Source organism: Protopterus annectens, chromosome 10.part0 (assembly GCF_019279795.1).
Source record: "Protopterus annectens isolate FY-2018-M chromosome 10.part0, PAN1.0, whole genome shotgun sequence".
Taxonomy (NCBI): domain Eukaryota; kingdom Metazoa; phylum Chordata; order Ceratodontiformes; family Protopteridae; genus Protopterus; species Protopterus annectens.
This window is the reverse complement of record NC_056744.1, coordinates 1,477,354,066-1,477,426,154: the sequence shown is the minus strand read 5'-3', so window position 1 is coordinate 1,477,426,154 and position 72,089 is coordinate 1,477,354,066.

Genomic DNA, 72,089 nt, shown 5'->3' with positions numbered 1-72,089 from the left:
AAGTCCAGAAAATCCAGTAGACTCCTTAGATACATCACGTATATATCATCAAAATTTTGATTATATTAAATTAAAAGATATGGATTTAGGAGATGATGTAATCTCTAGAGCAGGTATTTTCCCTTGGTACGGGGCTGCAAAAGCCATCTGGGAGCTGAGAAAACTATCTAAACTAGTTGAGGTATTGGCAAATGCCACGTTTAATGCAGTTCTTGACATTACTGTCGAAATGACAGCAATACGAACTATGGTTTTGCAAAATCGAATGTCATTAGATTACATATTAGCATCCCAAGGGGGTACATGTGCTTTAATAGGAGAATAATGTTGTACATTTATTCCAGACAAAACATAATCTGTAAAAGCACATTTAGACGTGATTGCACAAGTGTCTCAACATACTAGAAAAAACTGGAATGATGATTGGAGTGAATGGTTTAGTAATCTATTTACAGGATGGACAGGAAAAAATCACTGTATTTTTAATTTCTTTTATTGTTATTGTAATGCTTGGTTGCATATTATTTACATGTATTAAAGTCTGCTTAGCAAAAGCTAGTCAAGTTATTGTTGTTAATTGTCATAAGGAAAAAGTATTATCAAATAATGCTGAATTTATTTCCCTGGTTTAAAATAAAAAAGAGGCAATTGTTAGAGTGTGCTCAACAATACACTAAGGTTGAAAGTAACTTTGCTACACATATGCAACATAAATAAGGTATAAGATAAAGCTTGCTTAAATGTAGAAATAGAGTTTCGCAATATGTGATCAGCATCCATACTAAATTACCATGGCTTGGAAAATAAGGAATCTGCTGAATGGACATTTTCCCTTACAGACTTAAAACAGGATATATGCAAGAGCAAAAATGTAAAATCTGCTTTTAAGGAAGACTGTGACAATCTGTTTCCTTAAAAACATGTTTTTCTGCATATAAAAATAATGGATACAATATGTTTCCTTAAACAACAGGACATGTTTCTGCATATAAAAATAATGGACACAATGTTTCCTTAAACAACAGGACATGTTTATGACTCTGTTACAATCTGTTTCCTTGGCACAAGAACAGATGTTCTTATGCAAAATCAAAAAACAGGATGTTCACACTGTCAGAAAAGCTGAAAAATAATATCATTAAGTCAGTAGTTTGTGTCAGCATCTGCAACAATCAGTATTGTTTCTACAGGATGAGCAATTCTCCAAAATAGAATACCAAGATGAAATGTATATGTATGTGCATTACTAAAATTGTATATAAAGATCTGTATGAATCCAGTTATGTTAGGGGTATTTGTAGAGACACATTTGTCTCGAGGTAAATGTTATATCTCTCACATCATCTGTACTATATGAGAAGTAAATTGGAACAGTACTTTAAGCTGCAACGTTAGTCCATTTGGTTTATTATAAAAAGTTATTTGTTACTGCTCTAAAGTTGATGCTGCAAAGTATATTCTCTCATCAGTGTATATTCTGCAAGTTTCTGTATGCAACAGACTGTGAATGCAAATATAACCAGACTTTGATTTCAGCAGAATCCAGCCAGCAAGACTGACTGTCTTAAGAAGACTTCAAATCCATCACAGTAAGCAGCACCGTATATTTTTTCAGTACTGTCATTAACCATCCAGGTGATTAATCAAGCTCTTGATGTCCCTACTCAATTAAATAACTTTCTTAAGCATTTCTCCTTCCAACCAATTCCCACAGATACCATCAAAAAATCCCTCAGAAAAATTAATGGTTACTACAACTGTCCCTTACAAGATACCTGATTAATAACTTCAAATAGCAGCTGAGGTTATTGCATATCAAATGTCAATTCTGAGAAATTAATCCATATCTGAAAATTAAGTTCCCTTTCCATGGAAAAACCCTTCATTATTCCAATGCACAAAGGCAGACTGAGTACAGGTCTTTCAGACTGTAAACCAGTTGTCATTTTATCTCCCCTATCAAATGTATTAGAAAAATGTGTCCATACACAACTTCTCAATACTCTAATAAATGTCTAGCTTCTTTCTTTAACGCAACATGGCTGACGTAATCATCACAGCACTACTACTGCTTTGCTGCATGTTGTTAATATTGTCAACACTCAAAGAAATGCTGTAAACCTAGTCTCTACCATCTTCCTAAACTTATCAAAAGCTTTTGATACTGTCTACCACCAGAAAATCCTAAATAACTTCTTATCCTTAGGGTTCTCTGACTTTTCACTGTAATGGTTCCATAGCTACCTTTCAAGCAGAGCACAAGCAGTAAAACAGAAAAATGATTTCTCCACCTTCTTACCAGAATCCATACTAGGCCCCATACTTTGTATCACATTCAGCAATGATCAAAACATGATACCCCAGTCCAATATGCTGATGACTCAACCCTAATCTTTGTTACCAAAACTCTCGCTAAACACCAAGACCTTACACAACACTCTTTCTTATCACTTGAAACACAGATAAATAATTCACAGCTACTTCTAAACCCTGAAGAAGTAAAATTACTGTTCTTCATCCCAAAACACATCTCTACCAAAACATCACTATTCATTATTGCCTCTACCAACAACACCATATTAGAACAAGTAAACCACACAAAATTACTGGGTGTTACCATATATGACTATTTGAAAGATATTGATAGTATGTCACATGTGGTTAAAAAAAAAATCATCAAAACCTAGGAATATTATATAGAGAGAAAACCTACCTCACTGACATGGCCAGAAGACATATATCCTATACTTTCTTACTGCCATCTCTCTTCTCCTCTCTGCTGCCCCAATTTTCACTAACATTCGGGTATCACAACTATCCACACTTGACCAGCCTTATAATAAAATAGCCAGATTTGTTGTAACTAATATATTACCTAGCTCATTCTCAGTTAACTACAATACAAAGACTTCTCTGTAAGTGAGAAAATTGACCAGTCACTAAGAATTTAATGCAATACTACTTCCCAAATAGAATGTTATGATCTAGTGAAAAATCACTAACCACTATAACCAAATCAAACACTCTACAGAATCATATCCCACTACCAGTGCAATCCATTCAGAATGTACACTTGTTTAAAATACAACTATAACATCATCTATCAGATCAATGGATCTTCTGTACATCCCCAGGATAAATGCCACTGTAATGTTTAATGTGGTATATTGTCAGACCATTACTCCTCACTCAAAATCCTATGCCCTACAACCCAGTTTCACCAATACCTGAATAGCTTTACTATCATCTCCAGGCCATATACATAGTTTGTAGACACTGCTAGTCATCAAGCCTCTAAATATCTAATTTAAGTGTTAAGGAAGCCATAGATAATTGTCTCCAAGCCTACTTAACCCCACCTATTAGCTACAATATTAACATTCTCTACCCTGCTGAGTTCCTTCCTTCAATTCTGTATTTGTGAATTTCTAAACACCCATCACAAGATCTGTTATCCATTATTCTACCTCATCAAATGTTTGATGTTCAGTATCTACTAAATGCATACGTATAACTTACCCCATAATAGTTTCCTTTATTTCATATGAATGTATTATTAACAGATGTATTTGCAATTAACATAAATATATATATATACATATATATATATTAATGTTTGTCCATGGAAATTACTGAATGTCTGTTTAAAAATATTTGTAATATTTCAGGGCTTTTTACTGGGCCTCCACTGAAAAGATGTCAAAATGTGCATGTGTGTCAAGGTTATATGTTCTAGTACTTAAAAAAGACAGAAGCAACAGAGCCAGTAACCTTCAGCATAATTTTGAAAACATATTCACATTTCCTTAAAAAGGTACAGCCAAATTTTTAAGCATCAGCATGTGTAATAGTAGGTTCATGACAATATGTCAAAGTTTAGATATTTGAATTTGAGGCTGATGAAAGTAATCTGCCAAAAACACAACATACTGAAACCTATGCATCTTAAATCTGCTGTATTGTATGTTGTATGTACAATATTCAGTAAACAGTATATCACCATTTTATTGCCATATTCCCATCTTATTTAGCTTATCTCTATCTTTCTCTACTGCCACACATTATGTGAGAAGGTGATCTATATGGCCTTCAAATTATATAATGTATTGTTCTTAATGTGGAACACTACAATGGAACACTACAATCTCAGAATGAGAATGTAAATGAACAGGGTTGTGGAGGTGCAGACATCTACACACACACATAGTGAGGTGCAGGGTGCCTTGCCACCTCTCCACAAAAATGTATTTATGCAATTTTCTTCATCTTAGTTTGATATTCCTTTAATAGCACTTGCAGTGGTATATACACTGAATGTGACTTTGCACTAGTATGCTTTTGGCAGCCTTGTACTCATGAAGACCAGCACTGAGTTGCTTTTTGAGTCTACTTACAATATACATCTCAGATAACAAGTATATTAATTATGGTATCTCAATAAATGTGCAGAAAATTAGTGGCAAAAATTCTTCAAGTTGAGGCATAAGCAAGCTTTCATAAATTCATAGGTGTGTACTAGGCTAATGGCCCTGGAGCATTTACAAGCCTAGCCCATAGGATTACCCTGACATCATGCCACCCAACCTTAGTTCTCAGTACCTCTGTCGAGCAGAGCCACTGGAGTGATCCCCAGGGTGAATTTTCTATTTCCCATCCACTCATCAAGATTTCTCTTGAAGAGGGTCAGTGAGGTGCTCTGCTTGAAATGTATGGGAAGTCTATTCCATAGCATGGGCAGTCTCTGTGTTATGAACCTGTCCTTCCAGCATGTTCTGTTGATTGTGGTAATGAGGCTGAGATCTCTGGAGCATGTGGTGTGGAGGGATTGGGATTTCTTTAGATATAGCATTTCTAACAGAGCTGGGTCAGACATGGCTTTGTAAGTCAAGCAGAGATCACCTCTAAGTAGGCAATATGAGACAGAGAATAGTTGGAGGTTTTTTGAGTCTGTCCATATAGGACAAGTGTTTAAGGCCTAGGATCCTCTTTGTGAGGTACTTTTTCAAAACAGAAAAGTATGCTAAGTACCGCTGCTTATAAGGTATCATATTTGGACAGATTTGGAAGAAGCATAGCAAGTCAGCACAGCATGTGAGAAAGAAATTGCATAGCACCAATGGGTAGTAAAACTAGTTGGCTGCAGTGGCGTTTTATTTAGGAAGACTCAGAACTCTATGGCTATTTAGTAATAATTTATTAACATGAAGAAAAGTCTAGGACTATGCATCAACAATACATATACTGACTGCTGTCAGCACTGACTGTCTATGCAGAAAAGTCAGTAAGTGTTTTTTTGCAATATCAGGTTATGAAAAATAAAATGTACACAAATATTTAATTGGATGGGGAAAATCTTCTCACATCCTGCAAGCAGGAAGATGTGCCCCCTGCACTCTTCACCAAGTATATAATGAACTGTGCAAGGTAAGAGAAAAATGAAAATTCCAACCTCCAGTGACATATCCCAATATTATTGTCATGGTATTCTTGTTCACTAGCATCTATAGACAAAGTCTGACACAGATACTCACATTTTTCAGGTAAGATTCATGACCTACGTGTCAGTTTCTCTTGTGCCACTAGGTAATATATAATGTTTGCCATAGTGCTCTAGTAGAATCAGGACTTAGCTTTGTTCTTATCTGATGGTTTGTAAAAACACCCTGCTGTTACCACCATTGCATCTCTGGTAAGATATCAAGGACACAGTTAAACTCTTGTCAATGGTGCACAAGTCAATAAAACATGTTGTTGGAATGGCATAGAGAGTCAGGTATCACAGATGAGAAATGCTTCTAAAATCAGTGCTAAGTTGTCCATTATGATAACCTTACATGACTGGTGGCCTTGTTCCAATGGCTGAAGGTTTGGGCAGCTTTGAATAGTTCATGCAGTCTCAAATGAGAAAGATTTATGCATAGCCTGAGCATAGAACTTGAAGTAACTGCAATTCCAAACTTTGAATAAATCATAATAACAGCTGGGCTGATAATGTATAGCTTTCTTCTATCGATAATGACATGCCTGTATTATGAGAAGATCTGTGGAACCTCAAAGCAGAGAAGTAAAACAGAGCATGTGTTACTGTCAGGCAGTGTTCAAGGATGGGTGACTTATACAGCAAAGATCCTGTACAAGGGTGTACTTTTCCTGATATGGAAAACAATTATATCTTCTCACATAGAGTATAGTAGTGTTATTTGGTGATGGAGATAGATATAAATAAGCAGATCTTATTTTGCATGGTTTGTAGCCTGGATAGAGAGGCTATAAGGACCCCTTATTCAGTGTTTATTCTATCTTAATAAGAATATAGGGAGTGCATGTTGTAGGCATCAGAATGGCATCAAAGAAACTTACCAGCTTCTATAAATTAACTCAGCAGATGGCACAAATAAACTCTACCTGGTAGCAAAGCGTAAACAGAAAGTTAAAGAAGATAATCATCAGTCACCCTTCATAAAGGATGCCAGCAACAACCAGCTCACCAGTCAACAGAACATCAAGGACAGATAGAAGGATTACATCTGATATTGTTAATCCTCATTCATTCCTAACGCATGGGTATCAGTTCCGACCTCAGAAGTGAGCTGGCCATTTTCCAAGCTTGCGTCAGCTACAAACTCTTGAGCTAAACTCTTACCCATAATCCCACTCACCCTGTTACCTCAGATTTCGTTTGCCGCGCTGCCATTTGGTTGTGTCAAGCTGCTTCTCTTGAGCTAAGTATAGTTGTTTAAACAAACAATAATAAAAGACACCACTAGCAAATAAAGGTACCTGCACAGTTCGAAAAGAGGTACCATAAAATAAAGAGTAATAAAATCAACTGTGCAGAGTCCACCCAGGTAGTCGTTCGAGTAATAACTTTCAAATAAAACACCAGTAAGCAGTCCAGCAAGGTACTTAAAAGCCCATCGAACACAGGTTCAAGTGTCTATTCAGACCATTGTTCAGACCGCAAAACTCTTTCAAATAGTTTTCTCCAATAAAAATCCAAAATTATAAAAATCCAAAATTAGATTCAAAAGCCTTTATTAACTTAAGAGAACAAAATGGTAAGCGCTTTTGCTATGTAGTTTCTTCAAACCATAATAAAACCATTCACAAAGCTGATATATATATATATATATATATATATATATATATATACACAAAGTAATTACCTTATTACATTCAATTAAACAATAAAACAATAAATTAATCAGCTTTTAACTCAATTTTTAAAAAAGCACACAGACAATAAAAAACTTAAATAAACCAAATATTCTATAATAATTTATATTAAATCATTTAAAAAACATATATCTTATTCATTAAAAATGCTTTCATAAATTAAAACCTATACTTATGCGTTTAATATTTAATATTTAATATTTAAATTTTCTACCTTTTAACATAGGTTTTAGAGGAATTTTATCATTAAGGCCAGGGGGATTATATGCCTGCAGTCTGATTATCCAGTCTGTTTCTATTTGTTCAGTTCGATTTCTTATATCTCCCCCTCTTTGACTGGGTATATTAATTTGTATAATCATAAACTTAAAAGAATGTGTAGAGCCTTCTTTTAAAACATGTTTTGAAAGTGCATTAACTTCAGATTTCATCCTAATTTGATAAATGTGCTCACTTATTCTATTTTTCAACTTCCTGTCCGTATTACCTACATAAAACGCATTACACTCCGAACAGGTAGCCAAATACACTAAGCGTTCTGTATTACATGACCCATTAACATTAAAAGTATAAACTTTAGAAGTAAGGGGATGCACGAACAAATTACTACTATTAATATATGTACAGAAATTACATTTACTACATGATACAGTACCATTGAAACCTACTCCATCAGTTTTAATACTATCTGAAAAACATAATAACCTATGTAGATTCTTTTTATTTTTATATATAAATCGAGGGTATTCACCCACTAATTCCTTAATGTCAGGGTTAGTAGTTAAAATATCCCAGTGTCTACTAAACACATCCTTAACTGACTTTATATCCTTAGTATAGAATAGGGCTATTTTCTGCTGCTTCCCTTCATGTCTATTCTCTACTTTATGTAATTCTTTATAGTAACTACTACCTTTATCTGACAAGTAAGTACATGCTTTATTTTCCCTTTCTTGACAGACACTCAAAAAGAATTCCTCTACTTCTACATATTTGTAATTACGAGCTAGTAACCTCTTATTCAAAACTTCTAGTTCAGCTTCATAATTACTCTGTAAAGGGTTTAACCTAGACGTTCTTATGGCTTGCCCTTTTATAATGTTAGTAAAAATATACTGAGGGTGCATACTGCTTCTATGCAACAGTGTATTCTTATAACAATTTTTCCTGTGCACCCCAGTATTAAAATCCCCATTCCATAAACGCTGCACAGATACATCTAAAAAAAGCTATACTATCCTTAGAATTAGTCATAGTAAATTTTAAAAATGAAGTTGATGAGTTCATCTCTCTATAAAATCTGCTCAAATCATCTGCTGAACCAACCCAAAGGAAAAACAAATCATCTACAAATCGTCTGTAAAAACAGAGGAATCTTTGAAACATTTCAAGATGAAAAAATCTTTCTTCTTCCCATAATGCCATTACCAGATTGGCGTAGCTATTGGCACATGAAGTGCCCATAGCTACGCCATCTTTTTGTAAATGTAAGCTTTCTTCAAACAAAAAAATATTATTTTCCAACACCAATTTAAGGAATAAACAGATAAGATCTCTCTTATTCTCTGACAGGTTAGAATGTTTATCAAGGTATAATTTGATACTCCTAATTTCTATATCATTGGGTATATTTGTAAATAATGAGTTAACATCCATGGTCACCATGGTAATTATACCACTATCCTTTAAGTTTACAGTTTCATCATAGAAGTCTAATAAAACTGTTTAGAGTCTCTCAAAATAAAAATATTTGAGTTCACTATAGGTGTTAACATCTTCTCAATAAAAATTGATAAGGATTCTGTGACCCACCCTTGACCCGACACAATTGGTCTCATTGGAGGGGCAGCTGGGTCTTTATGTACTTTAGGTAACCCTTGGATCATTGGAATAATTGGTGTATCAATGAACAAAAAATTATACATATTTATATCAATAATTTCTTTCTTATACAACTCATCCAAAACCTTGTGTACCCTTAAAATGTACTCTTGGGCTCTAGTTGTATGCATAGATTCATAATGATTTGTGGCACTCAACATCTCAAACATACTCTTATTATATGACACCTTATCCATTATAACTATAGGGCCAACCTTATCTGCTGGTCTGATAGAGATGTTTCTGTCATTCCTCAAATTCTGTAATGCTTTAAAATGTCTTGGTGTTAAATTACGTTTATTAAGAATAACTTGCCTATCTTCCTTCATTTTAAACAAGTCCTTTTCAACAATTTTACTGAAAGAATCTAATAAAGGATGTAAAATAGGTACAAAAGTACTGGGTTTCCTAAAATATTCCTCAGTTGTCCTTGTTTCATTATTAGCATATAGCATTTTCAATTGTACATTTCTAACAAATAATTTAACATCAAGGATAGTTTCAGTAACATTACTAACTTTAGAGGGAATAAACAAAAGGCCCTTATTCAAAACCTCCATTTCAAATTTGTTAAGAGGTCTGTGGGACAGGTTCCAGACTAAGTCATCCTCTCCCACATTTTCTTTATGGTTGGTTCCTTCATATCCATCCCTGTAGCCTTTCTTTTCTGCCTCCCTCTGCTCATTGAGCGATTTCTTGGCTTCTTGGTGGCCCTATAGTTATAATGGATAAGGTGTCATATAATAAGAGTATGTTTGAGATGTTGAGTGCCACAAATCATTATGAATCTATGCATACAACTAGAGCCCAAGAGTACATTTTAAGGGTACACAAGGTTTTGGATGAGTTGTATAAGAAAGAAATTATTGATATAAATATGTATAATTTTTTGTTCATTGATACACCAATTATTCCAATGATCCAAGGGTTACCTAAAGTACATAAAGACCCAGCTGCCCCTCCAATGAGACCAATTGTGTCGGGTCAAGGGTGGGTCACAGAATCCTTATCAATTTTTATTGAGAAGATGTTAACACCTATAGTGAACTCAAATATTTTTATTTTGAGAGACTCTAAACAGTTTTTATTAGACTTCTATGATGAAACTGTAAACTTAAAGGATAGTGGTATAATTACCATGGTGACCATGGATGTTAACTCATTATTTACAAATATACCCAATGATATAGAAATTAGGAGTATCAAATTATACCTTGATAAACATTCTAACCTGTCAGAGAATAAGAGAGATCTTATCTGTTTATTCCTTAAATTGGTGTTGGAAAATAATATTTTTTTGTTTGAAGAAAGCTTACATTTACAAAAAGATGGCGTAGCTATGGGCACTTCATGTGCCAATAGCTACGCCAATCTGGTAATGGCATTATGGGAAGAAGAAAGATTTTTTCATCTTGAAATGTTTCAAAGATTCCTCTGTTTTTACAGACGATTTGTAGATGATTTGTTTTTCCTTTGGGTTGGTTCAGCAGATGATTTGAGCAGATATTATAGAGAGATGAACTCATCAACTTCATTTTAAAATTTACTATGACTAATTCTAAGGATAGTATAGCTTTTTTTAGATGTATCTGTGCAGCGTTTATGGAATGGGGATTTTAATACTGGGGTGCACAGGAAAAATTGTTATAAGAATACACTGTTGCATAGAAGCAGTATGCACCCTCAGTATATTTTTACTAACATTATAAAAGGGCAAGCCATAAGAACGTCTAGGTTAAACCCTTTACAGAGTAATTATGAAGCTGAACTAGAAGTTTTGAATAAGAGGTTACTAGCTCGTAATTACAAATATGTAGAAGTAGAGGAATTCTTTTGAGTGTCTGTCAAGAAAGGAAAATAAAGCATGTACTTACTTGTCAGATAAAGGTAGTAGTTACTATAAAGAATTACATAAAGTAGAGAATAGACATGAAGGGAAGCAGCAGAAAATAGCCCTATTCTATACTCAGGATATAAAGTCAGTTAAGGATGTGTTTAGTAGACACTGGGATATTTTAACTACTAACCCTGACATTAAGGAATTAGTGGGTGAATACCCTCGATTTATATATAAAAATAAAAAGAATCTACATAGGTTATTATGTTTTTCAGATAGTATTAAAACTGATGGAGTAGGTTTCAATGGTACTGTATCATGTAGTAAATGTAATTTCTGTACATATATTAATAGTAGTAATTTGTTCGTGCATCCCCTTACTTCTAAAGTTTATACTTTTAATGTTAATGGGTCATGTAATACAGAACGCTTAGTGTATTTGGCTACCTGTTCGGAGTGTAATGCGTTTTATGTAGGTAATACGGACAGGAAGTTGAAAAATAGAATAAGTGAGCACATTTATCAAATTAGGATGAAATCTGAAGTTAATGCACTTTCAAAACATGTTTTAAAAGAAGGCTCTACACATTCTTTTAAAGTTTATGATTATACAAATTAATATACCCAGTCAAAGAGGGGGAGATATAAGAAATCGAACTGAACAAATAGAAACAGACTGATAATCAGACTGCAGGCACATAATCCCCCTGGCCTTAATGATAAAATTCCTCTAAAACCTATGTTAAAAGGTAGAAAATTTACATATTAAATATTAAACGTATAAGTATAGGTTTTAATTTATGAAAGCATTTTTAATGAATTTGATATATGTTTTTTAAATGATTTAATATAAATTATTATAGAATATTTGGTTTATTTAAGTTGTTTATTGTCTGTGTGCTTTTTTAAAAATTGAGTTAAAAGCTGATTAATTTATTGTTTTATTGTTTAATTGAATGTAATAAGGTAATTACTATGCATATATACATATATATATATATATATATATATATATATAGATATATATATATATATATATATATATATCAGCTTTGTGAATGGTTTTATTATGGTTTGAAAAAGCTACATAGTGAAAGCACCTACCATTTTGTTCTCTTAAGTTAATAAAGGCTTTTGAATCTAATTTTGGATTTTTATTGGAGGAAACTATTTGAAAGAGTTTTGCAGTCTGACCAATGGTCTGAATATACACTTGAACCTGTGTTCGATGGGCTTTTAAGTACCTTGCTGGACTGCTTACTGGTGTTTTATTTGAAAGTCATTACTCGATCGACTGCCTGGGTGGACTCTGCACAGTTGATTTTATTACTCTTTATTTTATGGTACCTCTTTTCGAACTGTGCAGGTACCTTTATTTGCTAGTGGTGTCTTTTATTATTGTTTGTTTATTCTTTTATTTTATACAACACCATGAGCTAACCATGGCGGATTCCTTGGAAAATAATGTTGAACTACCTTACAACCCCACTACCGCTCAACCGAAGAAAATGGTACATCCTAGGTTACAAAACTGTGTGACTGCTGACGTCAATCCGCTTCTTGAACTCGAGTTAGTGACGGCCAGTAATGGCGTTTCGTTAAGCAACATGGACTTTGAGAATATTAATTCTGTTTTATCCCTGATGGAGTCAGAACTGCTGAAACTGAAACATTTACAGATGCAGTGATTTTACTTTGAGGTCTGCATCCAGAGGAAGGTGATACCTAGGGGTCTTGGGATCCTTAAGATGCCAACTACAGGTAACGCTTACCCAGAACTTTTATTTCGTTGGCAGCAACTGAATATAGAACTAAGTATTAACTATATGAAGTTATTAAATGAATTTTTTCTGCCAGAAGAAAGTAAATTACAAGAAGCAACAGAGAGGAAACAGCATGATTTGTTTAGTTGGTATCAACCTAGCGTTATTAATCCATTGCTGGATCGTTTATTGGACTCGGTGTGTCTATATGAAAAAAGACTCTTGGAACAGAAAAAAACATAAATTAACAAGACACTTATATGATTTTGGGAATGGCCAAGTCTTTACTTGGCCTAGAAATGTTAGAAATGGATATGATAGGTCTTTTTATCCTCGCAGTAGCAATATGAATATGTCTAACAATGTTGTTAACAATAATAATGATACAAGTGAAGTTAGTGATCAGAATGGACTAACTACATAGAGTTAACCCAAATGGGTTAATTAATGTTCTTACTGGAGATTGTGTGCCTATACCTATTGTAGAAGCTGTTGGTTCTGCTAATGTTTCTACTCCAGTTAATTTTAATATAGGTAGTGTGTCTAGTGATACTGTTTTGACGCCAACTAACATTCAAGCTAATATAACTAACACAGTTAATAAAGAAAAGGTTAAGGATAATGTTAATGAGTTAGTGGTTCGTAGTAAGACCACTTTTTCATCTGGTAATAGTGCTAGTCTTGACATACATAATCCTTTCCCCATAGCTGAAGCCTCTGTCAGGGGGAGAAATTGCTCAATGAGCAGAGGGAGGCAGAAAAGAAAGGCTACAGGGATGGATATGAAGGAACCAACCAAAAAGAAAATGTGGGAGAGGATGACTTAGTCTGGAACCTGTCCCACAGACCTCTTAACAAATTTGAAATGGAGGTTTTGAATAAGAGCCTTTCGTTTATTCCCTCTAAAGTTAGTAATGTTACTGAAACTATCCTCGATGTTAAATTATTTGTTAGAAATGTACAATTGAAAATGCTATATGCTAATAATGAAACAAGGACAACTGAGGAATATTTTAAGAAACCCAGTACTTTTGTACCTATTTTACATCCTTTATTAGATACTTTCAGTAAAATTGTTGAAAAGGACTTGTTTAAAATGAAGGAAGACAGGCAAGTTATTCTTAATAAATGCAATTTAACACCAAGACATTTTAAAGCATTACAGAATTTGAGGAATGACAGAAACATCTCTATCAGACCAGCAGATAAGGGTGGCCCTATAGTTATAATGGATAAGGTGTCATATAATAAGAGCATGTTTGAGATGTTGAGTGCCACAAATCATTATGAATCTATGCATACAACTAGAGCCCAAGAGTACATTTTAAGGGTACACAAGGTTTTGGATGAGTTGTATAAGAAAGAAATTATTGATATAAATATGTATAATTTTTTGTTCATTGATACACCAATTATTCCAATGATCCAAGGGTTACCTAAAGTACATAAAGACCCAGCTGCCCCTCCAATGAGACCAATTGTGTCGGGTCAAGGGTGGGTCACAGAATCCTTATCAATTTTTATTGGGAAGATGTTAACACCTATAGTGAACTCAAATATTTTTATTTTGAGAGACTCTAAACAGTTTTTATTAGACTTCTATGATGAAACTGTAAACTTAAAGGATAGTGGTATAATTACCATGGTGACCATGGATGTTAACTCATTATTTACAAATATACCCAATGATATAGGAATTAGGAGTATCAAATTATACCTTGATAAACATTCTAACCTGTCAGAGAATAAGAGAGATCTTATCTGTTTATTCCTTAAATTGGTTTTGGAAAATAACATTATTTTGTTTGAAGAACGCTTATATTTACAAAAAGATGGCATAGCTATGGGCGCTTCATGTGCCAATAGCTACACCAATCTAGTAATGGCATTATGGGAAGAAGAAATACTTTTTCATCTTGAAATGTTTCAAAGATTCGTCTGTTTTTACAGACGATTTGTAGATGATTTGTTTTTCCTTTGGGTTGGTTCAGCAGATGATTTGAGCAGATATTATAGAGAGATGAACTCATCAAGTTCATTTTTAAAATTTACTATGACTAATTCTAAGGATAGTATAGCTTTTTTAGATGTATCTGTGCAGCGTTTATGGAATGGGGATTTTAATACTGGGGTACACAGGAAAAATTGTTATAAGAATACACTGTTGCATAGAAGCAGTATGCACCCTCAGCATATTTTTACTAACATTATAAAAGGGCAAGCCATAAGAGCTTCTAGGTTAAACCCTTTACAGAGTAATTATGAAGCTGAACTAGAAGTTTTGAATAAGAGGTTACTAGCTCGTAATTACAAATATGTAGAAGTAGAGGAATTCTTTTTGAGTGTCTGTCAAGAAAGGGAAAATAAAGCATGTCCTTACTTGTCAGATAAAGGTAGTAGTTACTATAAAGAATTACATAAAGTAGAGAATAGACATGAAGGGAAGCAGCAGAAAATAGCCCTATTCTATACTCAGGATATAAAGTCAGTTAAGGATGTGTTTAGTAGACACTGGGATATTTTAACTACTAACCCTGACATTAAGGAATTAGTGGGTGAATACCCTCGATTTATATATAAAAATAAAAAGAATCTACATAGGTTATTATGTTTTTCAGATAGTATTAAAACTGATGGAGTAGGTTTCAATGGTACTGTATCATGTAGTAAATGTAATTTCTGTACATATATTAATAGTAGCAATTTGTTCGTGCATCCCCTTACTTCTAAAGTTTATACTTTTAATGTTAATGGGTCATGTAATACAGAACACTTAGTGTATTTGGCTACCTGTTTGGAGTGTAATGCGTTTTATGTAGGTAAAATGGACAGGAAGTTGAAAAATAGAATATGGGAGCACATTTATCAATTTAGGATGAAATCTGAAGTTAATGCACTTTCAAAACATATTTTAAAAGAAGGCTCTATACATTCTTTTAAGTTTATGATTATACAAATTAATATACCCAGTCAAAGAGGGGGAGATATAAAAAATCGAACTGAACAAATAGAAACAGACTGGATAATCAGACTGCAGGCACATAATTGCCCTGGCCTTAATGATAAAATTCCTCTAAAACCTATGTTAAAAGGTAGAAAATTTATATATTAAATATTAAATATTAGAAATATAAGTATAGGTTTTAATTTATGAAAGCATTTTTAATGAATTTGATATATGTTTTTTTAAATGATTTAATATAAATTATTATAGAATATTTGGTTTATTTAAGTTGTTTATTGTCTGTGTGCTTTTTTAAAAATTGAGTTAAAAGCTGATTAATTTATTGTTTTATTGTTTAATTGAATGTAATAAGGTAATTACTATATATATATATATATATATATATATATATATATATATATATATAGATAGATAGATATCAGCTTTGTGAATGGTTTTATTATGGTTTGAAAAAGCTACATAGCGAAAGCGCTCACCATTTTGTTCTCTTAAGTTAATAAAGGCTTTTGAATCTAATTTTGGATTTTTATTGGAGGAAACTATTTGAAACAGTTTTGCGGTCTGAACAATGGTCTAAATAGATACTTGAACCTGTGTTCGATGGGCTTTTAAGTACCTTGCTGGACTGCTTACTGGTGTTTTATTTGAAAGTCATTACTCGAACGACTGCCTGTGTGGACTCTGCACAGTTGATTTTATTACTCTTTAAGTATAGTTGTTTGTTGTCAGAATAGTCATTTATATAACTTTTTCTGTCAGAAAAGTTTCTGTTTCATTGTCTCTTACCCTATCACATCTAGTGACCATATTTTCTTGAGTTTTTTTTTTTTCTCTACACCTTTTACCGCAAGGTATTTCTCCCCTACCATCATTGGTAATCTTCCCTTTTTCATACCTTCGGGTATTCTTTTGTACCATTGCTGGTACCCTTTCTATTATCCCTCTTTCTATCATGGCAGATAAGAAAGGTGTTCTGATTGTGGACACAAATTACCTACATCTGATGCACACTCTTTGTGCGTTTATTGTTTGGGGTTTTTGTTATTTAGTTATTGTTTGTTAGAGAGGAAAAACACGTTGTTGTTGAAGGGACTTCTTAAATCTCCCTTTTCAGAAGCTATTTCTGGGTCGGAGGCCTCAACCCCTCCTAGAGCCTATAAGAAAATTTTGGATGTTCCTACTAAGGCCAAGTCTTTGCCTTTGTCCCCGGCTGGGGACTCCTGCCAACCAAAACCTAAAAAGGCTAAAGTTTCCACTCCGGAGCTCACTCAGTCAGCCCCATTGCTTTTGGTGCCTAGACTTTCGGCACCGAGGCCTTCAGTTCCATTAGTGATCTCAGCTCCATCTTCTCTTGCAGCCTTCACTTTATTGACACCGAGGGGCTCCTCAGTTCAGACTTTTACTACTACTGTATTGGCACTGACTGCTCAGTCGGCACAGACCTTGACCACGTTGGCTCCGACATCTTACTCGGAACCGACGCCTCAGTTGTTGGCTCCAATTTTGTCAGTTCCAGCTTCGGTACTGACAACCACTTCTTGTGTCAGTGCAGACCATGACCTCAACACTGATGACTTCCTCAGTGCAGACACCCACAGTCCAGGCTCTCTCAGCACCGTTGTTCTCAGTGCAGACTGGTGAGGTGGGCACCAAGTTTGTCTCTTCTGTGGACAGGCCTGTTTCTCCCTCAGTCTCCATGAGGTCCACTAGAAGCCTTTCCGAACATGATGTGTTGCGTCTTGTGGATTAAGTGATTTTGGCCAGAGGTATCCCACCCCCCAGAATTTATCCTTCCTTGGGAGTTGATCATCCATCTCCAAAGACCCCTTCTTATTCTCCTCCTTCATTGCCTTTGAAGTCCATTGATATAGCACAGTCTTCCCCCCTCTGCAGTTCTCTTTATGGATCTCACTAAGGAACCGCAGTTGCCTTTATGGCAGGAAAGTTTTGCTACAACCCAGGATGACAGTTGTGACGTGTAATTTGCTGCTCCACAGCCATCCGGGGACTCCGAGTCAGCAGGCTGAGCCACTTAGGGGAGGGGTGAGCCCTGTCCTGGACTCACTCCTCTTCAGGTGGACCAGCCTTTCAACTGATGGAGAAGGCTTTCGCTTTTGCTGGTGATACTGGACTGTCTATCCCCCCTGCCCTCCTCTGGTACACTGGTGTCACAAGTCACATCTAGCGGACACCGGGTGCAAGAGCCTCAGGAAATATTCCCACAGGAAACCTCTTTTCTGCTGTCTTCCCCAGCTTCTCCCTCTGAGGAAGTCCACCGGAAAAGTTAGTGTAAGAGGAAGCACATGGACTCCACAGAGGAGTCCCTCACTAAAGACACAGACTTTGATGAGGGGGAAGAATCCCCTCGGTCACCCTCTGAGGTATCCTTCGGTGATATCCTCAAAATCCTTAAACAGAGAGGTGACTGGCAACCCTCTAATCCAACCTCTGAGGAGTTTGTGTTCCTGCAGGCTTTTCTTGCCTAGCCCCCTCCCTCCTGGGTTACTCCACTTGCCGATGAACTTCTCTGGCTCATCGTGCTGCATGCGTGGAAGGCTCCTGACACCATCAAGGCTATTCTCCAGAGGCCAGATAAGATTTTGTCCCCTCCTGCTACAGATCCCCATTGGTCGAAAGGTCTTCCTGTGTATGCTCTGGTGGTGGTGGCCACAACCAAAAAGGATCTGGCAGAAGAAGAAAGCCAGACTGTCCATCCACCTAACAAAGATTCCTGGGCCCTGGACTGGATAGGTCACCATTACTTCTGCCAGATGTATCTCTGAACTTCAAGCTTTATGTATCAAGAGTCCATACTTGATTTTTCATAGCGATAGAGTGTCTTTGAGAACTAATCCTTCATTTCTGCCAAAAGTGATCTCTGAAATATTTATTAATCAAACCATTGAATTGCCAGTTTTCTTTCCCAATCATTCAAACAGAGGAGAGTATTGCCTACATACCCTAGATATCCACAGGCAAATCCATTTTTACTTAAACAGGACTAGGTCCTTTCGTAAATCTGACCAGTTATTTTTGGCCTATTCTGGACCTAGATTAGGATATGCTGTTGCTAAGGTCACATTAGCTAGATGGTTGAAGGACTGTGTGACCTTCATTTATACACAACATAATATCCCGTTGTCTACTACCATGAAAGCTCATTCTACAAGGTCAGTGGCAACTTCTGTTGCCTTCCATGCCAGAGCTTCTTTACATGACATCTGTGCAGCTGCAACTTGGGCTACACCTCATACCTTCATCAATCATTACAAATTGGATTTGGCCTCCAGGGGAAGAGCATCTTTTAGTTCTATGGTGCTCAGAAATGTCCTTCCATGAGAGCCTCCCAGGAATAGACGTAGCTGGGGACTCTGTTCCATGCATAAGGAATGAACGAGGATTAACAATATCAGATAAAGAAGTTATTTCTTACCATAATGTTTCATCTGTATTGTTGAGCCTCGTGCAGTCATTACGACCCTCCCTCCTTCCCCCTCCTGTGGCTTCTAGTGGATCTCACCATCCGGTTCTTAGGTCATTTGACCAGAGGTAGCCTCTACCTTCTTTTGACTTGCAAACTCAATCTGAGGTAACAGGGAGAGGGGGATTATGGGTAAGAGTTTATCTCGAGAGTTTGTAGCTGGCACAAGCTTGGAAAATGGCCGGCTCAGTTCCGAGGTCAGAACCGATACCCATGTGTAATGACTGAATGAGGATCAACAATACAGATGGAACATTATGGTAAGACATAACTTCTTTTTCCAGCAGCTTCTGAATGAAGAAAACCCCATAGAAGCTGTACTGCCCAAGACACAGCCTACAATGAGAGAAGAGGAGGAGCCCACCCTTGAAGAAGTTACAACAGCACTAAGAAAAATGAAGTCAGAGAAAGTAGCAGGCTCAGATCATATCACAGCAGATATGATCAAGATGTTGGGCAAGATGGGGAGAAATGCAACTGAATATACTCATTGTAGTGTGGTGAGAAAAGTCTATCCCAGGTGAGTGGAGAAAAAGCTTTCTAGTACCAGTGTACAATAACAAGGGGGATATTCACAAGTGAGGGCAGTACAGAAGTATTACATTTCTGTCATACTGCATCAAAGTCCTGGTGAGGGTGATTGATAAATGCACAGAGAAATAGAAAGTAAAATGGGAGATGAGCAGTTTGGATTCAGAAAAGGATGCAGCACTATGAGCAGGATGTTTGTGGTGAGAAACAGTGGAGAAATAAGGCAGAGATAAGAAGATAATCCAAATGAACATTCCTAAACTTCAAGAACACATTTGACAAGGTCCCAAGAAAGCTGATTTTGGCAGTCCTGTAATGGCCTGAATTCCCAGAAACATAGGTAGAATTAGTATAAGCTAAGTCCATTCAAACAATGTTTGGACTCATAGAAGGGTACCAAGCATACCTCTTAACTTCTTAGAGCAAGACGTCTAGGCAAGGTCCAAAATAATTTGTGGACAAAGGCTGAAAATCTGAGACCGATTTTAAATATTGCTGTTATAAATATATAAAATTGGTAGAATAACACAGTTTTGCATTAGGAAGCATTTTCTTAAGGATCTGAAGTCCGAAATTCAATTTACTGACTGCATTCCTCAATGATTTGCTAGAAAACCACAAAATGTATGAGGAACAAACCAAAAATAAAGCTGATGCAATGCAGATGATGTTGTACTATAAGCAGACTCTAAATGGGAATTTCAGCAAATGACTGAAGACTGGAATGCAAAACTGAAGGCACATGGAATGAAACTGAGTACAGACAACACAGTGGTCTTGGTAGCAAATGGGGAACTCAGAAGAAGCTGAAAATTGAGACTAAAGGGAAAGTAGTGGAACAAGTTAACAGCTTCAAGTATCTAGGAAGCATGGCTAATGAGAAGGGGTGTCTGAATGAGGAGGTCAAAGCTTGAATCAGTAGTACTGAAATCAGTCGGCAGATAAAGTGTCAGGGATAGTGTGTGGCAGAAAAATGTCAAATATGCTGAAAAGTAAAATGTAAAAAATGGTACTGTGATCAGTGCATCTCTGTGGCACAGAAAACTGGGCAGTGAAGGCAGAGTAGTTGAGAAAGCATGAGGTGAAGGAGATGAAGTGCTTGAGACAGGTGGTAGGATGTACACTACGGAACATGAAGAAATGAGTTTATCAGAGCAGAAACACAAGTAGTCCCTATTGCAGAGAGAATGTCAAACAGAACATATTACAATGGTTTGGTCACATGTTTAAGCAGACAACATCTAGGTGAAGTAAATTCAGGAAAGACAGAAAAAAAGTAAGAGGAAATGAGAATGTCCAACCAAGAAATGGATTGCATGAGATAACGCCTACGATAGTCGGGTTACTATGAGTTCAAGGAAAACGCATTATGTCGAATGCATTTTCATCGACACATGTAGAGCAAACAGGCAAAACAGCGAAGTGGCTGTTCAGCGAAATTTTTCCCTGGGAAAGAAGTCGCTTGACCGCTTCATTGTTTTGCCGTGTTCTGAAGTTTAATGTGGTCCCTTGTCCGGTATAGCTCCTGAGCGTGATTGTGCAACAGTTACTGACCTTAGGGATAGGGTACGGGTTAACGTTAAGTGCATATGTATGAAAGTGTTTACTGTTGTATATTTTATGTTAAATGTATGGTTGAGTTCCGTGTGTATGTGTTTTCAGTTGTTTACTTTTGTTTTGGGGGGGTTAAAGTTAGGGTTAAGGTAAGTGTGTATGTGTTTGGAGCTGTTTATATGAATGTGCGAGAGTTACTGACCTTAAGGTTAGGGTGCGGGTTAAGGTAAGTGCATATGGTTTAAAATGTTTATTTTTTTTTTCGTTAAATGTATGTTTGGGTTATGTGCATATGTGTATTTAGTTGTTTATTGGTTTTTGGGGGGGTATAATTAGGATTGGGTATGTGTGTATGTGTTTGAAAGTATGTAATGTGTTTTTTTTTGTGCGGGTGTTGGAACAGCGATTTCTTTCCCTAGGAAAGAAATCACTGTTCTTCGGATTCGACATTTTCAGCTTTAGCTGAAAATGTGTCAGTGTAACATCATTCACTGTTTTAAGCGTTCGTTGTTGCAATATAGACCCACGACAGTCAGGCACAACAGATGAAGAAGGTAAGAGAGTGGCACTGAACTAAGAGAGAGGTGGCAACAGCTGACACAGCATCCTAACCCCATGTAGAAAAATGGAAAAAAGTGTGCTGATAATAATGAAGATTATGATGATGATGATGATGATGCAGCACATGGAGGTGCATACTAGCTTTTGCTTATTCTGGCTTGCATTTTATACATATTTATGTGTGTGTGTGTGTGTGTGTGTGTGTGTGTGTGTGTGTGTGTGTGTGTGTGTGTGTGTGTGTGTGTGTGTGTGTGTGTGTGTGTGTGTGTGTGTGTGTCTGTGTGTCTGTGTGTCTGTGTGTGTGTGTGTGTGTGTGTGTGTATGTATACACACATACATATATATATATATATATATATATATATATATATATATATATATATGGATCCCCTTCATTTTATCAACCATAAGCATGAAAAATCATGTAAGTGAAAAGTCAGAAGATCACATTCCAGAATACTGAACCATAATGCAAAATGTAAAAGGTAAGTTAGTTATTGGTGTGCTGTCTCTTTAACATTTTGTAGTGAGGACGGACGAAAGTATAGCAGAGTTTTTGTTGAATGGTTTAGCTGTATTTGGGGGTGTTTGTGTAAGTTTAACATTTAGAAAGTAAAATATTTTTTTAGAATTGTTATGTAGTTGTTAGTTTTTTATGTAGGTCTAATATTTATGCATTGTGGAGTTGTATGTAGGAATGCACATTTAGTGTAGGGGTGTAAGTTTTAATGTATATGCAGCTGGCGCTTAGTAATTAAAAAAAGTTTTAGTTATAATGCCAAGGGAGATCTTGGTGTAGTGGGAAGGTGTAGTCATTACTGTGCTTTGTGCCATAGGGTTGGAATGTGAAGAGAGTTGTTATGTAGCGATCGGTAAACTGTTTTGTTTCCTTTAAGGTAGCACGATCTCGGAGTTGGTATATTTAATTTGCAGAGGTGGGAGGGTGCAGGGGGCATAGTCCCCCTAGAAAAATGAATGTAGGTAGAAATGGTAGATTTGGTTGTTTTTCCATTTTTTTTATGTTCTAGTATTCATTATTTTATAGTTTCGCTTATGTGATTTTTTGTGGTAATTGGTTTTGGCATTTTGACGTTCAATCATTTGGTTATACGATAATATGAAGTAGATACACACATATAAGGAGACAGGCACCACTCTGTGAAATATGCACAACTGATACTTAACATTTTGTCATTGTCCTGTGAGGACATTTATTTAACATTTTTGAATGTTGTTGACCTGTGCGATGCTGTAAAATTTTTTTATATATTCTATGCTACAATTTGTTTACAAAATAGCAACACATGTTGATGGTTTCACTTTAGCAAACAAAAAATTCAAACTAGTTGATTAAATGTCTTTATAACAAATCGGTATTTTGATTTCTTTTTCACTATGTGTAATGTGTGCAGAACAAAAAGTAGAATTGAAACCTGTGAAAGGAAAATAGTTGGAGAAACAATTAAGATGAACAGTATCATGCTTAGAGTCACCAAAAAAAAAAAAAAAACAGTATCATTACGATTAGGCTCATACACACTTGGTTGGACAGTACAAGCAGGGCCGGCCTTAGCTGAAACAGTGCCCTAGGCAAAGTACTGCTCTGGTGCCCCTTAAGCCCCACCCACACCAAACTCAAGGAACACCCCTATTTGAGCCATGCCCACAGATGGGTCACTCCCACAAAACCCACTCCAGTTCTTTCAGTGTTTAAATGCATGAAAAAACAAGTCATATTGCAAGACACCTTGTAGTGTAGTTGACTGCACTATAATTGAAAGCTGAATTCTCCTTAAACCTGGTTGATCTGTCCAAGGCCTTTGACATTGTTAACCACCAATTACTCTTACTTACACTAATTCACTACGCAAAACCACAAATTCGCTCCCATCTGACCTTACTGTGATCCCCTCCCTTAATCAGTTCAAAAAAATCTAAACAGTATTTTAAAATTCACTGGTTATGTCCTTGCTCTAACCCTGAGTAAAGCCTCATGCACTTCCATAATCCTGCAATTTTATTTATAGCAAGTACCCTCTTACACTAAGGTTTGAAAAGAGAAACTAATATCTTTGCAGACACTTTGTGCTACATCTATAGGTTTGATAAGAGACCAACATATTTGTATACACTTCTGTATATAAACTGTATTCATACGCTTGAAATGTGAGACTAACTTGTGCGTTAATACCATGTTTGTGCATATACTGTAATTTGCTTGTCTTTAAGTTCATAGGTTCATAGGTTCATACTAGGCTATCTGCCCTAGGGCATTTATAAGCCTAGCCAGAATGTGTTTGGCTTTCGCCACCCATTTTAAATTTATTTTGCTATGCCCTTTTTCGATGTTAGTATACTGTGCCTCTGTCTAACAGTGACACAGAAGTGATACCCGGGGTAAACCTACGATCACCCATCCACTCATCAAGATTCCTCTTGAATAGAGTCAATGAGGGACTCTGCCTAACCTGGACTGGGATTTTATTCCAGAGTGAAGGGAGCCTCTGGGTTATGAATCTGTCCCTCCAGCATGTCCTATTTATTTCAGTGCTGAGGTTCAAGTCTCTCGAGCGCGTAGCTCGATGGGATTTGGATTTTCTGAGGTGCAGCATGTCCAGTAATTCCGGGTTGGACATGGCTTTATATGTCAGGCACAGATCGCCTCTGAACAGGTAGTATGCCACTGAGTAGAGCTGGAGTTTCTTTAACCGGGCAGCATATGGCATCTGTTTGAGCCCTTTGATCCTCTTGGTGAGGTACTTTTGGGGTCTTTCCAGTTGCTGCAGGTGTCTGGTAAGGTACATCCCAAAAGGGGCATTGTACTCAATTATGGGCCTGATGAGGGATGAGTAAAGAGGCACGATGACCTCCCCTGATCTAGATGTGAATCCCTTCATGATTAGGTGGGCTATATAAAATGTTTTTCTAACCACTTTGGCCACGTGGTTGTCAAATGAGAGATTGCTATCAACTTGGGTCCCCAGGTCCCTAATTACTTCTTCTGTACTTAATGGATTACCACCTATGTGGTAATTTGTGGGCACTTTGTTTTTGCCAAAGGGGATGACTATACACTTTTTGGCATTTAGCTTGAGGCCTTGGCTCTGGCACCAGTTGTCTGTTTCTATGAAGCCCTTTTGAAGGATGCTTGTGTCGGCTGGAGAGTCGATTATGGCGCCCAGTTTGCAGTCATCTGCGAACTTGGTCAGCCACAGTCCTTCCATGTTGGCCTGTACCTCCGAGAAATATATATCGAACAAGAGAGGTCCCAGGACTGAGCCTTGTGGGACACAACTTGTAACTGGTTTGGAGTCTGACATGGCTCCAGCAATTCTAACCATGTGGGTTCTGTCCTTGAGCCAGTTTGCAATCCATCTAGTGACATAGGGGTTTATATTTAAGCTGGTGAGCTTATCTATAATGCCCGAGTGGGGTATTGTATCGAAGGTTTTTGCGAGGTCCAGGTAGGCTGTGTGGACCACCTTGCCCTCGTCAATGGCCTTGGTGACTGTTTCAAAGAAATCAACCAGGTTTAAGAGGCAGGATCTGCCCTTAACAAAGCCAAACTGGGTAGGATCCAGTGTCTGTAGGTCCCCAATATCTTTATTTATGAGGTCCATGATGATCCTTTCTATAGCTTTGCAGACCAAGCTAGTCAGGCTTATGGGGTGATAGTTTCCAGGATCCGTTGAGGCACCACCTTTATGGAGAGGGACCACTGTTGCTGTACACCACTCTTTGGGCACATATCCTGTAGTAAGGCTGAGATTGAACAGTAGTTTTATGTTTGGGTTTAGCTCTTCTTGGAGTTCATGTAGGACGCAGCCCGGGACACCGTCTGGTCCAACTGATGCTGTGTTTTTTGCTTTGGAGAGGGCGGCCCTTACCTGAGCATCTGAGATGTCAGGGGGGCAGCACTCTGCTGGGATAGATATTTGCCCTTTTGGTGGGGGGGAGAAGTTTGCGCTGAACCTGTCAGCTAGGATGTTGGCAATGTCTGTGGGTTCAGTGTATTTTTTGTCATTTTGGACTAATTCTGAGCATATCTGCGAATTATCACCCAGGTTCCTAACATAACTAAAGAAAGCCTTGTGATTATCCTTAGTGTCCTGTGCAATTTTTCTCTCGAAGCTGGCCTTAGACAATTTTATGAGTGCCCGTAGTTTTTTGCTAATACTGATCAGTGATGCCTTCCCTTTTTGGGATTTTGCTCTATCATTTAGTAGCTTCCTCCTTCTATTGTATAGTTTGTTTATGGCTGGGGTCCACCAGACAGGATGTCTGCCTTTGGAGGATTGGGTCTTGGTTTTATTTGGGATCGCATGAACCATGCATTCCTGAAGGTGTTCATAGAATGCATTTATAAAGGATTCTGCGGTATGGGCCATATTTTCCACAGGCCCGGGGGCTTTGAAGGATTCCACCTCGGTTTTGAGGAGTGTGAAATTTGCTTTAGAGAAGTTTTTCACTGTGGTTTTCTGGGCAGGAAGTGGGGTCGGGATGTAAATATCCAGTGAGATTAGTTTATGGTCTGATCTTACCAGTGAGGGATACACTTCTGGTCTGGAGCATAGAGTCCCAATGTTGGTGATGATCGGGTCCAGTATGTTTTCCCCTCTTGTGGGAGTGGTAACAAGTTGTTCAATAGCATTTGAGTTTATAAATTCTAGGAATCTTTGGGCTAGGGTGTTGGAGCTAGAGTAATGCTCCCAGTCTATGTTTGGGTAGTTGAAGTCGCCCAATATAATGGTGTTTGGAGAGACCTTCATATTTTCCAGTGTTCTCAGGAAGGCCGAGTGGGGTTCCTGGGTATGGGAGGGTGGTCTGTAGCAGGCTATAAACTGGAAGGCAGTTTTACCCACTGTTAGTTGCACATGGATAGTCTCTGATGCTTCGTGCTTTGCCACCAACCTGGAGGTGTGGGTATCTTTGATGAATATCGATACTCCCCCTCCTTTTGTGGTTCGATCCAAGTTTTGGGGCCGAAAAGCATGGTATGAGGTATAACCTGGTAGTGCTGGGGTGCTCTCAGGAGCCCTGAACCAGGTTTCTGTTACTGCACAGATATCGATGTTCTCCATGCTAAGGAGAGTTTTGAGTGTGTGCATCATGAGGTTTAGACTTCTGGCATTGAGTAGCATTACTCTTAGTTTCTTATCCCTTGTGATACCTATGGAGGTGGGTTTGTCTTTTGAGCCTTGCCGAAAAAAGGCAGTATGGGGGTAGCAAGAGCCTTTGCCAATATCCGAAAGCCCAGGGGTGACAGGTGCAAGCCGTCCCTAGAGAAGTATCGTGGCTTGTCGAGCATATCATCCCAAGCTGACAGGCATTGGATCCCCTTTGAATGACACCAGTACTTAAGCCAATTGTTGAAATTGATCATCTTGTCTTCATATTGTGGCATCATTCTTGGTGAGGGTAAGATGCTACTCAAGGTCAGGGTCATACCAGCCTGGGCTACATGCTCAGAGAGCTCCTTTATGTCTCTTTTCATGTAGTCCAGGGAGGTACGTCTCAGGTCATTCACACAAGCATGGACAATGACTGAGTCATATTTGTACTTGCCTTGGAGTGATCTGAGTGCTTGTGTTATGTGGCGAATCCTAGCGCCTGACAGGCTGCTCACCGTGACCCTCTCCTTGTTCAGCCTGGTGAGCGGGACGTCAGTGTGCCTGACGATAGAGTCACCTATTACAAGTGTATCAGGTGTGTTGTTTAGTCTTAAGGGCTGTGACTGTTCGGCACACTGGCTTTGTGAGATATGTGTTGCACGTGTTTTGTTTTGGGGTAGCGGTTGCTTGGGTGTCTGCTTTGGAGGTCTCTGCTGCTTAGGCAGATCTTTATTTAGAGCCTCGAGTATGTTTTGTGTGATTATGTGTTTGGTTTGCTGTCGTGGTAGGTCTATGTGAGACTGGAATTGTAGTGAGTGTGGTTTCCTTCTCCTCCTGACTGGTTATGCCAGTACTGAGTTGAGAGAGCTTAGCCTCCAGTTTGGCTATATGGTTGCATCTCTCACATGGGTTGGAATTTGTTGGGAGGAGGAGAGGGTTGTCAGTGTACATGAGGCAGTTGTAACATTGCCTCAAGATTCCCAGATTCACCAGCTAGACCGGAGAGGAGATTGACAACTGACCTTTGGACATGCTAGAATAATATTGGGAATTCCTTAATAATTGAAAACAAGGGCCAGTGGGGAGTGAGGGTGTAGTGCTTTTAATTTTTAGTGCTGACTTATATAATTGCTTTAGTGAGCAAGTGCCAGGTAACTTAAGTGCAATGTGTTACAGGTAACTTAAATGCAAAAACGACCAACAGTAACTTTCTTTCAAGTGAAACAAGGAAATAAGTACAGTAAGCAATGCAGATATCGCTAGTGATCCACAGAAGCGCTGAGAAGCCGCGTATTAGGTGGAATTAGCGTTCCAGGGAAATAACAAGCAAACAAACAACAAGCATATAAACAAAGCTAGATTCAGCAGGCCTGGATCTAGTCTATGCTACAGCAAACAAGGTGTACCAATTTCAGTAAGATACAGTTCAAATATTCAGGCACTATAAACCTTTAACCAGAAATTCCCAGATCAGAAGGGCAGAGTCCAGCCTCTTCTCCCACAAGAGTGCAGACCACAAACCTTCTTAATGTAAAATAACTGGCCTGAAGCCCAAGTGCTTAAACCAGAACTAATACACTTTAAGAATAACAGACACTGGGCTCTCAATCAGCAGTTCCCAACTTAGAAGGATGAAAGCTACCTGTCCTGCCACCACAGTGCATGCCACAAACCTTCCTAATGTAAAACAACTGGTCTGAAGCCCAAGTGCTTAATCCAAAAGACTTAGAATGATAGCTACACTTTAATCAAGTCACTACCAAGCAGTAATAAATACAATTGAATACTTTTGTGAATGCCTGGATTAGTGCTCCAGTTACACAAACAAAGCTAGATCCAGCAGGCCCGAATCCAGTCTATGCCACAGCAAACAAGGAACACCAACTTCAGTAAGAAGCAGTTCAGATATGCATGCACTATAAGCCTTTAAACAGAAATTCCCAGCTCAGAAGGGCAGAGTCCAGCCTCTCCTCCCACAAGAGTGCAGACCACGAACCCCCTTAATGTAAAATAACTGGCCTGAAAGCCCAAGTGCTTAAACCAGAATTAATACACTTTTAGAATAAAAGACACTGAGCCCTCAATCAGCAGTTCCCAACCTAGAAGGATGTAAGCTACCTGTTCTGCCACTACAGTGCAGACCACAAACCCTCTCAGTGCAAAACAACTGGTCCGAAGCCCAAGTGTTTAAACCAAAAGGCTTAGAATGAGTTACACCAAGCAGTAATAAATACAACTGAGTACTTTTAAGATGATGCAAAAGTAAAAAAAGTAGGTAGAAACACAAGTACAGTAAAAGCAGATGAAATTTTTTTTTTTTTCTGAACAAGGCTGAGATCAAAGAAACAGATTTGAGTGCTGAAACTAGAAAACTGGCTAGTTATAAGAAAAAAAAAACTAAGCTAGAAGGCTTCCCTCCAACACAGAAGGGCTTGGGGGCTCAGAAGCCTACAAATAGTCTATACCACTTAACAGGAAAGGCAGGAAACAAGCTTAATTTTTTTTTTCTGTTTCCCAGATGCTCTCTTTGTACACAGTAGGAGTGCCTGAAATCAGAATATGATCTCACTGCACTCAGTTGAGTGAGCAAATGAGATGGGCCCAGAAGGAGTATCCAAACACAAATTTACAAGAGGGGCGGGCAGTTGCAAGGCCACTAAGATTAACACCAAAACAAAAACAGGGAGGGTGGGTGGGACTAACTGAAGAGCAAAGTCAAAACTTCCAGTTCAGTTAATACTCCTTCCACACAGTTAAAATCAATTTAAATACTGTATTTTTTTTGAAAAAAAAAGTGCAGATAAAGGTACTTAAATTCTCTTATACGTCCAGTTGAATACAACAAGTTCTTAGCCGGCCAAAGCTGAGGATTTTAAGCAGAAAATATTTCACACTGTACCACTTAAATAGGCAAGGACAGGAAATCAAAGAATGTGGCTACCCCCACACCTGCAATTACTAACAAATAATAAAATTCAAGCAGCACTAACTGAAGAGCAGAGTCAAAACTTCCAGTTCAGTTAATATTCCTTCCACACAGTTAAAATCAATTTAAATACTGTATTTTTTGAAAAAAAAAGTGCAGATAAAGGTACTTAAATTCTCTTATACGTCCAGTTGAATACAACAAGTTCTTAGCCGGCCAAAGCTGAGGTTTTTAAGCAGAAAATATTTCACACTGTACCACTTAAATAGGCAAGGACAGGAAATCAAAGAATGTGGCTACCCCCACACCTGCAATTACTTACAAATAATAAAATTCAAGCAGCACTAACTGAAGAGCAGAGTCAAAACTTCCAGTTCAGTTAATATTCCTTCCACACAGTTAAAATCAATTTAAATACTGTATTTTTTGAAAAAAAGTGCAGAGAAAGGTATTTAAATTCTCTTATACGTCCAGTTGAATACAACAAGGTCTTAGCCGGCCAAAGCTGAGGTTTTTAAGCAGAAAATATTTCACACTGTACCACTTAAATAGGCAAGGACAGGAAATCAAAGAATGTGGCTACCCCACACCTCCAATTACTAACAAATAATAAAATTCAAGCAGCACTAACTGAAGAGCAAAGTCAAAACTTCCAGTTCAGTTAATATTCCTTCCACACAGTTAAAATCAATTTAAATACTGTATTTTTTTGAAAAAAAAGTGCAGATAAAGGTACTTAAATTCTCTTATACGTCCAGTTGAATACAACAAGTTCTTAGCCGGCCAAAGCTGAGGTTTTTAAGCAGAAAATATTTCACACTGTACCACTTAAATAGGCAAGGACAGGAAATCAAAGAATGTGGCTACCCCCACACCTGCAATTACTTACAAATAATAAAATTCAAGCAGCACTAACTGAAGAGCAGAGTCAAAACTTCCAGTTCAGTTAATATTCCTTCCACACAGTTAAAATCAATTTAAATACTGTATTTTTTGAAAAAAAAAGTGCAGATAAAGGTACTTAAATTCTCTTATACGTCCAGTTGAATACAACAAGTTCTTAGCCGGCCAAAGCTGAGGTTTTTAAGCAGAAAATATTTCACACTGTACCACTTAAATAGGCAAGGACAGGAAATCAAAGAATGTAGCTACCCCCACACCTGCAATTACTAACAAATAATAAAATTCAAGCAGCACTAACTGAAGAGCAGAGTCAAAACTTCCAGTTCAGTTAATATTCCTTCCACACAGTTAAAATCAATTTAAATACTGTATTTTTTTAAAAAAAAAGTGCAGATAAAGGTACTTTATTTATTTATTTTATTTATTTTACATTTGTTGACCTGGCTAGTCTGGCTGGATACATGTTCATTTTCAGCAGAGGCCCGAGGAGAAAAGCTCCACTATATACTAGTAACTTACAATAAACAAAAAAATATGAAAAACATATAAGCAAAAAAGGAACATTTTCATGTAGTATAGTAACAATGCAGAGGCAGTTTAACAAGAACTAAACAGTAGTGAGGAATCATAATCCCATAACAATTGCAATAGTAGGACTGCTAACAAATGAGGAAGAGAGAAAAATAGTAACACATAAAGAGTCTATAAGTATTTACACCAATAACAAATTAGGATAAAACATGTAGTGCCGGGGCACTAGTTTTAGGATAGAGATTTGCACAGAAGTGATCAGCCTATGGGCTAAATAAAAGGAGAGATTAACAGGTTGCAGTGATATATCAAGTATAGGAGAATAGATAGTATAGGAAAATTAATAAGCAGGTGGGTTGCTAGGTGCACTACACTAGAGTGATAGAAGTAGTGATAGTGACAGGACTGTAGAGAGGGATTGTTTGCTGAGCTCAGTCAGGATTAGAGCAGGGACATAGCCAGTGGGATTGAAAATAGTTTCTTAGTTTTTTTTTGAAAAGGTGAGATGAGCCTAAAGAGGTCAGTTCTATGGGAAGTTTATTCCAGTATGAGCCAACAGCATTAGCAAATAAGGAGTCACCTGCTTTATTATGAGATTTGAGAGTAGCTACTCGAAGTTTGCTGGCTGAGCGAAGGGAAGTAAGATTTTTGTATGGGGCAATGAGGTTATTAAGTATCGGTGTATTAGAGGGGTAGTGGAGAATTTTATAAATGATGACTAATTGATGTAGGAGAATTAGATTTTGAAGTTCAAGCCAGTTAAGGTTTTTGAGATTAAGACAATGGTGAGTACGGAATGGGGAACCTGTAGCAAACCTGGCAATACTATGGTAGGCTGTGGTAAGTTTTTGAAGGTTAGCTTTTGAAATATTGATAAATGAGGGAGAGGCATACAATAGTGTAGAGATGAGATGAGTTTGGGCAAGAGACACTCTGGTGGTTGCAGTAAGAAAGGGCTTAAGTCTATATAGGGCACCTATCTTTTTATTAACAGCCTTGATGGTTAGATCAATGTGACAGTCAAAGTTTAGTTGATTGTCTATAGTAACGCCTAGTAGTTTAGTGGAACAATCAGGTTTAATGATAGTGCCATTGCCAGACACAATGGAAAAGGAGATAGGGGCAGATTTAAGAGTTGGGGTGAAAAGTAATAATTTGTTTTTTTTGGGATTAAGGAGGAGACAGATTTGTTGGAACCATTTTTCTGCTGCTGAAAAGACATTTTGGGTGGAAGAGTGAAGTTCTTCTGGAGATAAAGCAGAACAGATGAGAGTTGAATCATCAGCATACTGAATACAAGTGGATGTCGGGAGTGAGGTAGACAGGTTATTTATAAATATGGAGAAGAGGAGGGGACCTAAGATGGATCCTTGAGGGACACCGATAGTGACTGGGAGCTGAGAGGATAAATGGCTGTCCCAGAGGACTGCTTGTTTTCTATCTTTCAAATAAGAGTCAAACCACTGTAATGCCAAAGAGTCCAGAGAGAGAGATTTCAAAGTTTCTTATACGTCCCGTTGAATACAACAAGTTCTTAGCCAGCCAAAGCTGAGGTTTTTAAGCAGAAAATATTTCACACTGTACCACTTAAATAGGCAAGGACAGGAAATCAAAGAATGTGGCTACCCCCACACCTGCAATTACTAACAAATAATAAAATTCAAGCAGCACTAACTGAAGAGCAGAGTCAAAACTTCCAGTTCAGTTAATATTCCTTCCACACAGTTAAAATCAATTTAAATACTGCATTTTTTTTGAAAAAAAAGTGCAGATAAAGGTACTTAAATTATCTTATACATCCAGTTGAATACAACAAGTTCTTAGCTGGCCAAAGCTGAGGTTTTTAAGCAGAAAATATTTCACACTGTACCATTTAAATAGGCAAGGACAGGAAATCAAAGAATGTGGCTACCCTCACACCTGCAATTACTTACAAATAATAAAATTCAAGTAGCACTAACTGAAGAGCAGAGTCAAAACTTCCAGTTCAGTTAATATTCCTTCCACACAGTTAAAATCAATTTAAATACTGTATTTTTTGAAAAAAAAAAGTGCAGATAAAGGTACTTAAATTCTCTTATACATCCAGTTGAATACAACAAGTTCTTAGCCGGCCAAAGCTGAGTTTTTTAAGCAGAAAATATTTCACACTGTACCACTTAAATAGGCAAGGACAGGAAATCAAAGAATGTGGCTACCCCCACACCTGCAATTACTAACAAATAATAAAATTCAAGCAGCACTAACTGAAGAGCAGAGTCAAAACTTCCAGTTCAGTTAATATTCCTTCCACACAGCTAAAATCAACTTAAATACTGTATTTTTAGAAAAAAAAGTGCAGATAAAGGTACTTAAATTCTCTTATACGTCCAGTTGAATACAACAAGATCTTAGCCGACCAAAGCTGAGGTTTTAAGCAGAAAATATTTCACACTGTACAACTTAAATAGGCAAGGACAGGAAATCAAAGAATGTGGCTACCCCCACACCTGCAATTACTAACAAATAATAAAATTCAAGCAGCACTAACTGAAGAGCAGAGTCAAAACTTCCAGTTCAGTTAATATTCCTTCCACACAGTTAAAATCAATTTAAATACTGTATTTTTGGAAAAAAAAGTGCAGATAAAGGTACTTAAATTCTCTTATATGTCCAGTTGAATACAACAAGTTCTTAGCCGGCCAAAGCTGAGGTTTTTAAGCAGAAAATATTTCACACTGTACCACTTAAATAGGCAAGGACAGGAAATCAAAGAATGTGGCTACCCCACACCTGCAATTACTTAGAAATAATAAAATTCAAGCAGCATTAACTGAAGAGCAGAGTCAAAACTTCCAGTTCAGTTAATATTCCTTCCACACAGTTAAAATCAATTTAAATACTGTATTTTTTAAAAAAAAGTGCAGATAAAGGTACTTAAATTCTCTTTTACGTCCAGTTGAATACAACAAGTTCTTAGCCGGCCAAAGCTGAGGTTTTTAAGCAGAAAATATTTCACACTGTACCACTTAAATAGGCAAGGACAGGAAATCAAAGAATGTGGCTACCCCACACCTGCAATTACTTACAAATAATAAATTTCAAGCAGCACTAACTGAAGAGCAGAGTCAAAACTTCCAGTTCAGTTAATATTCCTTCCACACAGTTAAAATCAATTTAAATACTGTATTTTTTTGAAAAAAAGAAGTGCAGATAAAGGTACTTAAATTCTCTTATACGTCCAGTTGAATACAACAAGTTCTTAGCGGCCAAAGCTGAGGTTTTTAAGCAGAAAATATTTCATACTGTACCACTTAAATAGGCAAGGACAGGAAATCAAAGAATGTGGCTACCCCACACCTGCAATTACTTACAAATAATAAAATTCAAGCAGCACTAACTGAAGAGCAGAGTCAAAACTTCCAGTTCAGTTAATATTCCTTCCACACAGTTAAAATCAATTTAAATACTGTATTTTTTTGAAAAAAAAAGTGCAGATAAAGGTACTTAAATTCTCTTATACATCCAGTTGAATACAACAAGTTCTTAGCCGGCCAAAGCTGAGGTTTTAAGCAGAAAATATTTCACACTGTACCACTTAAATAGGCAAGGACAGGAAATCAAAGAATGTGGCTACCCCCACACCTGCAATTACTAACAAATAATAAAATTCAAGCTGCACTAACTGAAGAGCAGAGTCAAAACTTCCAGTTCAGTTAATATTCCTTCCACACAGTTAAAATCAATTTAAATACTGTATTTTTTGAAAAAAGTGCAGATAAAGGTACTTAAATTCTCTTATACGTCCAGTTGAATACAACAAGTTCTTAGCCGGCCTAAGCTGAGGTTTTTAAGCAGAAAATATTTCACACTGTACCACTTAAATAGCAAAGGACAGGAAATCAAAGAATGTGGCTACCCCCACACCTGCAATTACTAACAAATAATAAAATTCAAGCAGCACTAACTGAAGAGCAGAGTCAAAACTTCCAGTTCAGTTAATATTCCTTCCACACAGTTAAAATCAATTTAAATACTTTATTTTTTTGAAAAAAAAAAGTGCAGATAAAGGTACTTAAATTCTCTTATACATCCAGTTGAATACAACAAGTTCTTAGCCGGCCAAAGCTGAGGTTTTTTAGAGCTGTTCTCCTGGGGCCTCTGCTGAAAATGGATATGTATCCAGTCGGACTATCACAGTCAAATTTAAAATAAAATAAAAATCAAAACGAGCAGAATATTTATATTTTGCCACAGCCAAAACAAGACTGCTAAACCAGGGGTCAATTTGCAGCTACCCATACATGTAGATAATGTTTGAAAAGTGCAAGATCATTCCCTTTCTCTATTTCCTTTGTATAGAACCACACCACTATGATATACTGCTTTGTATTCAGTAACTCCATACACAGGAATCAAAATAATCATAGCATTAGGAAATTTAAAACTTTTCATTATTAAGTCTCACTTCACTTAGTAAGTACCCCAGGTAAGTACCAACTTCGTGTGATACAAGACTGTAGGCTAAGAAATTCAAAAACTACTCATACATTCCAATGCACAACAATGATAACTAAAGGAATTAGAAAAAACATGGTAATATGTTTACAAATTAAATTACAACAGCAAGAACAATAAGTCAATAGTAGACACCTATATAATGCCCATAAGAAACAGATCACGTGTCAGCAGAAAATCACTGCTATCAGCCCATCAACATAACAGAGTGTCTGTTACAGTGGATAAGGCACATCACCTCCAGTGGTTAAACGCACTCAGCAAAGCCCTCTGTATACGTTTACTATATAAGAAAGCATATAACAAGATTCCTGGTGCACTGAGCTATGTTTTATTTCCTTTACTACCTAGATTGTTTTTAAACTTCCTGAATAATTAGGAAAAACATTAAACAAAGATTGCAGTTCTGATATCAGAATTGTCTTTGGTCTAACATAACTGTTAAATTCAGACTCCAGTAGGCACATTTAGCTGCACAACCTTTAAAGATACTGCAAGCAACGTTTGCAGACCATCAAAGCATTCTAATAAGAGACAGCTTAGTTGATAATCTAGATTGTCTTAGTGTGCATTTTCTGTAGGATATTCAAATATCTGTCACCACTCAGTACTAGTTAGTCAGACTGTGCAGGTGATTTGTAAAAAAAAATTATGACAGACAATAAAAACAAACTGCTACAAAAAACAGGAAAGATAGTTTACATAACTAAACACTACACTAAGCTAACCCAGCCGACCCAGAGCAGGAACACATTTCTCATTCACTTGACAAATAGCTACCACTTCTCTCACTCAGTTGTATTTCTTGTATGGATGTCTGTCCTTATATTCACTTTTTCATGCACACTGCTCTCCCTTCTTAAGGAGACACCTTGTCCCTGCATTTTATAATACCACCACACATTCACAAAAACATTGGAATTGTTATCTACAATATTTACCATTCTTTTACTCATCTAAATAATTCTGCACTGATCAGCTGTTCTACATTGCATTAGTCTTACATTTTATACACCATCACCTTCTTTCAGCTTTTTCCCGGTTAAGGTTCGCCACAGCAAATCACCTGTCCGCTCAAGACTAGCAGTGGAGTTTTACAGTGTCAAGTTGCCAGCCTGGTGCCCAACCTTCCACAGAAGGCACACATGCACACACACACCTAGGGCCAATTTAGAGTGTCTAATCCACCTACAGCATGTCTTTGGGAAGTGGGAGAAAAACGGAGCACCCGGAGGAAACCCACACGACCACAGGGAGGACACGCAGACTCCACACAGAAGGCACCCCAGCCAAGGATCAAACCAGAGAACCTCTTGTACACCATCACCAAGAGAGAGAAAAAAACAAAAGGGAAAATAATTCAATGATCAGGAGGTAAACTGTCTCCAAACCATTCTCCCCACTGTACATCAGAGTCTCTCTAAACGACATGAACCACATGCAGAAACATCCCAAACAATTCACATCAACAAATGATTCCAAAAGGAGACTCAATGTTCATGCAGCACACATGGAACCCCACCACATATCACTCCCCCACCCCACAAAAACAAAGCAGCTGTATGAAATTAAACACAAACCCCTCCATGGACTCCCAACAAAGGACAATGCATTCAAGACAGATCACAGCAGCTCCAAGTAGAACCACACAATGGATGAGGTTTTAAAAACCAAGAAACAGCCACAAAACTGAATTCTTGTCTTCCCCTCACCTTCCTTCAACACCATGATGAAGTTTGCACTGAGCAAGCAAACATTACTCAAACAGTACTCAACATGTAATACAAAAAAATATGCAAATATCTGATATTTAACAAAATATTATATGAGGTTAGAATTTTAATCAGGCAGTTGTCCTTGCAGGTTTAGGAATGCATAAACAAAGACTATCCTCCCCCACCCCCGGTAATCCAGAAAAAAAAAAACACACTTCTTATGTTCATGTGTGTGTGCTAGTTACTAAAGCAACGTTCAGATGGTTAAAAAAGTGATAATGTTTTAGCTACCGTGCAGTCCTAGCAAGCATGGAGTACTGGGCCTTAGCATTCCGAACCTTCCCAAAGAATGTGCACGCTGTCTTTACTGGTTTCTCTGCTGTCTTCTGTTTATAATTATTAAATTAATCCATTGGAAATCCAAAGCTATTGGTTAACATTTTCCTGCTGGCACCTTTATTGGCTGTTGCATTGCATGTACCTAAACAAATGCTAAATGCTAAGAACACCTTTCATTTACTACAGGACAAGCAGCCAAACAGTTAATGTACTTTTATACATCAGAGAGAGTATTTCAATAAGTTTTAACCCACATTTCTCAACTCATCTGCGCTACATTCCCTTACGTTCACTCCCCGGTTAGTCAAACTTTGCCAAAAACAGTTAGACAGTTTTTCTTTAGTTTTGGCTGCCTGAAATTTGAAGTGAAATAATCGACTTACCTCTGTAAATTAAAGCCAAGCCGGGAAAAAGGGACACGAGGCAGCAGGAAAAAAAAAATCGCACTTGTAGGCCCGGGTGTACAGAGAGCCAGTCCCGCTGATGATCCATGCCATCCAGATAGTCCACTGATCAGGAACAAGAAGTAATTTCAACCAATAGATACGCTCGCCTCTACCGCGTCAATGAAGAAAGGAATAAGAGGTGGGCGGGAGCTGCATTATATACTCGGGATTGGAGCAGCAGCCAGGGACATCAGTGGTATGAAAGCATCACTGATTGGATGCTTAAATAATGCCGAACAAGAGCAGCCACTGAAACTCATCACGGGGAGGGAGTAGTAGTATTAGTAGTAGTAGTAGTAGGAGGAGGAGGAGAAGGAGGAGGAGGAGGAGGGAGGGAGGGAGGGAGGGTGGGTGGGTGTCGTTCCATTCTATGAGCTGTGACTATCGTTCCATTCTGTGCATTACAAAAGTGGGGGAGGACGCAAGGCTACAATGGGGCCGGGCGCAATGTGAAGACATTGGGGCCGGGTGCAATGGGGAGGGGAGTCGTTCCGTTCTATGTGCTGTGCAACTGTCATTCCGTTCTGTGCATTACAGAAGTGGGGGAGGGCACAAGGCTACAATGGGGCCGGGTGCAATGCTGAATGACAAGTGAAGATGCTGCCAAGTGATACAAGGAAAAGTTAAATTGCGCCCTTTCTGATGCCGGCCTTTACGGCACCCTAGGTGGTCGCCTAGTTCGCCTATGCCTAAGGCCGGCCCTGAGTACAAGCACTATCGTTATATGTGGTGGATTTTGAACTCCCATCCTTGTCTCAAATATAAAGTTGTGGTAATGTGTCTGAGGCAATAGAAATACTTTTATTTGATGATAATTTGGTTATTCTTAACTAAAACACATCAGGTTTAGCACTGCATTCAGCTCATCAAGAACTACTCGAGTATGTTCCTGATAGTGCAGTATCTAACTATGATGCCATCCTCTGCTCGCCCTGTATATGACCTTTGCTCATCAGTTTCCCATACTGCAACACCAGATGTGTTCTACTTTTTCTTCCCCTCTATTGTTAGACATACTGATTGGCCTGGCTGAAGGATAGGTATGCTTGTGCTGAATATTGTTTGCCAAAAACTTTTTATATGAAGCTTTAGCGCTCAGGTCATTTTGTTTTATTGAGTCATATCAGATAGTTTTCTGCATGATCTTAGATTCCAACATTAGCATGTTAGTTGTTATTTGCCTTCCAAGCATGAGCTGGGATGGGCTCCCTCCTGTGGCACTGCATGGAGTAACATATAAGACATGAGGGCTCTGACAGGATTAGGTTTTCTCAAGAGCTTTGTAACTGGACTAATCTCTCTGTAGTTCCAGTTGACTGAGTATAGAGTGGACTTAATCTAGTATAAATAAAACCATAATCATTAGCAAACTGTAGGCATTCATTTGAGATGAACTATTAACTACAGTCTGTAACCATTTTTATTGGCAATCCATACCTTGATAACATGGTCTTGATCCTTGTATTATTTGTTGGTTATTCCCAGGTGGCACATGTAATATCTTGATGTCACAAGAGTAGTAATTCACTACTATTAAGTAACTGTTGCCTTCAAATTCACAATGGCCAGAAAATATCTTTGACAAGGACATTATGGCAAAAGGGTACAAATATTAATGACTATCATTTTTTAGTTGGTTTATGGACATTACAGGATTGACACATGCTTTGCAATGGTTATACCTTGTTGTCCTTCATGAGTTTGTCTTAGCAGTTCAGCAGGTTATGATGTTGGTACCACTATACTGTCTTGGCTCAGCAGTAAACCATCATATTCTGACAGTTGTGCTATGACATTGTAGTGCTTATATGTAAAATGTCTTGCCTTGTCTGTGTCCAGTTGTTATTTGGCCACCTGTTTTGGACATATGGGATAACAGCTTGTAACGCATGATCACTACTGGTAGTTTGCTTTCATTTTTCTAATCTCTTGGTAGTCCCTTGTCTGGTTGTTATTGTACTCTGTATGTGGGCAGCATCTCCTTTATTATTTGACACTATCTGGTCACATATAGAATTTCTATATCATATATGAACCATGAATGTCTGTTTTCCAGGAACATGGACTGCCCTGGGTTTGGACCTTCTCACTCTCATTAATAGTTTTGACATCTAGGTGATATTTTGTCTAGCCAGTAGGAATTAATTAGCATAACCAGTGGCCTGTGGTTAGTCATGAGTTGGAAAATCTCTAGTATTAACATGTATCTGTAGAATTTATCACATGTTCGGACACATGCAAGGTATTCTTTCTTGATCTGTAAGTATCTCAGTTCAGCATCCATTAGCATTCTGGAGCAATAGGTACCAGGGTGTAACACTTGATTATTGATCTGGAGTAACACTGCACCTAGGCCATACTGGCATTTGTACTCGCTATTGTCAATTTTGTGATGTCATAGTATGCAACCACTGGAGTTATTGTTAGCATTTCCTTTTCTCTTCTGAAAGCTTGGGCTTCAGCATCTCTCCATGAACAAGGTACATCTTTCTTTAATAGTTCTGTCAGTGGGCATTGCATTTGCATGGTTGACAGATCAGGAACAAACTTGCCCAAGAAGTTAGTCATGGCTAGGGTTTGTCATAACTCAGTCACACAAGATGGACTCTGTAGCTGTGCTAGTCCTCTAGTCTGATTCCACTAGTGCGTTTGCAGTGACTGAAATACTGAATCTCAGTCTTTATAAAGCAGCATTTGTCTTAGTTTAACCTGAGTTTTAATGGTTTGGAGCACTGCTTCCAACCCTGTGTCATATGTCTGTTTATCTGGACAAAATACTAGTATTTCATCTGTAAAATGCAGTTATGTAAGTTGCAATTAACCATAACAGTAGATGTTCAAATCCTTAACTGCTGCAGTAGCACTTGAGCTATATATGTTGTTTCCTGCTTAAAATACAACAACAGCCAGCTTCAAAAAGTTCTGCCCTCTCCCCCACTAAACTCTTGACTGCTGATTGGCTAATCTCATAGAGGAAAATCAGTAGAAGACTGTAGTTTTCTTTAGAACTTTCTTGCTTATACAATGAGGGAACAGCCTAATATCCTGAAATCAGTAATCAATAATAACAATAGAACAAATAATGTACAAACTGAGCAAAATTGTAATTTATATCCCAATTACAACTAGATACAAAAATACGAGGATTGAGGGTGGGTGCTGCTACTGCAACAGTGTGGAATCCAAGCATCTACTGTTATGGTAAAGGCAACTTACAGAAAAATACTGTTCATCATTCCCACTGTTGCAGTAGCCCTTAGGCTATATGGTATGAATTTGAAAGCCTATCCATCCTGGGAGGAGGATGAATATGTATCCAGGAGCTCTTTGAGGATGATCCTAGCAAGTATGACCTGGACCTAGAAAAGGATTCCAGTATCTAATGCTTTGGAAAAGTACATACAGAGGACCATGTAGCTGCCTCTACAATGCTTCTAAAGTCTGTTCCTTTCCAGTATGCCATCAAAGAAGACAAGGAACTAGTGAGGTGCCTTAATAATGCCTGGAGGGGATTTGCAATGGTGGGAATAAAAAGAAATAACTGAGGACAAGCACCAGGAAGTTGTTTGTTTATATCCAGGGTATACCTTTTTTGCTCCTTGATAACAAATAAATAGCTGATCAGCTTTTATAAAGCGATTAGTTCTGTCAAGACAGTACCAAAGTTGCCTATGCATTTCCTGTGTATGCAGAATCTGTTCTCCTTTTTTTTTTTAGGTTCTTGATAGAAAACTGTGAGATTGAAGGCATGACACAAAGTAAACTCTCAAACCCCTTTGGCATGAATGATGGCATTGTTCTTAAAGAGACCCTGTCCTTATGGAAAATCAGATAGGGTTCACTCATCATTAGAGTCTGCAACACAGGTACTCTTTTTGCAGATATCAGAGCAATGATGAGGACAATTTTCCAAGTCAAAAACCTTAAATCAGCTTGATGGTCTGATTCAGTGTTACTTACGTATTATCTCAACCAAGATCCATATAGTTACTACTGCAGCTGTCTTTTTAATGCAAATGAACTACCTTCCCTGACATTTAGAAAACTATATTAAAGCAAACAGGACCAAATTATTTCACCTTTACACCAAAAAGAGTGTTTTAACTCAAAAACCTTTTCCGTTATTTCAAGATCGCTGTAACTCAGGGAAAGGGGAATTTTCCAAGATCCTGCAATTTTGAACTTCATATGTATTTCCCCATAATTGCACTTAAATTTTCTCCCAGCAGTAGTCATTGATCTTAAACGGGAACCCAATAACAGGAGTAGCCCTATTAACTTACAAATCAAACATGACAGCAATGAAATCTTCAGGAACCTAACACAAAAAATGTAAAATGTTTAAACCAATGTTTAGTTTTTCGTCCCTTCCATTATAGTTTGATTTCTTAAGCTGTCTATTTTGAACAATTTCACTGATCGAAGTCAAGCGTGTTAAGCTAGACATAGGGCTCCTTACCACCAAATGTAATTATGAACAGTTTTCAGTCTCCCTAGTACTGCGAGAAACAGGAGAACTAATTTAGTATTTCAAAACACTATAAAATATGTAGTTTATTCAGATTATATCATGGAACGATTGGCATGCAGTTCTTGTTATAACTGATCCTGATCGATCTTAAAATGAATATGTGTGTGTGTGTGTGTGTGTGTGTGTGTGTGTGTGTGTGTGTGTGTGTGTGTGTGTGTGTGTGCGCACACGCACGTGTGTGTGTATGTGTGACAGAGAGAGACTACTTTTGCAAAACGTCTCAAAATCATCTGGGGGAAATCATTTTTCGGTACCTACGTATTATTGCAATGACTCCTTTCTCAATAATATGAATAATGATGACAGGTTTGAAACATGGTTGCGATAACAGCATTAACATGGTTGTGATAATATGTAAGCACCGAATCAGTAAATCATCTTGATGGGCAGATTCAGAAGGTAACATTTTTAATTTCTCCAGCACATAGTTGAGATCCCAAGGAGAAGCAACCTGTTTATGAAGAATTCTTAGGAGTAAAACTCCCTTTCAAAACTGTTTCATAACAAACAGAGAACAGACAACAGAATCCAAGGGCAGACATTTTGAAATGGTTGGAAGATGAGGCATTATAGAAGAATAAGTGAGACTAGAAGAAATTAACTTGCACAAATATTTGAGCTCCAGTGGTACAATACCATATTTAAGCACCGACTAGAAAATCGCTTCCACTTACCAAGATAGCATTTTCTAGTAACAAACTTTCTTGACTGTTTTAGTTCCTCCTCCACATTTTCATGAAATAAATTCCTGAAAGGTATTACAATTGCATAATCGAGACAATTAGTTGAAGTTGATTGATATTGAGGTGTATCAAACTCTCCCCGTCTTGTGTTAGTAGATCCAATTTCTGAGGAACCTTGTGATAAGTGCCCTTAACCGATTCCATAAGAAGGAAGAATCAATGTTGTCTGGGTCAAAAGGGGGTTACCACAATTATTTTTGGGGTATCCTTTTTAATCTTTTGAATTACCATGGATATCAGTGGGAAAGTTGGAATGCATAAATGAATATTCCCTTCCAAGAGAATGAAAACCCATATATCTTCCAGGCTTTCTTACAAGGAGCCTTGGAAGGATATAAACATTTCTGTTTGAAGTCTTCCCCACAACTAGATCATTTCCTGGAAGACCCCCGTCATTCAGTTTGTATTCATGAAGGTCCACCCTGTTCCTGCTTGTCTATTACTAAGTTTTACGCTGACAAAATATAAGATGTTTGGCGGGTTAAGGAATGATGAAGAGCTAACTCTCAATCATTGGCAGCTTTCATAGGGGGTATAATTTTGTACCTCTCTACTAGTTTATATACTACATGACAGTGGTATTGTCGGTGATCACTTAAAGAGGTTCTGGGGACCAAAGTTGATGGATAGGCTAAAAGGCATGGATTAAAGCCATCATGTATTTTAAGTTGATGTGCTTTGGTCTGTTTGAAGGATTTCATAACCCTTCTGGAAACTGTTCCAGAAACAAATTATTAAGGGTCCATAGTAACAGATTTTCTTGGCATATAAGAAGAGAAGTGAGCCCTGGGTTCAGCTGAATTTGTTGCCTCTACCACAGCAGTTCATTTTTTTTAAAAAGTGAACTGCATTTGTTGTCTTCACCAATGCAGTTCCCTTTTTATGAAGCTGAAAACTGAAATTTGATACTCTAGATAATGCAAGTGCTGGGCCCATGTGTAATCTGGCAAGTGGTATCATGAGAATCATAAAAGCCATAAACCTAAAGATCCTGTGGAAGTCCCTTGCTGAAGTCTGAAGATCCACCTTTTTTTGTGTCAAAAATGTTTTTTGAAGAGAAGAATCTATAAGGCAACCGAGACACACAATCTCATTAGACAGTCAAGAAGGATTTTTCTCAGTATTTATCTGGAAGCCTAGATTTGTCAAAAATACATAACGCATGTTGATGATTCTTGATATCTGGATAAAGGCTTGGCAAAGATAAGCAAGTCATATAAATAAGGAAATATGTGAATGCTGTTCAGTCTGCAATAGGTTGTTACTGGTGCTAGACATTTTGTGAATATCATTGGAGCTGTAGATAAGCCAAATGGTAATGCAGAGACCTAATAATGTAACCCAGAAATAGAGAACCTTAGAAATTTACTAAAGCCTACGGCTATGGAAATATAGTAGTAAGCATTTTTTAGGTCAAGAGTTACCAAGTAACTTATGAGGGTTGTCACGTAACAGGATCAGTCATGTTAATATTCTGAATTTTGGAACTTTCACATACAGATTTAGAAATGAAATATCTAGTACTGATCTCCAAGATACCCCCTTCTTTGGTACCATAAACATTCTGGAACAGAAGCCTTTGTCCCTTTAAGTTAAGGGTACTGGATCTATGACTTCTTGGGTGTGCAAATGTTGCATAACCTGAGGAAGAAATTATCCTTGGTTTGGAGAGTGGACTGGTAGCCACTTGAAGGAAGGTTTTTTTTATCCAGTGCCGTCTGTAATCCTCCTGCACTGCTTTTAGCACTCATGAGTACAAAACAGTCTTTTGCCAAAGGGGAATATTGAGGGGCAGATTTTGTGACAGTTTTATAGACCAGAAGGGAGGGAATATGGCATGTAATGTTGGCATAGTCATTCTGTACTACTGGACTATCCCTTTTTCCTCAAAAGAACCTTTTTTACTGCTTGTTTTGCATTTTGTTTGCCAAAAATACTGTAAGCTGGATTCAATAAATTCCATATAGGCTCCATGTAGAGCCTACATGCAATGTATCCATGTACACAGCCATAGTTTTCCCTCAGCAGAGCACCATGCATATTAATTATGGTGCATGCCTAAGAGAGGTCACAGCAACATGTATACAGAATCCATGTAAGACTGATGGCATAACCACATACCTTTCAGCCCATTAACCCTGACCAAAAGGTCTACAAGACATTTTATATCAATAAATTGGATTTATTTTATTTTTTTTATGTGCTTGTTTGTGTGGTGTGGTGCATTACTTAGCTATGCTTAGCTTTGTGCATCCATTCATCAGACATGTGCCAGACACCTAAAATTGAAACTAGATGCATTCAATTTGAATTTTTTTTGCTTCTTTTTTGTGCTTGTTTGAGCGATGCACCCCATCATTTACCTTGCTTAGCACTGCACACTCAAGCATTAGACATCTGCTAGATAGCTAAAAATAGAAAGTGGATGCATTCAATTGTAGTAGATCTGCAATACTTTGCAGCATGCAAACCCACACAGTAAAGCTGCACTATGTTTACAGGCACCTTCACAGTATATCTGAAGATATACAAGTTCTCTTCACTATTCCAGTGACTAGATAGGCTGTGTCATGACCTACAGTGTAGTAGGTTCCAGGTTCAAGTCCTGGCCAGCAATACCTTTTACGTATAGTGCTGCAAAACTGTGTCAGGTGACTGAAGTATCGGTTGACTTAAAATTAAATAATTGTTTCATTTAGAAAAATTGTATGATATTAAGCATCTTGCAAACATGGTCAACAGTCTTTTCCTGTTTGTGCATTGCTAAGCTTTGCTTAAACATGGGTTGTGCATGTTTTCCCAATGTTAATCGATGCAGCACATTTTTGAAAGTCACAGTATGATGTGCAAGGACAGGAATGCAGCCTATTTAAAAGCCAATAAGTGGGAACTTCACATTATTCCTTGGAGCCTGTCCTTGACTGCGGATATGGATGCTGTCACAGAGAAATGTGTGTGATTTAGGACACAAAGGTGGGGTGTGCAGGAGTCCAGGGTTTTCACTGGATTCTGGTAAAATGGTACACACCTGGCTGCTGCAGGGTGACTACCAGGGCTCAGAGTGTAAGTCTGAGGCCTAGGATAGTTTAGCCAGCACCTGACCAGTGTAAGTGGTATCCCCTGTACTGGTGAGCAGTGTCATCACCATTATGATAACCTGTATCGCAGGAAGAGGGGAACATTGGATACCTGGATCCAAGAAGCATGGGAAAGGCGCACCCCACAGATATGTAAGTTTGCTTTCTAGATGTTTATAAATATTCAAGCTGAATCTGTGCAAAACTGGTATGATAATGGTTTCCTTATCTTACCATAGCTGCAGGAGAGAGGGCTTGCAATGTCCAGTCCTGTGCAAAGCATTTGGCCAGGATGAGGCAAGCACATGATATGTAAAAAAATCAATAAAATAATAACTTAATGCATAACTTAATAATAAAATAGAGTACATACAGATAGTGCAGTCTTAACAGTCATGTATGAAATACATGGGACATCATAGAGTTTTATTAATGTGTCAGTGCATATCTGAACTGGTAAAGCAAGTTAAAGCAAGTAAGCAAGCAGTACTGTGTAGCACAGCTTCCAACCATTAGTTAATATTATGCTTTACAGATTAAGAGTCAATGTTGTGTTCTGCTCATTTTGTCTGAAATATGCTATAGGTTGCAGTTAATAAATGCATAGGGCAAACAAGTAAGTTAACAGAACTCCTACACAGCTATCTATGTGTGCAGATGCAACATTTGAAACAACAGGAATCAATAAAGTGTAAAATGAAACACTGTTCTGATAATTTATTTTTTCAAATTAAATGCTCTGTATTACTGTAGTCACTGCTTGTAAGTTCTAATCCCACACCACACAACTGAGAAATGTGCAGTAGTCAATAATGTTTTATTATTTCATAAATAAATGCTGTGCAATACCAGATTAAGAGTCATGTTGTGTTCTGCTCATTTTATTTGAAATATGCTGTAGGTCATAGTCAATAAATGCATAGGGCAAACATGTAAGTTAACAGAACTCCTACACAGCTATCCATGTGTGTAAATGCAACATTTGAAACAAAAGGAATCAATAAAGTGTAAAAGGAGACAGTACTCTGATGATTTATTTTTTCAAATAAAATTACTGTAGTCACTGTTTGTGAGTTCTAATCCCACACCACACAACTGCGAAATGTGCAGTAGTCAATCATATTTTACCATTTCATTGATGGATGCTGTGCAGTACCCAGATTAAGAGTCAGTGTTGTGTTCTGCTCATTTTGCCTGTAAGTTGCAGTCAATAAATGAATAGGGTAAATGTGTAAGTTAACAGAACTCCTACCCTGCTATACGTGTGTGTAAATGCAACATTTGAAACAACAGGAATCAATAAAGTGTAAAAGGAGATGCTGCTCTGATAATTTATTTTAGCAAATAAAATGTTCAATATTACTGTTGTCACTGCTTGTGAGTTCTAATCCCACATCAGACAACTGAGAATTTCCACAGTATTCAATACTGTATTGGCATGTAATAAATGAAACATAACCATGCTTGCATGTGAATTGCACACCCATAGGCCTGTGCCATGACTGTCCAGCTGTCAAGTGTAATCAGTGTGCACAAACATACCTCTCAACTGTCACGATTTTTGTAGAATGTACTGAATATTTCCCCATATGTTGGTCCTCTGATTTGCAGGTATATGACATCACTCAAAATTCATTTTAATGGCAAATCTAATATCAGAACACCTTACTACTATTGTATGAGCACACTATGTAAGACTGCTCCTGTCATTGAACCTTTGTCTTACCATTATGTATGGCTTAGCCAATAATGTCCCATACTAAGAGGTCGAGAGGTATGTACGTGGAATATCACATATATAATATAACCACAATTGACTGATTGATGGATATTATGATCTGTACCATAGTGCATGTGTAAGGAACAGGGTAGTATTTCAAATAATAAATGGCATAGCACTTACTGGTCTCACAGCTGAAATCTAATATATATATATATATAGAAGTATATAGCTGTATTCTGTTAATTATATTATCTGTAAAGTTACTAATGTTCATCTTATTTCTCTCACTCCATCCTTTCCCTTCTTTTATTTATGTAATCACTATATTTATTATTGTCATTTGATATTATCATATTTGTTATCATTACCTCTTATGTGAACCTTATGTATAATTTAATATTGTTTTGCTATCAAAAAAATTTCATTTACATTGTTTATTGTTGTGTTCCTCATTATATTCTTTTCAGTTTGTTTCCATTATTTATTATTGTTTTCTCTTATGTTATTCATTACATTTGTCTGACTTATGCTTATTTTTCCTTTATGTTTAAATGTCATTTACCACAGCATGACATGGTAGGTCAGTTCCTGGTGATCCAACTACCTTGGTTCCCTCAGCTGAGGCATAGAGGCCCAGCACGTCTGGGCCGCAGCCTGGTGGCACCCTTTCTGCTGCCCCTGCACTACCTGCTCCACTGGATAGTTCCACTCACAGGATGGGTTTATGTCCCCCTCTGGGAGTGGAGGTGGAGGTGATGCCTTCATTACCCAAAACCAACTGCCAGGCTTGGTGCACAGACTTGTGCACCAAACTGTTGGTGCATGCCTACGCTTGTATAGAGAACATGCTGTCCATTCTGGTGGAGCAATCTGTCCCCAGGCACTGACATTGACCACTGATTCTACAGGAACAGTGAAGGTGTGTCGCCCCATACATAGCTCAGTATTTTGCACATGTCCACTGGACACACTTAATTTGGTCCAATTGGCTTGACAACACACTTATGTTGTTGTCACCCTGCTTTCTGGGGGGGGGGGGGGGCAGTCAAAATTCAGCTAAAAATCTTTTCAAGTGCATAGTTGTTGCTGTTGAAAAAATGGATAGCTATGGTTCTTTCCTACACCCTTTCTGCACATACCTACCTGCCTGTTGTTATGTTTTTCCCCCATTTGCACCCCATTTCACCACTGTCCTATCGACCCAATTTTTCATTTCTTTAAAAGGTTTTTGGGTGATGCTGCACTAAGCTATGTTAAATGGAAGTGTATTACTACATGTATTAGAAAGCATAATAAATATGTTCAAAAAGTGTACCTGTGTCTTATTTTGAACTGAGTACCATTTCATTTGAAGAGCAGTGCATTGACATGCCAAGCCACACAGCCAGTTAATTAGCACAGGTGTTTCAAGCAAAGCATAATAATTGTCATTTTCTCATCATTAATCATGTTTATGACATGCCGCACATTATTCCACATCACGCAAATCTACTAAAAGATTAATGGAAAAAGAGGAGTTTAACTGGGACTCTGGTAGAGAAATATATGACTATAAAGCCATACACATAATAATAGATGTAAGTGAGGTATGTAACAGCAGGTAAGTGTGAAATTATATCTACAACATGTAAAAATACACCTGTTAAACCAGTGACTCTGTAGCTCAATCTGTTAAATGCTTTGAAAACATTAATTTTTGGTCCACATGGTCCTGGGGTCAAAATCAGCTGTGTCCAGCATTTAAAATACATGTATGTGGACCTCACCATTATAAATTGTGATATGTATGACTGTCTCATCACCTATTTATCCACCCAAAGCAGTACAGATGGAATGTCTGCTTCTAAACAATGGAAGTCAGAGGCCTACAAATAGGACCACATTTAACTAGTCCTAATACAACACCAGAAAGTGCATATAATGTCAGGCTATGCATTAGCATGAATTTCTCATGGATTTCAAAGTATTTAATGCAAATGTGGCACAATAATATCAGAATGCACCCCACAATGATTTGCTAGTGATATTACAGACAACTACAGCTGCACAAGTAACATAGCTATATGGAGGTCATGCTAAACATAAGGATTACCAGCACATATGTTACAGATGACTACCATGACATAACACATGATTTGGCAGTTGTCTAGCTGCTTGACATAATGGTTAGTGTGCCCCCTACCTTGTTCTAGGACACACCAAGTATGTTGCCTTTTACTTTGTTAATGATACTTTTGGGTAATATACTTACTTTAAACACATACCACAATTTATAGTGGGATGGGTTCCCTCAATCTTGTTTTGTAGAGAGATGCACATACAAACATGAATACACCAAGTCAGTTGGAGTGAGATTAGAACCCCTACCTATCTTGTTTTACACACTACAGCTCACAGTTCTTATGGTATGTATCATGGCTTAAATGTAACATTAATATGGCTTTAGGGACTCTTTTGGTAGATGACATCAGCAGACCTTGTGGAGGACAAGAGTTTGGGGGCCTGCATCAACTGCAAGGGCCAAAAAGTGTAGAACTATTGCAGTTTGTAAGTCAGTGCGGTATTCACACTTGTTTTGTAGGGAAATACACATGCACACACAAACACAACAAGTGGGCTGGAGTGAGATTAAACTTCTACCTCTCTAGTCTTACTATAGGGTTCCTATTGCCAGATTGAAAGACCGCAATCACGAATATGAAAAGAGCGACATGTATTGCGTGAAATATGGAAATGGCGAATGTCCAAAACAGTGAAAATTTTAATGTCAAAGTGTAATGGTTGGCCCATCTGCAGTATAGCTCCGTAAGGTAAGTGTGCGATAGATAGGATTTTAGGGTTAGGATGTGGGTTAAGGTAAGTGAATAGATAGGTAATGTATGTAAGATTTAGTGTAGTGTTAGAAGTATGGTTTTATTTAACTGTATGTATGTGTATTATTTATTTTTTGGATGGATGTCTGTAGGGGAAGTGTGTGGTAGTTACAGACCTTAGGGTAAGGGAGGGGTTAATGATAGTGCATAGATAGTTGTGTATGTGGGCTTTAGTGTAGTGTTGGAAGTAGGGTTTTGTTAAATGTATGTATGTGTATTATTTATTTTTTGGGTGGATGTCTGTAGGGGAAGTGTGTGGTAGTTACAGACCTTAGGGTAAGGGAGGGGTTAATGATAGTGCATAGATAGTTGTGTATGTGGGCTTTAGTGTAGTGTTGGAAGTAGGGTTTTGTTAAATGTATGTATGTGTATTATTTACTTTTTGGGTGTATGTCTGTAGGGGACGTGTGCGGTAGTTACGGACCTTAGGGTTAGGGAAGGGTTAAGGACAGTTCATAGTTAGTTGTGTATGTGGTGTTTAGTGCAGGGTTAGAAGTAGGGTTTTGGTGCTTTACTTTAGGTTAGAAGTAGGGTTTGGTTAGTGTATGTATGTGGTTTATTTATTTTGTTTGGGTAGGTAGTATGTAGCAGGTGGTGGGGTTGGCCGATTATGACAGTTCGATGTTTTATTTTTTGCTGTTTAATGCATTCGGGATTTTCGTGGTTTGCGTTATAGGTGTCGACATTTAGGTATTCACGTAAAGGTTTTTTCTATTTGCTAATATAGACCCTTACTTTAGATCACAATACTTAATGCATGCACTACAGTTTAAGTCTGACATTAAGATGCTTTAGGCAGTCTTATGATAGATGACATCGTACCATGCCATACATTTCAAGGTTTCCATATGCTGTTTTAGGGAGACATGGTATGACTCACCACTGTCCAGTTGTTGTAATATGTACACAGGTTTGACTCATAGCTATGTGTGTTCCACACTAAATTGTGGTTTTCTCTCAAATGTAGTATCCTTTACAAATGATGTGAGAGAAGACTGCCAGAACACTGAACTTCAGATATTCCAAAAGTCCTCCAATTGTAACACGTTATTCTATAAATCCAAGAAAGAAAACATGTCCACAGGTAGAATCCATAGCTTTTATTACAGAAGAGATAAGCGCTTTCGTCCTGAATCTATTTAACCAGGAATTTCATCAGATGTTTAATGTTTAATTGTCATGCTGTTTAAACCCCCAGAAAGATGACATCATTTTCTTTTCATATAAGTATCCCAATCTTAAAGTTACCACAATCTAAAACATTTATGTTTACTAAAAAGCAGTAATACACCTACACCTATAACAAATTATATATGTTACATATTTTCTAAAACTACATCATACAGTACTTTTTATTTTAAATATAAAACCACTATTAAAGTGCTAAAAGATGTATAAAAATAGAAAAATCTGACATACCCTATCTGTTTCAGCATGGTTACTCATATATATAACACAATAGATACATGTGTATTTAGATAAAAAAGCCTAAAAAATGAGCAATTAAGTTAAAAAAAAATAATAATAATAATAATAATAGTAAGACCACTTAATTTCAAACAAATTATACATATACCTATGTAAATGTATAAGTGTATGCTTATCTCTAAAATTTATCCTACTAAACTACTTTCATCTCATAAGAGCCTTTAATTTTAATAAACTGCTGATGGACATGCTGTCTTTTAATCCTGGCCAGTTTATAGAATTAAGGCGTAATTGCCAAGTAAGTTCCAATTTCTCTAATAAATAATTCCACCCCTTTCAGGTATATCCAATGATTCCAGTATAAAGAACTTAAACTGGTGTGTGGGGTATGGTAAGATATGCTTAGCTAGTGCATTAAATTCACTACCATCCCTGATGTTCCTTAGATGTTCACTGATCCTGTTTTTGAATCTACATTCAGTCTTACCGACATAAAAACAGGTGCAGTCACCACATATTGCACAATAAACTACCCGTTCACTAGTGCAACAATATCTCCCTTTCATAATAATTCGTACCACATTTATTTCTACTTTTCTTGTCTCTAATAAATTGGGCAAAACTTGCATGTCCCACATTTATACATATACCCATTAATATACTTATACCCCTTCTGTTCGAACACATTTTTCAAATTCAACCCCTTCCTAAAGACACAAATAGGTTTTTCTCCTACTATTTATCTTACTTCTTTTTCACCACTTAAAAAATTCCAATTTTTTATTAGAATATTTTAACTAGGAACGCATCCCTAGAAAAAGCTGTTAAGAAATTAAATTTATAAGGGGTGACTTCTCTGTTAGATGGATTAAGGTTATTATATGGTGCAGTTCTCTGAGTTAAATCAGGAACAGGGTTCCCATCCTCATCATCTCCCTCTCCTGTCCTAGAGGTTTTATTTACAAGTATATTGGATGTTGTCGAATCCAAAATGGGTTTAAAATGTCCAATCCTTCTCTTTAACTTCATATCCTGCATGATTTCTTTAATTAAAGCTACTGGATACCCTCTCTTCGGGAACATGACTTTCAAAAATTGACATTCCTTAGTGAAGCTATCCCATAAAGTAACCATTCATGCTGCTCGTACAAAGTGCCCTTTTAGAACAGCTCGCTTTTGTGTAAAAGGGTGACAGCTACTAAAATGTAGGAAACTGTTAGAATATGTTTCCTTATGGAAAATTTTGGATAGGAATCTTCCATTCTGTTGGTCCTTCTTTAGTAGCACATCTAAGTATGAGATTTCAATATCTGCAATTATATGGTTAAATTTCAAGAAGTTGGTTGTAGTATTTAGATATTCCAAGAATGGAACTATAAGTACTCTTCATCCATCCCATAAAATAAATATATCATCCAAGTAACGTATATAAGTGTTACAATGGTGAAATAATGGTAATCTTCTTAAAAAACATTTTTCCCATTCTATCATCACTAAATTGGGATATAGGCCCCAGGCGCACACACAGACACACACACACACACACACACACACACACACACACACACACACACACACACACACACACACACACACACACATACATACAGACACACACACATACACATACACGCACATGCACACACACACACACACACACACACAGATATATATATATATATATATATATATATATATATATATATATAAAACAAAAGGACTTGACACCTTATGATAAAAAGCACAACCTATTAACATTTTTTCACTGCCACCTAGTGTTCAAAACTATTCTTTAAAAATACATATAAAGAAATAAAACTGAATAAAAAGTGAAAAAATATTTTGTTAAGAACATTTTGTAAAATTTCCTGTTATTTGATCACATATAATGGGGTATTAAAGTTGTTCACTCTACTTAAAACCATCTTATAATCTTGCCGCCCTAAGTTTTAAAACAGGGGCCAAGAAGATAGCCACATTTAAACCAGATGGTTTATTGACTTCGAGAATTAATTGCCAGTATACCTCCCTGTATTCAATCTTTGTCTCCCATGCCCATCCCTTAGGGTCCTGTTCCACTTTTTCCAGTACAAAAAAGTGAAACTAGCTTGTCCACAATTCTGGGTATGCTTAAAAAGTGCATTCCTAACTTCCTTATTCTGTATCCCATATAAGTGCTCATAGATCATTTTCTTAGGTTTCCGTGTCATTTTACCTATGTAAAATGCATCACATTTTTTGCATATTCCTAAATAAATCACTCCACTACTATTACAATTAGAGAAGGATGTGGCCTCAATAAATCTGTCTCTGGCTATTAATTATACTGATTCCTTATTAATAATAAATGGACAGTGTGGAACTTTCATTGTATTATTAGACAGATGCTTTAATCAATTCATTACTGATTCAAGTTTATTGGATTAGCTCTTTGAAGTAATGGGGAAAACAATATTTAAGGAAGGAGACTGGGAATTGTATTTGTATCGGAAGAAGTTGTATTCATATCAATGAAAATGCGGTGATAATTGTGAATATGTTAATAAAGTGTTTTTACTCTGTTTTTGATACATTTCTTGTGACAGAGTCTTTCCTTGGATTGGACTGTATTAGCATTTGTTTCTTCACTGCTCCCAGTGCCTTCAAGATGGAAAAGGAACTGAGGACACTTACAATATGAGTTTAAACAAGCTTTATGACTGTATTTTAAAATACAAAATGCTTGGCGTGGACAACTGTTATTTAAAGGAATGTCTCAAAAGTGGAATAGTTCCAAAAGGTTTAAGGGTCTAGAAATACCCTAATAATGTTATATATGACTCATACAAATAGTTAATCAAGATTTTTGATACTTGTGGCTTTGAGATTATAAAGGCCATGAAAGGAAGCCACGGTGGTGCAGCGGTAGCGTTGTTGCCTCACAGCAAGAGGTTCTCCCATTCGATTCTCGGCTGGAGCACCTTCTGTGTGGAGTCTGCGTGTCCGCCCCGCGGTCGAGTGGCGTTTGAAAGACATGCGTAGAATGGGCGTGCTTTCTTTGAAGGTTGGGTGTCGATCTGGCATCTCGGCACCCGTAAAAAATCTACTGCCAATCATTAGCAGACAGGAGTTCCACTGTGGCGACCCCTAACCGGGAAAAGCCAAAAGAAAAACAACAACAATTAGAATGAAAGGGATATGGAAGGGTTATACAAAGAAATAGACAGGATTAATAATTTTGTTTTGTCCAATCTCATGTTTATTACTGAAGAGGAAAGTGAAAAATATATAAATATTAAACAGAATGTAGATGAAAATTTTAAGTTTATTTTCAATAGATAATGTAGAAAGCCGGAACATATTTTAGAGTATAAAGAAAACTGTAGTTACCCTAAACCAAACAATATTCAAATGTATAAGAAAAAAGTAAATCAAGATGAAGGGGGGAACACCAGGGAAGAAAGGGGTAATAAGGGTCCACCTTTGAGGTTTGAAGGGCGGATGGAAATTTCTCCAAATAATATGGAGTTGGATGACCCTTTAGAGTATCCCCCTTTAAGGAGATCAGACAATTTGAAAACAGAAATGCCTGTTCAATATTATTATTACAACAAAGGGAGATTTCTGGAGATGGGGAGATTTTAACCTGTGAAACTCTTAATCCACTCCCAAGGGAGGAAGAAATTTTATTCAGCAAAAATTTAAGGTTGGACAGTGGAATTATTAGTGATGGGATTAGATATACTTATAAAAACTTTAGTATTTTAACTACAATAATATGGAAATTAATGAAGTTTTTTTTCAAGTTGTTCACAAAAGAACTTAAGTTTATTCTCAGCAAAAAAGTGGTATTAGTAAAGTGCTGATAGATTTAAAATTATTTATAAGGAAGAACAATTTGGAGTAATTCTTTCCTCTGAAAAAAGTTTTTAAGAGAGGAGGAACTTTTAAGAAAGAAAAGCATTTTTAACCTACCCACACACCCGCAGTTAAGAAATCTTGAAAGTGTGTAGAAAGAGAGTAGAGAAGGATTACAAAGAAATAAGATGTTTTCTAACTTCCCCATAGAAGAGTAGAAATTATTGGAAGAATTAAGGAAAAATAAATATTTAAGAATTATGAAACCAGACAAAGGCAGAGGGATTGTTTTGATGGATATATTAGGGGAATCCAAAAATGAGATAAACATAGCTTATCATAGAATATATTTAACATTAAAAGATCTATTAGGGGAGGGAATGACTGATGAAAATACTTACCAGTTTTTAATAATAGATAAGCCGGTAATTCTATCCTTATTTGGGATTCCCAAGATCCACAAAAATATTATGGACCTCCCTTTTGGGCCAATTGTGGCCACAAATTGTTTAAAAACTCACCCTCTTGCTAAATATTTGGATTTTAACTTAAAAAAGGTTGGGCAGAGGTTAATGCTATCTTAAAAGATTCTTGGGATTTTTTAAGGAGTGTGAAACCTGAGTTATACTCAAGGAGGTGTTGATTAAAAAGAAGTTGTTTAAGAAAGGTGCATTTAGGGTATACCTGGAATTAATGGAAACAGTTTTGAGCAGCATTTTGTTTATTCTTTGATGGAGAATTCTTTAAGTAGATAAGAGGAGTGGCTATGGGAGCATGTTGTGTCCCTACATATGCCAACATTGTTCTCTTCATCAGGGAAGAAAAGTATATTCTAAATTTCAGGTTTGCCAAAAACTGGAACCTTTACGAAAGATACCTGGATGATATCTATATTTTTGGTAGACACAGAAGACGAATTGAAAGAATTTTTAAAATATATTAACAATACTACAGATTTTTTCAGATTTACACATCACATCTCCAAAGAAAAAATGTATTATCTAGATGTCACTATCTATAAGGTAGATGAAGGAAAAAGTTTCAAATCAAACATTTTTAGGAGACACAATTTACAATTCCTATTTTTATTATAATAGTTCCCATCCATTTAAGCAAAAAAAGAATACTGTGACAGGACAATTTATAAGAGGATCAAAGATGACCTGACTTTTTGGAAGAATGTCACAAGATAAGGGAGATGTTCCTGGAAAGGAAATATCTGAGTAGGTTAGTAAACATTATAATGGAGGAAATTAAAAATGGGAGACAAGTGAAATATTGCCCAATATTGGGCAAAGAATCTGATAGTAATCAAAGTAGGGGATTGGACAGGATAGTAGAGTCTAATAATGGAAAAGAAGAGATGAGCATGGGTTATAAGGGAGCTTTTATTATGAACTATAGTAGTGACACAAATGTAATTAGAGATATTATAACCAAGAATTGGGAGAGATTTTTGAAGTATTTGGACTTTGAAAAAAATTTTAGGGAACCGTTACAATTTGTGTTCAGGAAAGGGTATAACATCAAAGAAATTTTAGAGAATAATAAACATAAGGATAGGACAAATAATAAAGGTGGAAAGGTGGGGACATTTAAATGTGGGGCTCGTGCCCAATGCCCATTTATTATTAATAAGGAATCAGTATACCGAATAGCCAGAGACAGAATTATTGAGGCCACATCCTTCTCTAATTGTAATAGTAGTGGAGTGATTTATTTAGGAATATGTAAAATGTATGATGCATTTTACATAGGTAAAATGACATGGAAACATAAGAAAAGGATCTATGAGCATGTATATGGATACAGAATAAGGAAGTTAGGAATGCACTCTTTAAGCATAACCTGAATTGTGAACAAGCTAGTTTCACTTTTTGTGTGTTGGAAACAGTGGAACAGGACCCAAGGGGAGGGGAATGGGAGAAAAAGATTGAATACAGGGAGGTATACTGGCAACTAATTCTCAAAGCCAATAAACCACTTGGTTTAAATGAGGCTATCTCCTTGGCCCCAGGTTTAAAACTTAGGGCGGCAATATTATAAGATGGTTTTAAGTAGAGTGAACAACTTTTATACCCCATTATGTGTGCTCAAATAACAGGGAATTTTACAAGATATTCCTAACAGAAGACTTTTTTTACTTTTTATTCATGTTTATTTCTTTATATGCATTTTAAAGAATAATTTTGAACACTAGGTGCCAGTGAAAGGATGTTAATGGGTTGTGCTTTTTATCATAAGGTATCAAGTTTTCAATATGTTTTTATATATTGTACTCATTAATGTTTTTTATGTATTCATACTCATACATTTGTTTTGATCTGTAGAAGTTTTAACATTTTTAAAGTTATTGTCATTCAAAAGTTATTGCTTTTAATTGCATGAGAAATAGTATGGAACACTCGTATTATTAGACAGGTGCTTTAATCAATTCATTAGTTATTCAAGTTTATTGAATTAGCTCTTTGAGGTAATGGAGAAAACAGTATATTTAAGGAGGGAGATTGAAAATTGTATTTGTATCTGAAGAAGTTGTATCCATATGGACAAAAATGTGGTTATAATTGTTAATGCTTTAATAAAGTGTTTTTATTCCATTTTTGAAAAATTTCACGTGAACAAGTCTTTCCTTGGATTGGACTGTATTAGCATTTGTTTCTCCACTGCTTCTAGTGCCTTCAGGATTTATTTTGTAAGTTCGAGCCTAGGACAGAGCCCTGTGGGACACCCTGACTGTAACCAAGAATTTCACTTGTCCAATTGCTGTACGATACTTGCCGTGTCCTATATGTAAGCCATACAGCTATCTGTCTTATCAAGAGTGCATCAGTACCTAGTTGCTCTAATTTATTGATCAGTGTTTTGTGTATGGCTCTGTCAAATCTATATAAATTACATCACAACAAAATTTTTCATTCATAGCTGTTATTATATTGTTATACTACATCATGTTACAGGTGGTACTAGATCTATTTTCAATATATGCATGTTGATATATGGTTGCAAGTCCCATCTTTAATAATTCTGATAATAACTTATCCAATATTACAAAGACTTTTAAACAGGTCTTAGATATGCAGCACAGATGCAAATGTGTAATTAATATGTGAAATAGGTTAATGCTAGTATAGTACACAGAGAGTCACAGTCTGTAAAAAATACTTATTACTACTTCACGTGCAAAATATCTGGATATCTCAGGATTGGAGCCCTGAACACCATTACACAAGCTATCTGTCTTAGTCCTTTGAGCCATGTAAGCTGCTAGAGAGGGGATCATTTATCACACCATCAACTACATAAATATGTACTTTGCTATTCTCAGTTAACTTATACATAAAATGAAAGTTCAATTGTGCATTACTGTCCTAATGCTGTGTGGCATACTAACTGTGTGACATGCTCATACAGCATAGATGATTTAGTGTTATGGCAGTTACAAGGGGACACTGCTGTTTTGAGGGGTGGAGGAACAAAAGCCCATGTTCTGCTAGGACACACACTTGTCTGACTATCAATGAACCTCCCTTTCTAACATGTGCCTTGACTGATGTAGCAGTAATCTTCTGCAGTAGGACTGCAAGAATACTCCATGCATGAGGCCTACCAAATTAGTGGAATGGATGTCTGTAGTCCCATATGGATGTAAGTTTTGTCCAAACAGCCCAGTATAGTTGCTTGCATAATGTACCCAATAGATAGCTACAATGACATAATATAACAATCCACTATATTACTGTGTAGGTTATGGACTTACCTTGCAAGTGCAGCAGCTGACACAACTGTAGTTCATGGCTGACTCTGTCTGATGCAAGCAGTACACAGCAAATATATGGATGGGTACAGGATGTGTGACTTGGCTGGCATCAGTTTTAATATCTGTATGTGAGTAGGAGTAAGGTGTTAGTTCCTAGGTTGTCAGTGAATGTGCTATGCATTGCCCCTTAGCCAAAGCCAGGGCATACTGAGCATGCCTACGTCTGCCTACAGGGACATCAGTGGGGGAGGGGTCTTACTCCGATTCTTCGTGTGACTGTAGTTGTGGTGACCAAGCACTGGTGGGGGGCTGTATATCCCTTCCCTTCCCTTTGCTGATCCTGCTGCAGCTGTTTCCACAGGATCAGATTATGTAGCACAGCACATACTGTGAATATCTGTACACATGCGGCTGGAGTATACTGCAAGGCTCCACCATATATTTCAAGGCACTGGAACAGTGATTTCAGAAGCCCAAACACACACTGTATGATGTTTGTGTGTGTGCCTCATTATGGTGTTCTTCCATGGGTGTGTGTGCATTTCTGATGGGTGTCATCATCCAAGGCTCCAGGTTGTAGCCAGCATATCTTACTAAATGACCCTGTGGGATGTCCACCCTGGCAAACATCTGGAACAGCTGTGATGTGTACCAGATATGGGAGTCGTGATAACTACCTGGATTGCCAGCACACACATTCTTAATAATCTCCTGGGGATTGCACATGACTTGGTAGTTGATGGAGTGGTATCCCTTGCAGTTAACATTGATTTTATCCTGCTCACCAGGTGGTGCCTTGATGTGTGCATGAGTTCAATCTATGGCACCCAGTATTTTAGGGTAGTGTGCTACATGGTAGAAATGCTGCATATTGCTGGACCTCTCCTCAGGGGCAAGGGGAAAAGATATGTGCTTACTGGCATGTGAGAGCATAGCATCCAGAAATCAGTGGAGTATCCTGGATGCAGATGCCTGTGACACCCCATAACATTCCCAGTTGGTCTTTGAAAAGTACCTGTAGCTAGTATCCTAAGGGCTACACATACCTTAGTTTCCACTGGGATGGGCTCCCTTCTGCTAGCTCTGGCTCTGAGCTGAGGGCAGCAGAGCTCAGTGAGCTCTTGTAATATGCCCCTATCCACCTTGCAGCACTGTACAAACTCCAGCTCATGTAGCTCCTGGAAGTTTACCCTGGGCCTGAACACTCTTCTCCTTCTCAGTCTAGGGCTGTTGCCAGTAGCACCAGCAGCACTGACTTCAGCTTCTAGCACATACAGATGAAGAAAAGCCGCAGCAGCACCTAGCATTATCTAAATAAAAAATTGCGAGTCTCTACTCCAATGGTTCAGAGAATTGAGGGAAAATCAGAATGTAGGGTGTATGCATACTTTACAGTTGTGGTGTAGGTCCAGCATGTGGTATTGGCTAATTTTGATGCATTTCAGCTGCTTAGGATATAATTGACATGATTTAAAGGCCTTACATTATTGTGTGACGGGTCTATGTGCAGCATTCTGCAGCATACCTTATACAAAAGTATATATTATAAACTGAATATATCCAGTTTTTATTGATAGCTGCCTACTTCATCATTGTGCCTAGGGAGGTCTGTTCATGCAAACATGTGAAGCTAAGCGATGCACCACACAAACTGTGGCACTGAGCATGAAATATCCTAAAAGTAACATGACACCCCCCCATCCACATCCAGTAGGAATATGAACACAGTCTAGGAGCCAACATGAAAGGGATATACGGACACGGTTGTCCCTTTTACCGATTCAACAAATGCACCTCATTTGCATACATATTCATGCTGACAGCCTGAAAACTACACAGTTCATACCTGTGTATGCTGGGTAACAGGACAAATGCACCATTGTATAGACCAGATGCAAGGTTCTACAGTACATTTATCTAAACTACATTATAATTGTTATTTTACAATTTTTTTATGTTAAGCATGTTTGCGTAATATGAGTTCCAGCAGAAGAGAAACAACTTAAAAGAGAGATGTCTGTCCAGTTTAATGGTCTCTTTCTCTGAAAAAAACTCCCAAAGTATCTACAAGACCAAGTGAATATGGTTCTCCCATGCCCATATTGAATACTGGACCAGCCAAAGAGGATGTGGCTGATCCCCGGTTCATACTGGCAGAAAGGTCTACAACAGAGGAAGCCAGAGAAGTAAGTGAGTGGTTTGAGGAGCAATTAATGGCCACTGCAGGTTCCCGCACTATTGGCTGAGGTATAGTCTGAGTCCTCAACAATGGCAAGGAGAACAACCCTTGGGTATTCAGGTTGCAACTGGGGAATAAGCGTCAAAAGCCATAAGCACTGCTGGAGCAAGTTGGTCGGTGTTCACAAGCAGCTCACTTATATTCATCATACTTTCTCCAGTTCCTAAAGTTGTAAAAGTAAAAGTAGAATAGAATTCTCCTGACAGTACTGTTGAAACATTCAGTCACAGTGCCAAAATCAAAATGGCAGCTTGGTTTTCAAGAAGTGAGCATAAACATTATGCTGACACATAAGTTCCCACCAGTTCCTCTGTAAACTGTTCTGTCCCATAAAATTCAAAGTTTACACATGCAGTACACAATTCTTTTCACAAAATTAGACACAGATATTTTGATATCTTAACTTTTACTCTCAGAAAAAAAATAGTGGTCCCTGACAGGAAACTTCTAATATTAAGAAACAAATACTGCTTTTAGTCAAAAAATAGATTGTTAAATGGGCAATACATTTTGAGTGGAAGGGTTTCCAAACAGGGACTTTAACTCCAGAAATGAAGCTCTTAGCTGATTGTTGCTCCCGAGAAGGCAAAGAGATGTTTTTTTTTCCAAAGATGTGAAGAAAATACTGAAAAAAGCCTCATTCTGACTGATGATTTCCTTCCTTGGGGATTAGCCAATCAGGAGTCAGAGTGAAGGATCTGGGGGTGAACCAGCGCCTTGTGAAGCTGCCCAGTTGTTGTTTCCCAGTCTATGGGCTACTGCAGCATTAAGAATGAGGAATATCAACAACACCTTCAAGCTATTGTAGGAAGTCAGTCATTTTAAGCTGAACATTTTCAGCTGCTGGGGTTGTATCAAATGAAAGCCTCTTGAAACAGATCCTTCCCACAGAAGTAATGAAACTTGTCAGCTTTTGGTTATCTTCCTGTAGAGGTGAGTGCCAAAACCCACTGGATGGATCTAATGTGGAAAATATGTTAGCATTGACTAGCTAGGGTGCTATGTCCTCTAATTTAGCTACAGTGAATTTTTCTTGCATTTCTGCATTATCAGGTTGTTGCTGGCATCCCTTATAAAGCTTGTCTGGGACTTCATTCTTTATCTTTCCGTCTTTGCTTATAATCTGATATTGTTTCTTTCTGCCATCTATTAAGTCACTTTCTAGAAGCTGGTAGAGTGCCTTTAATGCTTTGATTTTTGCTTTTGCAATTGCTCTCTTAAAACTTTTGGTGAGTTAACCAGTAGTCCTTTTTAGCTTTGTCTGCCTTTTCTATCTCATACTTTTTTCCTGCACTCCTGCTTTCTTTTGATGACTTCCTGGACTTTTGTATTCTATCACCAGCTTTACTTATGTACCTTATTTCCTTACCAGGCCCAGCTGCAAATCTGTTCTGTAGTCCTCACACATGCTGTTTTGTGGTTTTGCCATTCTTCTTCAACTTTACCAATTTCCTCTTTTTCCTCAGGTGTTAGAGCTATGAGTATTGCCTTGAACTTTTTAATTTTCCTCCAGTCAACTTCCAGAACTTCTGGCTAGTCTCTGTTGACCATAGAGCCTTCTCTGACCACTGCTTGCAGCTAATAGTAGCAACGAGTGGCCTATGCCGTGGGCCAACTGTTTCACTGGGGATGACTTTGCAATTGCTGATTCTGCCCCAGTCCCTTTTCTTAACTCATTACAACTGAGTGCACCTCCAGGCATTTCTGGAGTTACCTCCTACTACACTTCTAGGTATCAAATATTGCTTGTTTGCATTATTGCATTAATAATTCCAAAACCATGCTACATATAAGGGATAAGAATATTTTATCTTTCAGCATACACGATGGAAAACACAATTGTATTGATATTTGATCTCTGTCAATGATTATTTGTTAAAACTGTAAGGTGATAACTTCATTTTTTAAAAAGCTCAAGTCACACCCACTGGGAGTTAAAGGAACATACTCAAAAGAGCTGTACTGGAGAGAATGAGTTAATAGGAAGAGGCCTACCTGAGTTGTGCGCTGACTACTTGTATATGTGCTCTTGTGATTATCTCTCTTGCTGAACTATATGTTACCAACATCAAGCCATTTACTAGACAGAAATCTAGAAATGCCTTACTTATTCACTCCTGTTACTCAACTCAAGTGGACCCAGGCAATCCTCATATCCTTTTCTGTCTGTCTCAATATGTGCATTTAGGTCCCCCATTATCAACATCAACTGATGTTGTCCTGTTTTATCTAGTAAGACCTACAACTGCTACCTCAATGTACTCTTTTCCTTGCTATCACAACACTGATGCATGGTATAGTGAGATTATGAATACTGCTCTGTCATTAGACTGGAGCCTGATTGCCATGCGTCTGTCTCTAATTCTGATGCCATCCCTAACAGTCTTCTGGACTCTCCCTCACCACAATTTCTATATCATTTCTAGTCTGGCCTCCCCTGACTAGTAGACTCTGGATACCAAGCCAATTACCTTTGCTGCACTGCCCTCCCATCTTGTCTCCTGGATACAGAGGATGTCCAGTCTCTTCCTTATCATCATGTAATCTGTTTCCAAGCTGCATGCTGTCAATGAATCTATATTGAATGTAGCAATCCTTAGTTCATGTTTGACAGATAGAATGGTTTTACATCCAGCTTTCTTTCATTCAAGCTATCCCACGTAAACCAGATCACCTAAAGCCAATTTTTACACCATTGAGTGGCTAGACTTACCATGGAGAACAGTTTATAATCCATGTCCTCCTCTCTACTGGATGCTGGGCACCACAGTTTATGCCTGTATTGAATGGTCTATACAACATCTAGAGTCTGTGCTACTGCCCACAACACCATTCTTGGGTGAGTTTGAGGTGGAAACACCCAAGTTTTTTTTTTTTTTTTGGGAGGTGATATGAACTCTACAGGGACACAGACAGAACATGCAAACTCCACAAAGGCATTCACCAGAGATCAGGATCAAACTTTGTACTTTGTGCATGGGAGTTATGCCAGCTGTGCTGAATTATTCCATTATCCACAAGCTATTCCATTATCCACCTATAGAATATGGCTCCATTTTTTAGGCATAACAGAAACTGCTTTTGCAATGCTCTCAAGCCTGCATCAACAGCCTAACAAAAAACTCATATAATACAAACTGAGTTCAATTTCTATCTGAGCTTTATTGTGACATGTCTGGGTATACTTATATTAGGGAGAGTGACATCCAAAATGATTAACCACAATGCAGCTTGTTAGTTTACAGTATAGTTATTGATACAAATTCATATTAACACACACACACACACACACACACACACACACACACACACACACACACACACACACACACACACACACAAGCGCGCACATAAATTACAGCAGCCACTTTATTGACTGCGCACATTGTGTGTAGATCAGAGTGTGTGTTGCACCTTTAAAAAACATTCCAGTCAGTGGGCATGTGCATATAAGTACTGAGCATGTGGAAGCAAGAGTCCCATTTTGAGTGAGTAGCCAGAGTGAAAGCATGTATGTGTGTACTAGTCAGTCAGTTTGTTTAACTTTAATGCTCCTGCCTTCCATCCTGATGTGTTTGTGTGTAATAAACTACTTAAAGGAACACCCAAGCCTCATCATCTTATTTGAATACACAAGACGAGCGACATGGTGTCAGAAGTGGGATGCAGAGTCAAAACCATGAGGTGCACAGTTAGTACTGGAGAAATATACAGAAGTGAATCATCCAAAGCTCAAACAACTCTAAAACAGGTCAGAAATGAATTTCCAGGTAGTAAATTTTGTTTAAATGATTTCTTACACAATGATTATAAAACAAAGCACTCAGAATATTCAAAACAAATTTGTAATTAAATGAAATGTTTGAAAATATGATACATTGATAAAAATATTCACAATGCAATTACAAAAAGGCTTGAAATAATGTGCTAATCTCATAAAACATATAAAAAAGGGAAAATGACCATATTTTGTCACTATGCGCTTCTTTTCTGCATTAACTAAAACTATTTGAAGTATCTGAAGTGTGCAAAGTGTTGGCAAGTGTGTGCAGTATTACAGTATGATTATTTCACAAAATACAGTCATTTCAAAGAGATTACTATGAATTTGAATATTTTTCAAATACCTGGTATGTGTTTGCAAAATTACAAAGGGCAATTTGTTGGTATGGCAGAAGGATTTTGCAGACCCGCTCCACTTGGGTTTGACAATAAAGTTGCAGAATATTGGAGAGTGTTAAGCAATAGTACAATATTTTCATACAGGCTGCTTTTTCTGACAAAAATGCACATACAAAGGCATTTAGTCTGCTTAATTCAGCTTGTTCAGGAGTAACTGAAAGAGAGTGTTCATTTGTATATGCACTTGCTATGTATGCAGGAGAGGGGGAGAACCACCATATTGTGGTACAGGCTGAGATGTGGAAAGCCCCCCCCCCCACTGAGTGCTTAAAATGTAAATTTATAGAAATGTGCAATCCCCAAATGAATGTTACTATGGAAAGACACATATTTTACAGAAGAGATCAAAAGCCTGGTAAAATTTTTGCAGCATATATATCTGACATGAGAAGTAAGGCAAAAACATGTAGATTTGGTGATTTGAGAAATTAATTGATAAACGGCAGGCTTGTATGTGGTATTAAAGATGATGCAGTGAGAAAGATTTTGCTTCAAGACAGTGATTTAACTTTGAACAATGCCATAGAGAGTTGTCAGATATATGAGCTCACAGAAAAGCACACGAATGTGCTTACAAATGAGAAAAGCATGCTTGCAGTGCCTTCCAGTGTTAATGTTGATAGTATGCAACACGAGGTTAAAAGATACAGGCCTACAGGCAAGACCACACCCTGGGCCTCCCTAGCACAACCTGTGGACACTTCAGCAAAACCCAACAGAGCTTCAGTAAAATCCAGGGCACACTCAGTAAAGCAGAGGGGTGAGTCAGAAAAACCTGTAACAAACCTCATAGCCAACTTCATAGTTGTGGTGGAAATCATGAGCCCAAGCGAGAGAAGTGCTTAGCTTTTGGTCAGTAGTGCCACACATGTAAAAAGTGGAATCATTTCAAAAGTTTCTGTAAATCTATAAAGGGACACATTCTTTTATTAAGAGAGACCATTCAAAGAGGCAAGTTGATCAACTAGAAAGCTGCAACCCTACTTTTTATGTTGATGGTGTGTCTGTGCTTGGTGAAACAGTCAATGCAGTAGATTTGTGTTCAGAACAAAGGGAGACCTGTAGAACTCAAAGTAGATACTGGTTCAAAGTGCATTATTATGTCAGCAGAAATGTTTGCCAAAGTAAAGGCTGGTAAGAAACTTGATTTGACAAAGTGTACGAAGCTTGTTGCTTATGGTGGTGAAGAAATTCAAACTGAAGGCTCAGTAGTGCTTTCATGTTACTCTGCTGGAAACAGCTATGACTTGCAATTTTATATAGTCAAGAGACATGTGCAGTCATTATTAGGCCACAAGGACAGTTTGAAAATGGGACTGCTTTCATTTAATAGAGAAGTCTACCATGTAAGTATGAATGATAACACGTTTCACCCAAACTATTTTTTCTGACTATGCTGATATTTTTGAAGACAGGTTAGGCAAACTCCCATTTGTGTACTCCATGAAATTAAACCATGAGGTAAGCCCAGTTATCAGATCAGCATGGAACATTCCAGTAGCTATGCATAACAGAGTTAAAACTGAGCTAGACAAAATCGTGCAGCTATGAGTAATTTATCCAGTAGAAGAACCAACTGAATGGATATCTTCCATGGTAGTAACTTATAAGAAAGGCTCAGATGATATTAGAATATGTACTGATCCAAGAGATTTGAACAAAGCATTAAAAAGATGTCATCATCCAATGCGTACAGTCAAAGAATTTGCTGCTCTTATACCAAATGTCACTTTTTTTCTGTCTTAGATGCAAAAAGTTAATTTTGGCAAATTTTACTTGACCACAAATCTTCATTGATAGCCACTTTCAGTACACTATTTGGAAGGTACAGATTTTTGAGAATGCCATTTGGGATAAATTCTGCCAGTGAAGTCTTCCAATGTGCGATGAAGTAAATTTTTTTTTTGCTATCCATGTGCTATTATAGTAGATGATATTCTTGTAGGAGGCAATGGTGAACTCGAACATGATAGAAACCTTAGGAAAGTTCTAGAATGGACTCATGAAGTGAATCTTAAACTGAATCCTCTGAAATGTAAATTCAGGCTGCATGAAGTTACATATGTAGATAATTTGTTTACCAGTTCAGGCTTATGACCAAATCCTTCCAAGCAAACAGCAATTCTTGAGATGCCAGCTCCAGACAATGTCCAAGCCTTACAACATTTTCTTGGCATGGTTAACTATTTAGGCAAGTTTATTCCAGACTTGAGTCAACTTTTAGCACTACTAAGAGAGCTGACATGCAAAGATGTAACCTTCTCTTGGTTGGAGCAATACCAAAAAGCATTTGATGTCCTGCAACAGAAAATTACCAGCCAATTACTTGATTATGATATTCACAAACAAGTACCTCTTTCCTGTGATGCTTCAAAATTTGGTCTTGGTGCAGTCATTCTCCAAGAGGGCAAACCAGTAGTCTATGCATCCAGAACTCTAACCCAAACTGAGATGCAGTATGCACAAATAGAGAAAGAGCTTTTGGCAATTGTGTTTGCATGTTCCACGTTCCATGATTATATTTATGGCAAACCTATTCAAATTGAGACTTAACACCAACCTTTGGTTACTCTTTTGAAAAAGCCAATGCACGCAGCTCCTGCTAGATTGCAATGCATGATGTTAAAATCACAAAAGTACAATTTCAATCTTGTTTACATGAAAGGCAAACTTCTTTATCTTGCTGATACTTTATCCTGATTGCTCAAACCACTGAATAGCATAAAATGAGAAACCTGATTTTGAAGTCATGGAAGTGAGAAATTTTTCTTCCACACATCTTGCTGGGCTTAGAACTCACACAGCTTCAGATCCAGTTCTCCAGAAGCTCAACCACTTTGTCAGTCAAGGATGGTCATCTAAACAAACTTGTTTACCAGTAGATGTGCAGCAATATTTTCCCTACAGAGATGAAATTTTGGTGGAAGATGGTATAATCATGAAAGGTCCAAAAGTGATTGTTCCAAAGTCTTTGCAACAAGAGTATATTAAAATCTTGCACTGTGGTCACCCAGGAACTGATTCTACCAAAAGAAGGGTGAGAGGATTAGTATTTTGTCCTTCTATGTCAAAAGATATTGAGAAATAACTTTATTCTTGTTCTGTTTGTAATAGTACCAAACCACACTAACAAAAAGAACCACTTCAGTTAAACCAGATTCCTGAACTACCTTGCTCAACAGTAGCTATAGGTATCTTTGAGTGGAATGGTCAACATTATTTGGTGTTAGTAGACTCTTATTCAAATTGGTTCAAGATTGACCTACCTCCTAACCTAACATCTGGTACTGTCATTACGAAATTGAAGAGACATTTTTCTGTCCATGGTAGACTGCACAAAGTCATTTCTGACAAGTCAGCAGTTCAAAAGATTTGCTGAAATGTGAGACTTTGTTGATGTTACTAGTAGTCCTGAATACTCACAATCAAATGGTTTGGCTGAACGTGCAGTTCAAAGTGCAAAACAGTTGTTAGAGAAATCCAAATGAGACAATACTGATGTTTTTCTTAATTTGCTTATTCTCAAAACATACCTTGAGACAATTTAATTGGTCCTCCTGCTCAGAGACTTTTGTTGGGGCAAACCAGAACCACACTACCAGTCAATAAGAATTTGTTGGTTCCATGTGCTAAAGACAACGAAGAAGTAAAAGCTCAACTCCTAAAGAAACATTTGTCCCAAAAATCCTACTATGACAAAACCAGCAAACCTCCGAATCCATTAAAAAAGGAAGAAATAGTGAGGATGCAGACAGCTAAAGGATTTGATTGAATAGGACTTGTGAAACATTTGTGTGAGGAACTGAGATCGTTCTTCTTTAAGTCACAAGGCATGAAATTCAGGCAGAATCATAGTTTCATAGTTTCATAGTTTAGTACTAGGCTATCTGCCCTGGGGCATTTGTAAGCCTAGCCATAGTGATGTGGCTTTCGCCATCCCATGAAATGGTACAAAAATGCACAGAATAGATTTAGAATACTGTGCCTCTGTCTAGTAGTGACACAATGAAGGTCCCCTTATATAATAGAATTAGTTTGCTGTGCCCCTGTCTAGTAGTGACACAGATGTGACCCCTGGGGTAAACTTACGATCTCCCATCCACTCATCAAGATTTCTCTTGAAGAGAGTCAGTGAGGGGCTCTGCCTAACATGAACTGGGATCTTGTTCCAGAGCATGGGAAGCCTCTGGGTTATGAATCTATCCCTCCAGCATGTCCGATTCATACTTGTGCTGAGGTTTAAGTCTTTAGCTCTCGTGGTTCTGATGGATTTGGATTTTTTGAGGTGGAGCATGTCCATCAGTTCCTGATTGGACATGGCCTTGTACGTCAGGCAGAGATCACCTCTGAGCAGGCGGTATGCTACTGAATAGAGCTGGAGTTTCTTTAGTCTGTCAGAATAAGACATATGTTGGTGACCCTTGATCCTCTTGGTGAGGTACTTTTGTGGTCTCTCCAGCTGTTGCAAATGCCGGGTGAGGTACATACCAAATGGGGCATTGTACTCAATCATGGGTCTGATGAGGAAGGAGTATAGGGGTACAATGACATCTTTGGATCTGGATGTGAATCCCTTCATGATAAGGTGTGCAAGGTAGAATGTTTTTCTAACCACTTTGGCAATATGGGTGTCAAATGAGAGGTCGCTGTCGACTTGGGTCCCTAGGTCTCTGATTACTTTTTCCGTACTCAGTGGGTTGCTGTCTATGTGATAATTTGTGGGTACTTTGTTTTTCCCAAAGGGGATGACTATACATATTTTGGCATTTAGTTTAAGGCCATGACTCCAGTACCAGTTGTCCGTTTCTGTGAGGCCTTTTTGTAGGATGTATGTGTCCGCTGGTGTATCGACTATGGCGCCTAGTTTGCAGTCATCTGCGAACTTTGTCAGCCACAACCCTCCCATGTTTGCTTTAACATCTGAGAAATAAATGCCGAACAAGAGGGGTCCCAGGACAGATCCCTGTGGGACACCACTTGTGACTGGCTTTGAGTGTGACATTGCTCCAGCAATTTTAACTTTATGGGTTCTGTCCTTTAGCCAGTTTGCAACCCATCTAGTGACATAAGGGTTTACATTTAAGCTGTTGAGCTTATCTATGATGCCTGAGTGGGGTATTGTGTCAAAGGCCTTAGCCAAGTCCAGGTAGGCTGTATGGACTGCTTTGCCCTCATTAACGGCTCTAGTAACTGTTTCGAAAAAGTCAACCAGGTTCAAAAGGCAGGATCTGCCCTTTACAAAGCCGAACTGGGTGGGGTCAAGTGTCTGTAGGTCCCCAATGTCTCTGTTTATGAGTTCCATAATGATTCTTTCCATAGCTTTGCAGACCAGGCTGGTTAAGCTTATGGGGCGGTAGTTCCCAGGGTCTGTAGAGGTACCCCCTTTGTGGAATGGGACCACTGTTGCTGTACGCCAGTGTTCAGGAACATATCCTGTAGTAAGGCTAAGGTTAAATAGCATTTTTATGTGCGGATTTAG